This window comes from Aquarana catesbeiana, linkage group LG04 (assembly GCF_042186555.1).
Source record: "Aquarana catesbeiana isolate 2022-GZ linkage group LG04, ASM4218655v1, whole genome shotgun sequence".
NCBI lineage: Eukaryota > Metazoa > Chordata > Amphibia > Anura > Ranidae > Aquarana > Aquarana catesbeiana.
Window position 1 is genome coordinate 561,441,067 of NC_133327.1, and position 72,089 is coordinate 561,513,155.

Here is a 72,089-nt window from a genome sequence, read left to right on the forward strand (position 1 = left end):
CTCGGCAGTGCGAGGCACAATCTGACACAAAAATTTCTTCCGTCGGCTATTGTGAGCAGGCGTCGTCTCGCCATCACAACAGCTGATCGTAAAATCAGCTGTTGTGCTGTTCCGTACGACACATGCGCCGTTCGCCCCAGGCACTTCTTGGCAGCAGGTACTTTCTGATAGAACACTGGCAGCACTCATGCAGCCCCAGACCATGACACTCCCACCACCATGCTTGACTGTAGGCAAGACACACTTGTCTTTGTACTCCTCACCTGGTTGCCACCACACACGCTTGACACCATCTGAACCAAATAAGTTTATCTTGGTCTCATCAGACCACAGGACATTGTTCCAGTAATATATGTCCTTAGTCTGCTTGTCTTCAGCAAACTGTTTGTGGGCTTTCTTGTGCATCAGCTTTAGAAGAGGCTTCCTTCTGGGACAACAGCTATGCAGACCAATTTGATGCAGTGTGCGGCGTATGGTCTGTGCACTGACAGGCTGACCCCCACCCCTTCAACCTCTGCAGAAATGCTGGCAGCACTCATATGTCTATTTCCCAAAGACAACCTCTGGATATGATGCTCAGCATGTGCACTCAACTTCTTTGGTCGACCAAGGCAAGGCCTGTTCTGAGTGGAACCTGTCCTGTTAAACCACTGTATGGTCTTGGCCATCGTGCTGCAGCTAAGTTTCAGGGTCTTGGCAATCATCTTATAGCCTAGGCCATCTTTATGCAGAGCAATATTTTTTTTTTCAGATCCTCAGAGATTTTTTCGCCATGAGGTGCCATGTTGAACTTCCAGTGACCAGTATGAGAGATTGAGAGCGATAACACCAAATTTAACACACCTGCTCCTGAGACCTTGTAACACTAATGAGTGACATGACATTGGGGTGGAAAATGGGTAATTGGGCCCAATTTGGGCATTTTCACTTAGGGGTGTACTCACTTTTGTTGCCAGCGGTTTAGACATTAATATCTGTTGAATTAGTTATTTTGAGGGGACAGCAAATTTACACTGTTATACGAGCTGTACACTCACTACTTTACATTGCAGCAAAGTGTTATTTCTTCAGTGTTGTCACATGAAAAGATATAATAAAATATTTACAAAAATGTGAGATACTGTATATATATGCATATATATATATATACAGTGGATATAAAAAGTCTACACACCCCTGTTAAAATGACAGGTTTCTGTGATGTAAACAAATGAGACAAAGATAAATCATTTCAGTTTTTTTTTCCACTTTTAATGTGACCTATAAACTGTACAACTCAGTTGAACAACAAACTGAAATCTTTTAGGTGTAGAGAAGTAAAAATGAAAAACGGAAATAATATGGTTGCATAAGTGTGCACACCCTTACATTAGTGCTTTGCTAATACTTTGTTGAAGCACCTTTTGAATTTATTATTACAGCACTCAGTCTTTTTGGGTATGAGTCTTTCAGCATGGCACATCTTGACTTGGCAATATTTGCCCACTCTTTGCAAAAGCAGTCCAAATCTGTCAGATTGCGAGGGCATCTATTGTGCACAGCCCTCTTCAGATCATCCCACAGATTTTTAATCAGATTCAGGTCTAGGCTCTGGCTGGGCCATTCCAAAACTTGAATCTTCTTCTGGTGAAGCCATTCCTTTGTTGATTTGGATGTATGCTTTGGGTTGTTCTAATGCTGAAAGATGAAGTTCCCCTTCATGTTCAGCTTTCTAGCAGAAGCCTGAAGGTTTTGTGCTAATATTGACTGGTATTTGGAACTGTTCATAATTCCCTCTACCTTGACTAAGGCCCCTGTTCCAGCTGAAGAAAAACAGCCCCAAAGCATGATGCTGCCACCACCATGCTTTACTGTGGGTATGGTGTTCTTTTGGTGTTTCTTTTCAGCGTTGTTTTTGCTCCAAATCTATCTTTTGGAATTATAGCCAAAAAAGTTCACCCTTGGTTTCATCAAAACATAGCATATTTTTCCACGTGTTTTTGGGAAACTTCAGATATGTTTTTGCAAGATTTAACTGGGCTTGGATATTTTTCTTTGTAAGAAAAGGCTTCCGTCTTGCCACTCTACCTCATAGCCCAGCCATATGGAGAATACGGGAGATTGTTGTCACATGTACCACACAGCCAGTACTTGCCAGATATTCCTTGCCAGCTCCTTTAATGTTGCTGTAGGCCTCTTGGCAGCCTCCTGGACTAGTTTTCTTCTCGTCTTTTCAACAATTTTGGAGGGATGTCCAGTTCTTGGTAATGTCACTGTTGTGCCATATTTTCTCCACTTGATGATGACTGTCTTCACTGTGTTCCATGGTATATCTAATGCCTTGGAAATTCTTTTGTACCCTTCTCCTGGCTGATACCTTTTAACAATGAAATCCCTCTGATGCTTTGGAAGCGGACCATGGCTTTTGCTGTAGGATGCGACTAAGAAAAAGTCAGGAAAGACCTATTAGAACAGCTGAACTTTATTTGGGGTTAATCAGAGGCACTCTAAATGATGGCAAGTGTGTACTAACTCCTATTTAACATGAGTTTGAATGTAGTTGCTTAATTCTGAACACAGCTACATCCCCAGTTATAAGAGGGTGTGCACACTTATGCAACCACATTATTTTAGTTTTTTATTTTTACTTCCCCTCCCTAAAAGATTTTAGTTTGTTTTTCAATTGAGTTGTAAAAAGTTCTGAAATGATCTTGTCTCTACGTCACCCCCCCCCCCCCTCCCCACTGTCCACCTCCCCTCCCCCCTTTCCTTCTTTTTTTTTCTCTCTCTCTCCTCTCTTTCTCTACCTCCTGTGCTTTTGTTCATCTTCCTCCTTCTATCTTTCTGTCTTTCCCCTCTACCCCCCCCCCCCCCCGGAGCTTTAAAATAAGATAACAATTGAGCATAAAGAGGAATGGAACTACTAACATTGATCATCGATATCACAAAGACTCACAAAAAGATTGGATCTAGATCAGCTATTGTTATCTGGTATCTTCGTTAGTCTCGTTAGTCTCAGTAGACTTTCAAATAGATGCTTCACCATAATGGAGAATACAGCGCCTTGCAAAAGTATACACAATAGTCTAAGTTGGTGAAGTAAAATTAGAAAAATATATACATATGCTTATATATTCACCCCTTTGTTATGAAGCCCATAAAAAACTCTGGTGCAACCAATTACCTTCAGAAGTCACATAATTAGTGAAATGATGTCCACCTGTGTGCAATCTAAGTGTCACATGATCTTTCATTACATATACACACCTTTGAAAGGCCCCAGAGGCTGCAACAACTAAGCAAGAGGCACCACTAACCAAACACTGCCATTGAGTTTTGCGAAAAGGCATGTGGGAGACTCCAAAAATGTATGGAGGAAGGTGCTCTGGTCTGATGAGACTAAAATTGAACTTTTTGGCCATCGAAGAAAACACTATGTCTGTCGCAAACCCAACACATCACATCACCCAAAGAACACCATCCCCACAGTGAAACATGGTGGTGACAGCATCATACTGTGGGGATGTTTTTCAGCAGTCAGGACTGGGAAACTGGATAGAGTTGAGGGAAAGATGGATGGTGCTAAATACAGGGATATTCTTGAGCAAAACCTGTACCACTCTGTGGGTGATTTGAGACTAGGACGGAGGTTCACCTTCCAGCAGAACAATGACCCCAAACACACTGCTAAAGCAACACTTGAGTGGTTTAAGGGGAAACATGTAAATGTGTTGGAATGGCCTAGTCAAAGCCCAGACCTCAATCCAATAGAAAATCTGTGGTCAGATGTAAAGATTACTTTTCTCAGGTGCAAATCATCCAACTTGAAGGAGCTGGAGCAGTTTTGCAAGGAGAAATGGGCAAAATCGTGGTAAGATGTGGCAAGCTCATAGAGACTTATTCAAAGCGACTTGGAGCTGTGATAGCCGCAAAAGGTGGCTCTACAAAGTATTGACTTTCGGGGGGTTAATAGTTATGCACATTGACTTTTTCTGTTATTTTGTCCTATTTGTTGTTTGCGTCACAATAAAAAAAAAAAAAAACATCTTCAAAGTTGTGGGCATGTTCTCTAAATTAAATGATGCAAATCCTCAAGCAATCCATGTTAATTCCAGGTTGTGAGGCAACAAAACACGAAAAATGCCAAGGGGGTGAATACTTTTGCAAGGCACTGTAGAATCAGTCTCATTCCCTACCAATAAGGCTGCTATAACCACCCAACCTAACCCAGAGGGAGTGACTTATTCTTTATATACCGTTTAGTATGTGTACTTCTGTAGGTTTCTTCATTTTACATGATCTGTTCGAATGGTACATTTGTACATAACTGTACAGCCACATAACATGTTGATTATTGAATGATATTCTTGCACTTTGTATGTAAGAGCTGCTCTTTGTACTGCGTTACTATGTGGTAAGTATTGTGCATCAAAAGCATTCAATAGAGGTGAGCAAGACCTAGCAGTGGACACACAAACTGAAAGTAGGGCACATAGAGTTTTTTTCCCCTAAACTGGCAGAACAATACAGTCACACCACTTCTTCCGTATATCTGAATTGGAGGATAGGCAAATATTGTCTAAATATAAGAGCCATATGTATTGTTACATGAATCTTGGTGTGCTTTGTGCACTTCTTCCAGATGTGTGCAGTAATCCAGTGTGAAAATTTGCATCTGAGCAGGAGCTTCCTGTAATAAAGACTGGTCACTGCTGCTCTCTCATGTTGTGCAGGGTGACTGGTCTCTGTCCCTTCTATAGTTTTGCAGGCAGTCAGTCTAAAGTGGGTGGACCTGCTCACTCCCTTTCACAGCTCTGCTCTCTGTACCTCTGTACAGGATATGTGCAGTCACATCCATTGTAGATTGAAGAACTATTTATTTTATTAAATACTGTATGTCTATAAGCAAAAACTACAATAAATGTACTAAGCTTAGATAAGGTTTGAATGATGTAATGTACGCAATGTGTTTTATTATTCTATGACAGCATGCATACAGTGTTATCATATGCAAATAATAATAATGAAAAAAAGACAAAATGCATTCAGTGATTAAAAACTATATGTTATCCTTGGTAGAGGGACCATACAAAGTGACATTTTTGTTACATAGCTCACTATTTTCTACATTATTTAAGTGATTACCTAGCATGAATGCACCTATGTATTAGGTAATTATTTTGTAAAAGTAGTAATAATTCATGATAAATACCACACTGATGGCTCAATTTTTGCATTGTCATATATAGGCTATTACACTTTCAATAAATGGGTGGTGTTGCCTTTGATGTCGAAATAATTTTCTTGAACTCGTGTTTAGTCAAGATTTAGTCTTGGAATGTTTTGAAGCATTTGTTATGATTTCGCGTTGCTTTGCTATTAACAAAATATGCTTGGTATAATTCACAAATCGCACATACACCGATTATTAATTTGAACAAGTGATAAGAAAAAGATAATTTTGTTGAATATAAATGGACTGATCCATTTAAACTAGAGAAAATAAATTAGGGTCATTGTTGCACGAAGTGGCCATTCAGAATCAATGTTTAATTTTCCCATAACATTTTAAAATGCCTGTATGTTTCAAATTGTTCAATTCCACATTTTTGGAACAATGGACATTACCCTGATAATGGTTATGTATTGAAGAATTTTAAAAAAGAACTTGAACTCTGAAAGCAATGCCCAAAATAAGTCAGGCAGAAAGAAGAGGACTAGTCACCAGTATTGACTGTGGTTTTTCTGCAGCAATTGATCCATTGACTTACCATGCCTAGTTCAGCACTGTGGCGTTCATTTACTAAAATGGGAGAGTATAAAATCTGGTGCAGTTCTGCATAGAAACCAATTACAATTGGTTTTAAAACTACTTTACCATGTTAAATTATATGAGATGTTAGTGATTGAGTTTATATATACACCACTGTACATTAAGGGTTCTACAGAGGTCAAAAGCGGAACAGAATGTGGATGCAGTGAGGTCTGTTCTCAACCTTGGTAGATGGCTCGCTATCAGAATGATTGCAGAGGAAACGGGAATTACCAAGTCAATTGTTCATGAAATTGTGACTCATTTTTTGAACATGAGAAAGGACACAATTTTGGTAGTGTAGATAAAGTCCAAAGAGCCACTATGCAGGCTCTGAATGCCATCCCACTTGAAGACTTCCAGGGATACTATGAAAAATGGAAAAATCACTGGGAGCATTGTGTACGCTCACAAGGTGCATACTTTGAAGGAGACAATGTTCAATTGTAAAATTTATCAATAAAATCATTTTTAAAATATCTTTCTCATTACTTTCTGGACACGCCTTGTATTAGGGTTAGATTCTTTGTTAGGTTTCTATTGCTAAAGAAAGATAAGGTTGAGGCGCTGGATACAGAACCCCAATATATAATGAGAGTGTTTGCCCTTCCATGTGCTCCTTGCTGTGAAGGCCAGTTATAGGTGGGGCAGGGGCCATTTGTTTGTTACTGGTGTAAATATGGTCCGGGGACACACTGAGCACCTTTACTGCCACTGTGCTAGGTGCTGGGTGCCCAGTGTGCTCCTGTACCTTTAAGGAGGATTGAGTTGCCTCCAGGCCCACCTGCCCCTCATCTATCCATTGAATGCATGTGCTCCCACTGTGGAGACACTTATAAATTCAGTAGTGTTTAGGACTGCAAGCATACACAGGTTGCTGTGAAGAGGCCTTGCAGCTTATGCATGCGTTTGTAAATGCGTGCTAACTAAATCCCTGTTTTTAATGCAGACTGTTGGACAGGTTGATTAGGTTGGTCAGCAGACTGGTTGGTGAGTTAAGCTATGAAATGTTCTGTCTTTACTTTTATATAATGAGAGAAGTCCTTATAAAGGTAGAGGGTTTGTGTTCAGTAGCTCTCCAAAAAACAAGGCCTCCTCAGGAGATGGAAGTCACCTGATTTGAGAAGTCCATATGAATTTCAATCAAAGAAGGTACCAAACAAAAAGTTTCTAGAATTCAGAGTGGTATTTGATTGATTCTGCAAATGACAACGGGGAAAAAAAGGACCAAGCAGCCAACACGTTTCAGTAGCTCAGCACTCCTCTTCATCAGGGCTCTAAAAAAACTAGGTGTCAATTGGGCCCAGAACAAAGCTCTTGAATAAATTAAATCCAAACCAGGAGACTAACCTTTAAAAAAGGTTCCTGTCTCAGTAGCTGAGCAGCATGCGAAATAAAAAAAAAAAAACTTTGAACTTGAGAAACTTTTGTTGGGTGCCTTCCTGGGGAAAATACATACATTTCTCTATTTCTGTTTGTCCTTACTATTTGTCCAGGAGACCATTATCCATCCTGATAGAAAATTATGCGAAATCTGAAATGTTATGGTTTTTACCAGAACAAGAGTAGAAAGGATATCTTCCACTACAGACACTTGTTACAGTTTACTGGTTTAACTCCAGTTTTATTAAAAAACGATGTTTTCAAGTTACCTATAAATGGTTGCAAATGCTTTAGCATAAATTATTAAAGGGCCTTCTCTGCATTTGTTCTATATACAATATATTTGAGTGTGTTTTCTGAAAGGTTGTGCTAAATGGGAGTCTATACCTCATGTAATCACAACACCAGTTGGGGTCTTGTAATAAGAAATATTGGGGTTAATTTACAAGGCATATATACTGCTGCATCACACAAAGCCTGAATACTTATGCCCTGTACACACGGTCGGATTTTCCGACGGAAAATGTGTGATAGGACCTTGTTTTCGGAAATTCCGATCGTGTGTGGGTTCCATCACACATTTTCCATCGGAATTTCCGACACACATAAGAGAGCAGGATATAAAATTTTCCGACAACAAAATCCGTTTGTGTGTACACAAATCCGAAGCACAAAGTGCCACACATGCTCAGAATAAATTAAGAGACGAAAGCTATTGGCTACTGCCCCGTTTATAGTCCCGACGTACGTGTTTTACGTCACCGCATTTAGAACGATTGGATTTTCCGACAACTTTGTGTGACCGTGTGTATGCAAGACAAGTTTGAGTCAACATCCGTCGGAAAAAATCCATGGATTTTGTTGTCGGAATGTCCGATCAATGTCTGACCGTGTGTACAGGGCATCAGACTTAAAAATAGTTAAACAGAAATAAATGTGTGCATGTCCTTATAACTGTATATTAAAAATTACTTCAAATAAAAATTATATACCAACAAAAATAAAAATATGATTATTACAATCCCTACATAAGTGTGCTCATGTCCCTTTAAATGGTACACATATGATTAATGATTATGCTTTTGCAAATATTTAAACCGTTATGTGATAACCTACACATAAACAAATAAATAACCAGTAATTTCCGAAAAGTTCATAAATGTATTGTGAATAGCTCAAATCCACAAAAATATTTTCCAAGTGACCAAACCTGCTCAGTGCCATTAACAAATTGGTGTGCTGTGCTCAAAGTGCTATCCTCACAGGCAATCAAGCTTCTTACTACCAAATGGGATTGATCTCAAATTACAGGGATCAGACACTCTTTTGTAAAAAGAAGAGCCGATGCTCTCACCATCAGGCCTCCAGAATGATAATTGACCCCACCAGGAAGTTGCAGCAATGGTGTACCCACAGAAAGCTCATAAAGGCAGCTCACTTGGTTTGTGCCACGTACCTGGTTTGTGAGCCTGACGTGTAGATGAGAGCCTCTCATACCACAATGGCTTGTGGGCAACTGAGGTTCAGACAGCAGCCATAGAAGCACGGTGACACAGGAGTGCCTAGGATCAGTCCAGTATTCAGTATGGCTGGTTGTCCGTGGCTGGATATGCAGCAGGCGGACCAGTAAAGGCTAGGTAGACCAGAAGTGTGGCAGGGTGAGATCGCAACAGGAGCAGGAACCGGATGCGATTCACAGAGCAGAGCCGTAGCAGGCTGGAACAGCAGATACAGGGTCAGGCAGGCCGGGTAAGTAACGTTCGGGCAGATCAGCAGAGCAGCGGGCAGAAGAGAAGTCCAAAACAAGCCGGGTCGAGGTATCAAGCAGACAGCGTTAGTGGGAACCAGCCGGATCAAGATCAGAGGTCAGCACAGATAACAGATCAGAACACACAGAGGCTGCAGACCAAACAGCAAAAAGTCTTTGGTGCACTCACTTTAAATAGCCCCTTTGGTGCCAATGTTGGTGACAGGCGCACGTGTGTGTGCGCATGCATGCGCCGACGCACCGTGAATGTGCGTGCCTGCCATGCAATTGCTGCTGCATGGCTATGCCTTTCCTAAATTGCCCCCCCCATGGGCAACCTCCGGATGCCCATCTGGCTCCTCTTCGGTGGGTGGCTATGAAAAAATGCACAAATCCAGTCCGCTGCGTGCACATTACTACTGGGTTTCCAAGAGTTCTCCTCCAGACCATAACCTCTCCGTTTAATCAAGTACTGTATTTGCCCCCTTATTTTCCTGCAGTCTATGATGGCCTCAACTTCAAATTCCTCATCCTCATTAAAAGTAATAGGTGCAGGGGGTTCTGAACTGCGATTGGGAAATGGATCTGGTACAGCCGGATTTAACAGGGATACATGAAATACTGGATGTACTTTGAGGGACTCAGGTAATGTTAACTCATAAGACACATCATTAACTTTCCTCCTTACCAGAAATGGTCCTATGAATTTCAGTGCCAACTTCTTAGATGGGCAAGTCATCCTTAAGTTCGTTGTGGCTAGCCATACCTAGTCCAATGGTTGCAGCAACAGTTCCCCTCTTCTTCTTCTGTCAAATATTCTGTAGTTGTCCTCTTGAGCTTTTTGACCGCCTCCTGTAACAACAAGTTATTCGAAGAAAAAAAATCCAGAGTTGGACAGCAGGAACAATAGTTTAGGGAATCAGGTCAGGTAGAAAGGTTGGGTGGAACCCATAATTTGCAAAAACTGAGAATTGTTTGGTGGTAGAATGACGTTATTAAAGATGTAGAATGACGTTATTATATGCAAATTCTGCTAGTGGTAAAAGAGATACCCAGTCATCTTGGGTGAAGGACGTCTTTGGATGGTAAGCTGAAGAAAAGGACAGTTCAATTTTTAGGGATCCCCATAATGCTTTCCAGAACCTTGATGTGAATTGAACTCCACGGTCTGATACAATGTTCATCGGAATGCCATGAAGTCTGACAACCTTCTTAACAAAGAGAGCGGTCTAGGCAGCAGACGGGGTCCCCTTCAGGGTTAGGAAGTGTGCCATTTTTGATAAACGATCCAACACCACAAAAATAGCAGAACAGTCTTCAGAAGGTGGAAGCTCAACTACAAAGTCCATGGCGATCATCTTCCAAGGCCTATCAGGTACAGGTAAGGGTCTGAGTAAACCCCAAGCTTTATTTTGGGTACTCTTGCTCAGGGTACTCTTGCTTATGTTGACATAAGCCCTGCAGTCCTTCTCCAACCCAGGCCACCAGAAAGTATGTTGGTCTTGTGGGTTCCGAAATGGCCTGCTAACACGTGGTCATGACAGAATCCTAGGACAGCCACTATAGCAGTTTCTGGTACAAAAATTTGCTTCTCTTTCCATAATAGGCTGTTCCTTGCCTGCAATGTGACCCCTGGAGGACTGGATGTACCTGCTGAGGTTTGCTGCAATTGAGGTAGTAGGCCTGACTGTAACAGAAGAAAGTTTCCGGCTGGTAAGATTGTTTTTGGTGAAGGTATGTCCTTTGGATCATCAAACATGTGTGATAACACGTCAGGTTTGGTGTTCTTTGACCCGGGTCTGTAGGTAAAATGAAAAGTGAACCTTGAGAAAAAGAGCGCCCAACAGGCCTGATGTGGCCTGAGACGTTTTGCAGTCCTTAAGTACTCAAGGTTTCCTATGGTCTGTGAAGAATAATGTCGGATGAGTGGCTCCTTTCAGCAGGTACCTCCACTCCTCCAATGCTGCCTTGATTGCCAGAAGCTCCCTAACTCCCACTTCATAATTCTATTCTGGTTGGGTAAGTTTCCGAGAAAAGAATGCGACCAGATGGATCACAACCTTGGGGTCCTGTCGCTGCAACAAGACTGCTCCAACTAAACTTTCTGATGCATCTACTTCTAAGATGTAGGACAGGGCAGAATCCGGATGACTTAGAACAGGAGCAGTAGTAGATTATTCCTTCAAGGTTTCAAATTCAGTTTGTGCTTCAGCAGACCAGTAAAAATGGATGCCTTGTTTGGTAAGTTGGATGATAGGGGAAATAATAGCTGAGAAGTTCCTGATGAATTACGGTAAAAATTGGTGAAGCCTACAAAGCGTTGGATTCCTTTTTTATGGGTGGGAGCTGGCCAATTCAAGATTGCGGATACTTTTTGGGGATCCATCCTGATTCCCTCAGTGGAGATAATTAACCCAAGGAATTGGATGCTCTGCTGTTCAAAGTCACACTTCTCAGCTTTGGTGTAGAGTGGTGGAGTCGGAGAAGTACACTCTTGACATGCCCTCGTGTATCTCTAATAAGATGGAAAATATCAAAATGTCGTCCAAGTATACAATGACAAAGATATTAAGGAAGTCTCTGAAGATATCTTTGACGAAATGTCTAAAAGTGTTTGGTGCGTTGTATAAGCTGAACAGCATGACCAGATACTCATAGTGACCAAAGTGGGTACGAAAGGTAGTCTTCCACTCATCACATTCCCTGATCTGGACTAGGTTAGAGGCTCCTTGTAAGTCAAGTTTGCTAAATACCCTGGCAGACTTGAGTCTCTGAAAGAGTTCAGGAACTAAGGGCAAGGGGTAGCGGTTCTTTACTGTGATCTTATTTATGTCACTGTAATCCACACATGGCCTTAGGGACTGGTCCTTTTTCTCCACATAAAAAATATACCTGCTCGTGTCAGTGAAGTTGAGGGGCGAATGACCCTTTCCGTAGGTTCTCTTCAATATAGTCCTTCAGAACCTCTAACTCTCCCGGAAGAAGTTCAATGGGATAGTCATATAGTCTGTGCGGAGGAAGGGTATCTGTGCCTTTACTGAACACATCCAGGAATTCACGGTAGCATTTGGGGACTACCTGACACAGTTCGGCATGCGATTCCAAACTTAGTAAAGAAGCAGGAGGTTGAGGCACAACACTGTTTCTGACAGTAAGGTGAAAGGAACTCTATTCTTCCAGATTCCCAGTCAATATGTGGGTTGTGAGCCTGCAACCAAGGGAGGCCCAAGATGGCAGGGAAAAGAGGTGAAGAAATCGCATCCAAGCATAGTAATTCCTGGTGGTTGGTAGTGGTAATAGTTAGAAGTGGGGAAGTCTCTATGGTCACAAGTTATGGTTTAATGCAAGATCCGTCTGCCAGGAACACGGTAAGCTCATGTTTCTTAGGTTGTAGTGGGATGTGCTGCTGGGCCGCAAAGGACAGATCAATGAAGCAACTCCAAGCTCCAGAATCAATGATTGCAGTCACTGGTACGGTGCTTCCCAGAAGCTGGAATGAGATAGACAAGACTATGTGAGCTGAATTGGCAGATATGTTGGGTTGTTTAGCTGAAGAAAGTGAAAGGCATCTACGTAGCTGTCAGAAACCATGAATCAGACCGAGACAGAAGTACAGTTAATCACACTTGTTTAATAATAATAAAAAGGTAAACAGAGTAAGCGTAGTCAATACATAGCCAGAGTTCAGTAACCGGATCGGGTAGTCAGCCAATGCCAATGTCAGAGAGCCAGAGATCAACGTAGTAGTATAGCAAGCAGGATCAGGAGCCAGAAGGGACATCAGTCGAGCAAGTCTTCAACAGGAACACAGGATAAAGTCTCTGAGATGTGACCAAAAGCGAAGGCAGAGATGATGTGAGCTGGATGGCTTTAAGTAGCCAGGACTGACAAGCAGATCATCAACAGCTGAGTCACTGTGGAGAGAAAGGAGCTGGCAATTAGCCGACAGCTGAGCGGCCAGCTAAGAGAAGGAAGGGCTGAGCGCAGCCCTGAAAGTACACCCTCCTCAACGTCCCCTCCCCCTCGGAGGACCACCAGGCTTGAGGGGAAAACGTCTATGGAAATCACTGAGGAGGACAGGGGCATGTACATCCGAGTATGAGACCCAAGAGCGTTCCTCCGGACTGTACCCCTTCCAATGCACCAGGTACAGTATGCGCCCATGGAACCTATGGGAGTAAACAATGGATTGTACTTCATACTCCTCATGGTTCTCAACCTGTATAGGGTGAGGACGTGGTACCGAGGTGGTAAAGCGGTTGGAGACCAAAGGTTTCAATAAGGAGACATAAAACACATTAGAGATGCACATACTAGGAGGAAGGTCCAACGCATAAGCCACTGGGTTAATCCTGCAAAGGATACGGAAAGGCCCAATAAACCGAGGTCGAACTTCAAAGAAGGAACACAAAGTCGGAGGTTGCGAGCCGACAGCCAGACTATGTGCCCAACCTGGTAGGAAGGCGCAGGCAGGCGTCTGCGGTCAGCATGTAGTCTGTACATATCGTTAGCATGTCGCAAAGCCTCCTGGACTTGTGCCCAAGTGGAACGAAGGCCACGGAGATGCTCCTCAAATGCAGGAATACTCTGCGGAACAAACGAGGCAGGCAACACGGAAGGTTGGAAACCATAGTTCGCCATAAACGGGGACAAACGGGAATCTGAATTCAAGGCACTATTGTGAGCAAACCCTGCCCACGGTAAGAGGTCTGACCAGTTGTTATGATGGTCAGAAATATAGCAATGTAGGAATTGCTCCAACCATTGATTGGCTCATTCTGCAGCCCCATTAGACTGCGGGTGATACGCAGAGGAGGAAGCAAGCTGAATACCCAACTGTGCACAAAAGGCTCGCCAGAACCGGGACACAAACTGACTACCTCTCTCTGAGACAATCACCTTGGGTAGCCCATGTAAGGGGAAGATCTCCCGAGCAAAAATAGAAGCCAGTAGGCAACTTCTTGAGTGGAATACAATGCAACATTTTCGAGAACCGGTCAACCACCATAAGGATAACTGTGTTGGGAGTTGGGTAACTCCACAATGAAATCCAAAGACAGGTGGGTCCAGGGCCTCTCTCCATTGGATATGGGTTGTAGGAGGCCCACTGGAAGGTGTCGTGGAGTCTTCCTCTGAGCACACATGGAACAGGCAGCTACGTTACATCAGCACGTAGACCAGGCCACCAGATTTGTTGGGAAATGGCCCAAAAGATTCCTCCCAGGGTGGTCAGCAGCCTTGGGAGAATGGGAAGTCTGGAGCACAGCAGTACGGAGACTCTCGGGAACAAAGCAGCGGTCACAAGGTTTCTCAGGAGGAGCATCAACCTGAGCAGCAAGAATTTTGTCACCCAAAGGAGAAGTAAGACTGGTGCAAACCGTAGCCAGAATACGATCAGGAGGAATCACAGGAACCGGAACCAACTCCATCTTGGAAGTGGGGGAAAATTGTCGTGGCAAGGTGTCAGCCCTTACATTCTTAGTACTGGGTAAGAATGAGACAATGTAATTAAAACTCGACAAGGGAAGAGCCCATCGCTCCCTTCTGGGAGAGAGGTACTTAGCCTCAGACAAGAATTTGAGATTCTAATGGTCAGTAAGAATGAGAACCGGCACAGTGGTACCTTCAAGGAGATGTCTCCATTCTTTCAGGGCTAAAATGATCACCAACAGCTCTCTGTCACCAATCTCATAATTGCACTCTGCCGGAGACAATTTCTTGGAAAAGTAGCCACATGGATGCATAGCGCACTCAGAGTTAGGACGTTGAGACAGAAGGGCGCCAACTCCAGTCTCAGAAGCATCGACTTCTAGAATAAAAGGCAACGTAGAATCAGGGTGTGCCAACACAGGAGCAGAAACAAAGGCAGCCTTAAGACTCTCAAAGGCCTTAATGGACTCCGGAGAACAACTCTGTGGGTTGCCGTCTTTCCTGGTCATATCAGTCAGGGGCTTGACCAGAGACGAGAAGTTACAAATAAATAAAGCCAAGAAAATGCTGCAGAGGACGTAAACCCACAGGTTGGGGCCACTGTAGGACTGCTGACATTTTCTCTGGGTCCATTGAAAAACCAGCAGTGGAAATGACATAAAACCAGGAATTTAACCTGTTCACAATGGAATTCGCACTTTCCCAATTTACAATAGAGATTGTTCCCTTGAGGCGGTCAAATAACTCCGTAATCAATGGAATGGGATAGGCATTCTTAATCGTCAAACGATTGAGACCCCTACAATCGATACAAGGTCTCAGCTCACCACTTTTCTTCTTTACAAAAAAGAAACCAGGACCAGCAGGAGACGAGGATTTGCGGATGAAACTTCGAGAAAGTGCGTCTGCAACATACTCCTCCATGGCCTTATCCTCCAAGACCGACAAAGGGTAAACCCAGCCACGAGGGGGTATGGCACCAGGTTGAAGGTCAATTGTGCAATCATACGACCGGGGTGGAGGCAAAGTACTGGCTTGACCTTTGTCAAAGACATCGCTAAAATCGCGGTACTCCTCCGGCAGGAAGGAGAATGAAGAGGTGCACAGGACCTTGGCTACCTTCTGGAAGCATCTCTCACTGCACTGTGGCGACCAGGACAGAACCTCAGCACGGAGACAATCAAAAGAAGGGTTGTGCCTCTGTAACCAAGGATAACCAATAACCAGCGGAAACTTAGCAAGGTATTGGATAGAAAGATCTGGATGCCGCACACTGGATAAAGTAGAAAACTTGTCTTTATTGTAGAGATAGGACCATCAAAAGTACAAGACAATCATGCAGGATGTACAGGATCAGCTGACGCGTTTCACACTCAAAGCTGAGTGCTTACTCATAGCTCACTAGCTATGAGTAAGCACTCAGCTTCGAGTGTGAAACGCGTCAGCTGATCCTGTACATCCTGCATGATTGTCTTGTACTTTTGATGGTCCTATCTCTACAATAAAGACAAGTTTTCTACTTTATCCAGTGTGCGGCGTCCAGATCTTTCTATCCAATACCTTGCTCTATTCAGAATTTAGCCAGCACCTGGGACTCTTCAACTCTGAAGGCTTCACATTAACTTTACACCTGGGTCTGGATCCACCTGAGCGGTGAAACACTCTTCCTGCTATTACAGCGGAAACTTAGGTGAGGAAATAACTTTGAATTGGATTATCTCATGGTGAAGGGCCACTATGGCCATGGACAATGGAACAGTCTCATGAGTCACATGGGCAGGCTGTAGAGGTCTCCCGCCAAGAGCCTCAATGTCAAGTGGAATGTCACGCAGCTGCAGCGGAATCGAGTGCTGCTATAGAAAGGCAGCATCAATGAAAAGGCCTGTAGCCCCAGAGTCGATTAGAGCCTGTATCTCGATGGATGACTCAGCCCAAGACAGGGTAACCAAAACCAGGGGCTTATCTTACTGGGAAACTGGAGACGAAACAACGCCACGTAAGGTCTGTCCGTGACAGGACCTCAAGGTTTGGGTGTTCCCTGGACGGCTAGGACAAGACTTCAAAAAGTGACCAGCCTTGCCACAATAAAGGCACAATCTCTCCCTCCTCCTAAGGGCTCACTCATTCACAGAGAGACGCATGAAGCCCAAGTGCATGGGTTCATCTTCACAGACCGACTCGGTACCAGGAGGCATGGGAGGTGAGGGAGGCAAGGGTGGGACTGTAAAGCTCAGAGACAAATGTACAGGAGGCTTGTGCCAGCGCTCCTTAAAAGAGAGTCTTTATCTGAGTCTGGAGTCACTGAGGATGGCAAATGTGATCAACCTCTCCAGCTCAGTGGGTATATCTCTGGCTGCTATCTCATCCTTGATGTTATCCGAGAGACCATGAGAGAAGACAGCCACGAGGGCCTCATTGTTCCAAGCAACCTCTGCTGCCAGAGTACGGAATTCAATGGCGTAATCGGCAACAGTTCTCGTACTCAGTGATGAAGTGGGGGGGGGGAAGCTACAAAGATGGCTAAAGTGGCAAAGTGAACTAAAAAAGCAGAAACGGGCCAATGTATGAATGGATCCTACATGCTAAAAGAACATGGTGGAGATGCAGTGCAGTGCAACGTAGCTGATCAACATGACTATAATGTTACGGGCAGACAAAGCCTAATATATAAAGGTAATTGTGAAACAGTGACTGCTTGAATATAGCAAAGCAAAAATGCATATACTAACACAAATAGGATGAATAGTGACACAATACAAAAAAAATCCTCCTCTGAAGAAGTCACATGACGTGACGATATGCATTAGGATTGGAGCACGGGACGCTGCCACAGACAAACAACAGGAGACGAGCTCGGCGCTCGTAGTTACTACACACTGCAGCATTGTTTTAAATGTAAGTTGATTGGACTTGTTTTATTAAATAAATATACCTTTTATATGGGATCACGCTATGTGCGTCTCTTTCCCCCTTCACACTGTACATCACTACTCTACATGACGAACACTGAGGAGAGAGGCACGGGGACATATTCCAGTTTCCAGGCACGGGGACAGATTCCAGATTGGTGATACTCCTGGAGGCATACGAGCTCGGCGCTCGTGGATTGATGCCCACACTCACTTCATGAAAGTGAGTGCAACCTCCCCCCGTGTGTGTCTTGCCCCCCCTCCACTGTGGTCGTCGCAGAGTTATTTTACATGCTGTATATTTTTTATTTTTTATATTTCGCTTGGCATGTTCATCATTGTCACTACCTGTATACACGGAATGTCTACACCTGCGGGTCATTTGCAACACAGGCTGTACACCTTACAGCTGTAAGGTAAGCGGCTTGCAAACATGGAGGTGTCCTCACTGAAGATCCCCCTTCCCTTCACGATTGGAACTGTTTTGTGTGTCTCATCATGAGTTTTTGTTTTTTGGACTGGATGATAGAACTAATATTCATGTTTGCCCTAGGGATTTGTCACTTGTAGTTCACCAGGATTTGGCACGTTTTTGCTAATGGGGCATTAGCCCACATATATTTTTCTTGCATTATATATTTTTTTTTTGTATTGTGTCACTATTCATCCTATTTGTGTTAGTATATGCATTTTTGCTTTGCTATATTCAAGCAGTCACTGTTTCACAATTACCTTTATATATTAGGCTTTGTCTGCCCGTAACATTATAGTCATGTTGATCAGCTACGTTGCACTGCACTGCATCTCCACCATGTTCTTTTAGCATGTAGGATCCATTCATGCATTGGCCCGTTTTTGCTTTTTTAGTTCACTTTGCCATTTTAGTCATCTTTGTACCTCCCCCCCCCCCCCTACTTCATCACAGCGCAACTACCATCTTCCCCCACTTTTGTCTCATTTTTCCTGCCTTGGATCAGTCCTTAGGTGTTGCAGCAGTGTCCTTTTAGCGTAGGCCCCCCCCAACAGCGCAGGAGTTTCCACTTTTACATAGTTCTCGTACTCTGTTTGATGGACATGAGGCTCTTGGCAGCAGAAGTGGAGCGTGCGGGAACGTCAAATACCCTTTTGAAGGAAACCACAAATTCTGGGTAACTCAGGACCACGGGTTTTTGCATCTCCCATAGAAGGTTTGCCCAGACCAAGGCTCTCTCAGAAAGCAAAGATATCACGAAACCTACTTTGCTTCTGTCCGTGGGAAACGCCTGGGGCAGCATCTCAAAGTATATCTCAACCTGGTTGAGAAACCTTCTGCATTGAACTGGATCGCCCCCAAATCGCTGGGGAAGCGGAGCGGAACCAGACATGCCTTTTATAGAGGTAATACTCGAGGTTGGTGCCTGCACAGAGAATGAAGCAGCAGCAGGGAGGGCCTGCAACACAGGTTGTACCGGAGAAGCCATAGTGGAAGATTCCAGATGAGCCGTGTGACTCAGGAGAATTTGTAACGCCAAGACAAACTGATCCATGCGGTGATCCTGGTCATCCAATCTGGAAAAAATATTACCAACAAGTGGACTGACTGCATCTTCTGAATTCATGGCCTTCGCCTACTGTCAGAAACCATGAATCAGACCAAGACAGAAGTACAGTTAATCACACTTGTTTAATAATAATAAAAAGGTAAACAGAGTAAGTGTAGTCAATACATAGCCAGAGTTTAATCAGATCGGGTAGTCAGCCAATGCCAATGTCAGAGAGCCAGAGATCAACGTAGTAGTACAACAAGCAGGATCAGGAGCCAGAAGGGACTTCAGCCGAGCAAGTCTTCAACAGGAACGCAGGATAAAGTTTCTGAGATGTGACCAAAAGCGAAGGCAGAGATGAAGTGAGCTGGACGGCTTTAAGTAGCCAGGACTGACGAGCAGATCATCAACAGCTGAGTCACTGTGGAAAGAAAGGAGCTGGAAATTAGCCGACAGCTGAGCGGTCAGCTCAGAGAAGGAAGGGCTGAGCCCAGCTCTGACAGTAGCTTAGCCGGGCAGGTGGGTACGTAGTGACCGGATTCCCCACAGTAGAGACAGAGGTTGTTCATCCGTCGACATTGGCGTTCTTCTGGGGTTAGTGATGGGCGGATCAAGTCCAACTGCCTTGGTTCAGGTGCCTCTGGAACTGGTGGGGCAGGATTTCCAAACAGGGGGTCAGTAGGCCTGGGTGCTTTGGGTAACATCCATATTGGTCTGAACTGCTGTGAGGATCTCTCAGATTTATGCTTGCATAATCGTACACCTATCTGGGCAAGCTTATCTTTAAGCTCTTCTGAGAGGCCCAAACGGAACTGGTGACACAGGGCTGCATCGTTCCAGTTAGTGTCTGCACTCCAACATCTGAAATCCGTGATGTAATCTTCGACTGGTCTGCGACCTTGCTGAAGGGTATGCAAGGCAGATTCAGCAGTGGTGTTTTGTCATCATACAGCTGTGACATGGGCGTTAAGAATAGTTGCAGGGTATTTAACTGTGTGTTGTTTTCTTCCAGTAGATGATGAGCCCAGCACTGTGGTTCTCCTTGGAGCAGGGAAATGGTAAATCCCACCTTTGTAGCTTCTAGAGAAAATGTCCTTGGTTGAAAAGGCAAAGTAGAGCTGACAGGCATTGTGAAAGGCTCTAAACTTGCCTCGATCACTGGAGAACCTCTCAGGGCTGGAACTCGAGGTTCGGGGGTAGCATCATTTCTGGAGAGCTGCCAGAGACCCCAGCGGATGTAGCAGGCACAGATGTAGTGGATGCAGTAGAAGTCGCAGCAGGTGTAGTCAGTGCCTGAACACGGCCCTCAGTGCCTGATGTGTAGAGGAGAGCCTCTCATACCACACCGGCTTGTGGGCCACTGAGGTTGAGACAGCAGCCACAGAAGCACGGTGATGTAGGAGTGCCTAGGATCAGTCCAGTATTCAGTATGGCTGGTTGTCTGTGGCTGGATATGCAGCAAGCAGACCGGTAAAGGCTAGGCAGACCAGAACAGTGGCAGGCTGAGATCGCAGCAGGAGCAGGAACCGGATGCAATTCGCAGAGCAGAGCCACAGCAGGCTGGAAGAGCAGATGCAGGATCAGGCAGGCCGGGTCAGTAACATTCGGGCAGATCAGCAGAGCAACAGGCAGAAGAGAAGACCAAAACAAGCCGGGGGTCCAAGTGACCAAACGTGCTCAGTGCTGAACATAAACAAATGATTGTGCCGTGCTCAAAGTGCTATCCCCACAGCCAATCAAGCTTCTTACCAGGAGGGATTGATCTCAAATAGAGATCAGACATGCTTTTGTAAAAAGAAGAGCCAATGCTATCACCATCAAGCCTTCAGAAGGATGTGACCCCACCAGCAAGTTACAGCAATAGGGTCCCCACAGAAAGCTCATGAAGGCAGCTTACTTGGATCGCCCAACTCCACCCAGCTTATATCTGCGTTTCCACAGCAAATGCAAATGTCGTCTGGGACATGCAATGTAATTGTTGGGTTCAAGCTTAGCTAAGCACTGGGGAAAGTAGGCACTACAGTAGCTAAGCTTGAACCCAACAATTACATTGCATACTCCGGATTACATTTGCTGTGGAAACTCAGGTATAAGCTGGAAGGAGTTTGGCAAACCAAGTGAGCTGCCTTTATGAGCTTTCTGTGGGTACACCATTGCTGCAACTTGCTGACGGGGTCACATATCCTTCTGGAGGCCTGATGGTGAGAGCATTGGCTCTTCTTTTTACAAAAGAGTGCCTGATCCCTGTAATTTGAGATCAATCCCGTCTGGTAGTAAGACACTTGATTGGCTGTGGGGATAGCACTTTGATCACGGCACACCAATTTGTTATTTGTTTACGTGGATTTGAACTATTCACAATACATTTATGAACTTTTCGGAAATGACTGGTTATTTATATGTTTATGTGTAGGTTGTCACATGGTGGTTTAAATATTTGCAAAAGCATAATCATTAATCATATGTGTACAATTTAAAGGGACATTAGCACACTTATGTAGGGATTGTAATAATCATGATTTTATTTTTGTTGGTATATCATTTTTATTTGAAGTAATTTCAATATAAAGTAATGAGAGTTTAAAGGGACATGCACACCTTTATTTTTGTTTAAGACTGTGCACTTTGCAAGTGCAGCTGCATTCTGCATGTGCAGTTGCTCTAGAGCTTAGTAAATGAAGTAAAGCTTCACTTTGCAAAGAATACCCAATCCCATGCAAGAAAAATGAAAAGAAAACCAGCATTTGTGCTTGCATATGATTGGATGATGGAAGTCAGCAGAGCTTCCCCTCATTTAGTAAGGCTTGAAGCAACTGCATTCGCAGAGTGCACCGTTTATTTGCCATTAGTAAATCAACTCCATTGCATCCCCCATGTACCCCTTATATGTGCAAAACCTTTCCAAATATTGTAATTATCTTACCATAGGATAAACTCTTAATGCGTTGCTATGGATGACTGTTACTTGACCTCAAGCCCTAAATTAATGAATTAATTAATAATTAAGAAATACCTTAAGGCAGTTATACGAATACATAAATAAATATTCTGAGACAAATAGTCTTGTCCATTAATGTATATTATGTATGGCTATATACAGAAATGAGAAAATCATTTTAATAAAAGGTCTGGTGTAGAAAATATGACATATATCATCTGTGCGGTGCTATGTGTTTGTAAGAAAGGTTTTTAAATGTGTAACATAAGACTGGAATTTGTGCAGATGACTCCACAAAGGTGAGTACTAACAAGTGAAGCCATATACAGTACTAGGTCTGCAGGATGACAGGTTGCAAATAAACTACAAAACACTCATAGATACTGCAAATCACTGTACACTAAAAAGAATTCTGCAAGTATTTTTCCTTGGGCTAAACAGGAGGCATTTACAGAAATTTTTGTGTTCAAGCAATGTTGCCTAGGAACTAATTATCTGATTGAGATAAACTGATTGACAATTGCATTCTGCCTTTCAGAGCATATTCTGTCCCACGAGCAGAGAATGCATCTATTCAAAATGTTTTCATGCTAAATATTCAAACAAAACCTTCATTAGAAATATTTCAATTTGACAGGTCGAAAAAAGGGAAAATAATTACATTGTGCTATGCAGCTAGCAAATATAGTAAATAGGACAGAGCAGAATATTTCTAGTTTGGTGTGGGGCCTGTACATTTTGCGGAGTCTTCATTAATTCAGTCTGACTGTATGTGGTTTGTCTCAGCTATCCCCAAATTCAAGGGTGCATCTCATGAGTGACATGGTGGAAGCCTTTAAGAAAATATACCCACTTAAGGTCTGGTTCACACCAATGCATTTTTTATGCAAAAACACAAAAAGTACCTGGAATATGCAAACTGCAACCTGCATAGGTGTGAACCAGGCCTAAATGTCTTCTGGTTACCTCCCTGCAGGAAAGATTGCCTCTGATCTACTTGGGCTTCACAATGGTGAACTACTTTTTTGGCTAAGTAATCTGCCTGCCCAAGACATATCCACTGATTGCTACTATGCAAGAGACATTTCCACAGACCGCCAATGTAGAGGAAACATTTCCACTGACTGACAATGTACAGGAGACATTTCCACTGACCACCAATGTAGAGGAGACATTTCAACTGACCAACAATGTAGAGGAGGCATTTCAATTGACCAATAATGTACAGGAGACATTTCCACGGACCACCAAGGTAGAGGAGACATTTGCACTGGACACCAATGTAGAGGAGACATCTCCACTGACTGCCAATGTAGAAGAGACATTTCCATTGACCACCAATTTTGACGAGACATCTCCACTGATCGCCAATGTAGAGGAGACATTTCCAGTGACCACCAATTTACAGGAGACATTTCCACTGACCAGTGTGACCACCAATCTAGAGAAGACATTTCCACTAGACACCAATGTAGAGGTGACATTTCCACTTGTTGCTAAAATGCAGGACAAATTTCCACTGACCACCAATATACGGGGGACATTTTCACCGATCAACAATGTACAGGAGACATTTCCACTGATCGCAAATATGCAGGACACATTTCCACTGACCACCGATGTACAGGATACATTTCCTGAAATCCACCATGGTATAAGACAGATGTTTGCATTTTCTGTTAGCTCTCCCATTTGCAGGAACTAACTTTAAAACTAGGTGCATTGGCCAATACTCATATGCCCCCAGAAACAATCACTTGTGGGTTTCCAAATTATAGGGGTGTATACAAGGTTGGTAGACAATAGGCTGAAGAACAGATGCGTCGGGGTCAATTTACTAAGGGCAAATACCCTGTTCACTTTGCAACTGAAGGTTACCCAGAGCTTAGTAATTGTAGGGTGATTTAATTTTGCAAAGAATACCCAAACACATGCAAGAAAAATAAAAAAACAGCATTTTCTTTGCACATGATGGTGGATGATGCAAGTCAGCAGATCCTCACCTCACTCACTAAGCTAAGGGAAGATTTCCTTGCAAAGTGCAACTTCCCATGCACAGGGGACCGTCTTTGTGCCTTTAGTAAATCAATCCCATAGTGTTCCAGACCAAACCAACAAAATAACACATAGAAAACCACAATTTAAGAAATTGTAGCATAAAACAAACATAAATCTAAAGACAAGCACATGAAACTGTAACTGCTTAACAGGGAGGATGAAAAAAGACTAGGAGATAGTTTCAAGGGACAAAGTTCAACCAACAGAAAATTAGGAGCTCACTGAAACAGGAAATACAGACAAATCTAACAACACACCTGTCCTTACAGTGTCCTTAGTAAACCCTAACATTGAACATCTCTTGTTTGCTCCTTTCTGATCAGTTAAAGTAGAAGTTCACCCCAGAGCCGTGTACACACAATCTGAATTTCTGACGTGAAATGTCCGATGTAAGCTTGTTGTCGGAAAGTCTGACTGTGTGTATGCTCCATCGAACATTTGCTGTCAGAATTTACGCACACAAGTATTTGAGAACAAGTTCTCAAATTTTCCGACTACTTCACTTCACTCGAAAATTCCAAGCGTGTGTACACAAGTCTGTCGCACAAAAGTCCATGCATGCTCTGAATAAAGCGGAAGGAGCCGCACTGGTTATTGGACTTCTTTTTTATAGCTCCGTCGTACGTGTTGTACGTCACCGCGTTCTTGACGTTCGGAATTTCTGACAACGTTTGTGTGATCGTGTGTATGCAAGACAAATTTGAGCCAACATCCTTCGGAAAAAAATCCACGGTTTTGTTGTCGGAAAATCCTATCGTGTGTACAGGGCATAAAACTAAAATCTGTAAGTCTAACAATCTAAGACTAACCTATCTAGCCCTGTAAAGAACAAATCACTCTACATTCCTTTTCTGAAGCGGCTCCGGACCGGTCTCCAGTGGCAGAAGCTCTGTGCCTGGGAAGTGATGTCACCCATAGACTTTCTATGGGGCTTCTGTTGTCGGCTGCCTCCTCTCTGCACCCGCCTCCACACAAAAGCCATCGCTGACAGCTCAGCGTGGGCCCAGAACGGCTTCAGAAAAGGTATGTGTAGCCATTTCTTCTTTACAGGACTAGATAGATTAGTTTTAGACTGTGGACGCTAGTAGATTTACATATTTTAGTTTTAGAGTGAACTTCTACTTAAAGTGGATGTAAACCCAATGTCATCCTTTCTAAACTACTGCCATAGTGGTTATCTATAAGGATATACATTCCTCCTGCATGTACCTTTACCTGTCAAATGTCTCCCCTCTGTCTGTTATGAGATCCGAAAAACTGCATATTCTGTGGGTGGGTCTGTTGTCTGGAGCTCGGTGGGTGGAGTCGTGATGTCAGTAGACTCCCCGCCCACATCTACACTCCCTTTGTCAATATGCATTTTCTCCTGTTTATTTCTAACACTGAACTTCTCCTGAACTTCTGCTATGATCTCTAACATCCAGTGAAAAGCCAGGAAAGTAACCACATGGCTTCAGCATGCCAAATCATGCTGAGGTGTGGAACAGCCAATCCTTGCAGAGCTGCTGAAGAAAGGAGTGGGGGAGGGAATTAAAAAATCATGCCTGTGTCTTAGGCTGTCACTCACAGCAAGGCGGAGTATTTGACAAAGTTTTTCTCAGTTTGTCAAGATATTTCTCACTGAACAATAAAAGAGGATTGCTCAGAGCTGGATTAACTCTGTGTGGCAAGACTGGGCTCAAATGATAGGAAATTTTATACTCTACAGTATGATATAAAAAAAAACCTTTTTTGGGCGACGAGCTTCATGTGATGAGGTTTGTTGCGATTGCAGCATGATTTATCAAGTGACAATTGTGGCATAACATCACCACGTTTCTAGGTGCTTTTTTAGGTGTTTTTAGGTGCCCCCCTGGCGGTGATGGGGAAGCTTGCTGGGAGATGGGGTCCTTGGGAAACCTAGGCACCCCTATGGACATGACCACTATGGACATCCTATACCTGATGGGTGAGCAGATGGCTTTTTTTTACATAAATCCGTGATCTTTGAATCTCTCCCCTTTTATAACTTTGCTGACCATTTATACATCTTCTAGTAAGTGTTGATCTTATATAAGCTGTGCCTGGACTATTAGGTGTTGACAGATGTTGGTTATTTCACCTTATTTTTAGTTTGAATTTGAGATATCATTATCCCCTACCGCTAAGGGATATTTTGGAGTAACTATCTCTGTACTCTTCACAAGTAAAGGTCAGCAGAGCCATTTTGTGTTGTGTATTTATATTTTGGTCATTTTACTACTATTTACCTGTTTACATTTTTGATATGTATGGTCATATGTATACGTCCACCTCTAGTTGATCAGTCTGTGATTATGCGTTTTTCCTAGTACAACTTGTGTGTTTCCTGGAGATGCTGCCCGGTCTGTTCCTTTTCTATGGGTTGGTTTTCCTGTTTTGATTTTCTGTTCACTTGTCTCCCCATAGCCTGAATGGATATGATGGTCCCATAAGGTATCGCATTTTTTCTCTTTTCCCCCTCAATTCCCCCTTTTCCATGGGATAGGGGGTTTATTAGAATACATTGGGGATATGTATTTATGTATATGTTTGTATTTATTCCATCTATTTGATTATTAACATTGGGTACTTAGTCAGATGATGAGAGGCTGAAGCCCTTAACCTCCCTGGCGGTATGATTATTTCGGATTTTAGGTGCTGAAAGCGGTACAATTATTTTGCATGGAAATTTGGCATTTTATATTGTAGGCCTGTAATTCTTAGCAATAACACACTTAAATCTGTCCACCAAGAGTCTAGTAGATATCCCGGGTATGATGAAGTTTGAAACACAAAAACATAAATTATAATATAATAAATAAATATAAATAATTAAAAAAAATAATAATATAATAATAATAAAATAAATTTCCCAACGATTCACTATCGCTCAATTCTGCAAGTGTTCTAATTTACTATCGCTGTTTTCTAGCTGGTCTAAAGCCACTTTTGACGTAAAGGAACATTTTTTGGTTGCTATGGACAATCTCAAGTTTCCAGGCAGAAAGAACAGTATATATAATATAAAACTGCATGCAGGGCATCGGACAAAGCACTGGGGACAAAAGGGATGTGAAATGACTGCATACAGTACTGTAATCTGTAAGATTACAATACTGTATGTGTTATGATTTTTACATTTTTTTGAATTTGCCGCCAGGCTCCGCTCCCGTGCGTCGCAACGCTCGCAGGGAACAGAGCCTGGCAGAGAGAGGCTTCGGAGGAGGACAGAGCCCGCAGACACAGCAGGGGGACATTGCAGGATCCTGGGGACAAGGTAAGTATACCGCACCAGGATCCTGAGATGTAATCCCGAGTGTGGCTCGGGGTTACCGCTAATGGTGCTGAAATTTAACCCTGAGCCACACTCGGGAATACCGTCAGGGAGGTTAAGAAGCGTCAGTGACTGCGAAACGCGTAGGGAAGCTCTACAAACAGTCTGATTGCTACCCTTTTCTTGATTTTTATGTTTAAGTTTTCACATTGCCCACCCAATTTAAAATGTCTTTTTAATGTTTTGTAATAAGGCTATGACTTTTTAAACGTTCTGTATACTTGATGACATTATATATACCATAAGGTCTTCGCTAAACGCCCATTTCCCTTTGCCTTTCCAAATTTGACTTATTATAGGCTTACCTGTAGTTAACAATCACCAAGCGGGCTTTACTACTGCTTTTAGCTGGCCATACAATTTTGTTCAAAATTTTTTACCATCCCTCCTCCCCTCCTCATCCAATCAGAGAATACTTTTCATTCATTCAGAAAATACAAAGCATTCTGTAAATAACAGGTGTGCCTAGCACCAACCTCTTGTGTTCAGAATGCAGCAGGGCAGTTGCTCATGATGGGATCAGGATGCAAGTGGAGATCACTGGAGTTGCAAGGTCCACTCCAGTGATTACCAGCTTTCGGGGGGATCCCACAAGTATGCATATAATTACATTGGTCCAAGTTGGACCAATGTAACTATGTAAAAATATACCATAACTGGAATTCTTCTTTAAAGAAAATATTAAACCATGTGACCATTGTAAACACCCTTAGCAAAGTTATAGTTTTTCCCAGCTCCTGGCACTGTCACTCTTCCTGGACTGCTTGTTTGGCATGCAAGTGTAGAGGAAAATTCCAATAAAGGCATGTGAAATAAAAAATAATAATGGACAATGCTCAATATATATGAATTATGCAGTCCTACCGTGTTTCCCCTGAAAATAAGACCCAGTCTTATATTAATTTTGGCTACAAAAAAAACACACTAGGACTTATTTTCAGGGGAAGTCTTATTTAATTATGGGACGTACAATAATCTATTCAAATAGAGTCATGTCCTCTTCTTCTGGAAAAAAAATATCCTGATCCTTTAATGCATGATAGACAGCACAGTGCTTGTGCTGTTTCATTTATCATTCTCTTTATTCTAAAAAACCTGGAAGAAAACAATAAAATGTTTTTTTTAAAAGTTCCTTTTCTAAGGTAGCCTCCCTGGCGGTTTTCCCGAGTGTGGCTCGGGGTTAAATTTCAGTCCCATTAGCGGTAACCCCGAGCCACACTCGGGATCGCATTGCAGGATCCTGGGGCAGCGTTACTTACCTTGTCCCCGGGATCCTGCGATGTCCCCCGCAGTGTCCGAGGGCTCCGTCCTCCTCCGAAGCCTCTCCGTGCCAGGCTCCGTTCCCTGCGAGCAGCGCGACGCACGGGGGCGGAGCCTGGCGGCAAATTCAAAAAAATGTCAAAATCATAACACATACAGTACTGTAATCTTACAGATTACAGTACTGTATGAAATGATTTCACATCCCTTTTGTCCCCAGTGCTCTGGCCCATGCCCTGCATGCAGTTTTACATGATATACACTGTTCTTTCTGCCTGGAAACTGGAGATTGTCCATAGCAACCAAAAAGTGTCCCTTTACGTCAAAAGTGGCTTTAGACGAGCTAGAAAACAGTGATAGTAAATTAGAACACTTGCAGAATTGAGCGATAGTGAATTGTGGGGAAATTTATTTTATTACTATTTTTTTAAATTTTTTTTAATTATTTATTTTTATTTATTATATTATAATTTATGTTTTTGTGTTTCAAACTTTATCATACCCGGGATATCTACTAGACTCTGGTTTGGACAGATTTAAGTGTGTTATTGTTAAGATTTACAGACCTACAATATAAAACGCCAAATTTCCATGCAAAATAATTGTACCGCTTTCAGCACCTAAAATCCGAAATAATCATACCGCCAGGGAGGTTAAGTTAAAAAAGTTCCTGTGTCCCTTGCCAGCTCAGGAGTCAGCATTATGACATTCTGTAATCCAAAAACCTTGATTAAAGTCCTTGTACAATTATGTAATCCATTCTGTTAAAAGATTATATATTGTGCAATGTGCCTCCTTCTCCTTGTATAAATTTATTGTGAAAAAATACCTTATTTACAGCGCCGCTGGGCGCTAACGTAACCCACCAGAGCTGTTCTCACCCTCTCTGAATACTGCAGAGGGAGGGACCAAGATCTCCGCTGATGTCATCCCTGCTCCTAGCACTGAAGAGGGAGGGGCCGCTGTCAGCCGGGAGGAGAGGAGAAGATCTCTGGTGGGTCACGTGAGTGCCCAGCGGAGCTGTAAATAAGGTATTTTACACACTAAATTTACACAAGGAGAAACACTACACATTATATAATCTTTTTACAAAAAACGGATTACATGTTTTTACAAGGACTTTAACTAGGGCTTATTTTCGGGGTAGGGTTCATATTGCAGCCATCCTAGAAAATAACGCTAGGTCTTATTTTCAGGGTAGGGCTTATTTTCGGGGAAACAGGATATGTACTACAAAACATAACTCCCCTTCCCTTGCCTGTTAGTCTTTTGTTACACAATCAGGTTTGCTTTATGTAGCAGCTGAATTGAGGTATTTAAGTATGAAGAGCACAGAGTTGATACATTAAAATATTCTGAATACTCTCATTACATTCATTATCAATCCACAGTTTAAAAAATGCCACATGTTTCATGAGAGTGTATTTTTACAAACTGGACTGCTTTTATATATTGGGTGATTTGCATTGTTTCTTTCAGTGTTTAGTTTCCTCAATAAAGGATATATAAACCCATTCACTAAAATCTCATATAAACTCAAACACGATAATGTCATTTCAAAAGTCATTTTTAATATTTTTTAAATCTGCAGCTTTCATTAAAGTAATCCCTGATGATCCTGATAATAAGGCCCTTGCTTAGGCACTTTCTATTATAGGGTGACAACGCTCTGTCACTGTCTTCTAGTTGTAATCGTATCACATTAGCGAACTACAGAGACCTACATGTAGGCTTGGTGTACTGTTGTCATGGTCAAGAAATCCACCAAAAAAAACGCCATGCAGCCATCACCGGAATATGCACACCTGAAATGACTGCAAAAGGCTGCAAGCGGTCAGCGGCACTGAGAAGAAATACAAGATGAATAAAATGTTAAAAATAGAATGTTATTTTGAAAATTGGCAACTGTATATGATATGTAGAGAACCTGCCATTATCAGGAGTGTCCCTTTTTCTACATTAAGTGTTGCTGGGGTGTAGTCAGCCTAGAAATGATTGATGACTCTGTTTTCTGTAGGTTTTCTGCTAAGTTTAGGTCTAAAAATATCCAATAGCCGGAGTTATAAATATAATTGTATCTCCCTGGCCAAAAACTGAGGATCAATACTGGAGAGGGAGGGCATAAATACTCTTGTCTTCTATTATTGCCTGGGGAAGAAGTGTTCAGTTGGTCTTTAACCACTTCAGCTCCTGAAGGTTTACCCCCCCCCATGACCATTTGTACTAAAAGTGAACACTGACAACCTCTTTCTGAAAGTTTTACTTGACTGTCTACCTCCGGCTTAACCATATCAGCCCCAGAAGGTTTTCCCCCCTTCATGACCAGGCCATTTTTGTGCAATTGTGCGACACTGTACACAAATAAAATATATGTCTTTTTTTCCCACAAATAGAGCTTTCGTTTGGTGATATTTGATCACCTCTGCGTTTTTTTTTTTTTTGCGCTATAAACAAAAAAGTCTGGCAATTACAAAAAAAATAATAAAATCATTAAAAAAAAATTAAAAATCTAATTTCTTCATCAATTTAGGCTAAAATGTATTTTGCTACATGTTTTTGGTTAACAAAATCTCAATAAGCGTATATTGATTGGATTGCGCACAAGTTAAAGCGTCTACAAACTATGAGATATATTTATGGATTTTTTTATTTATTTAATTTTTTAGTAGTAATGGAGACGATAAGCGACTTATAGCGGGACTGTGACATTGCGGGGAACAAATCGGACAGGATAGGAGCTTGGACATGGCAGGAAGTCTGGTAGCTCATCCGGGGAGGTTGTGTGCTGCAATTGCTCTACAGTCAGAAAAATACAGTGTGCCGGCCTTGCTTCAAGGCCCTTTCCTGCTATCAGGCCTGGGCTCAGCCCTTCCTTCTCTGAGCTGGCCGCTCAGCTGTCGGCTAATTGCCAGCTCCTATCTCTCCACAGTTACTCAGCTGTTGATGATATCCTGCTCGTTAGTCCTGCCTACTCAAGTCGTCCAGCCCAGAGGATCTCTGCCTTCGTCTTAGTCAACATCACAGAGACGCTCTCCTGCATTCCTGTTAAAATACTTGCTTGGCTGACATCCCTTCTGGCTCCAGATCCTGCTTGCTGTTTTACTACGCTCATCTTCGGTTCCCTGACGTTTGGCTTGTCTGACTATCTGTTCCAGTTCCTGAACTCTGGCTATGTTTTGTTCTATTTAATTTTATTTTTAAACAAGTGTGATTTAACTGTACTTCTGTCTCAGTCTGATTCATGGTTTCTGACCCCTGTATTGACTGAAAATAGGACTCAGAGTATAGGTATAGCTCTTTTATTGGTATCCTGTGCCCTAATCCCTCTCTACCAGGTTTTGAAGATCCAATAAACTCTGTTACCTGTTTCAAAAGTGACTGGTGCCCAATATGCCACACCCCACACCCCACAAAAAGTTAAGAATCCAATCCTCAGGTGAAATGTCTTTCTACAGACCACTGGGGGCCCTAACGGGCTCTGGGGGGGAGGGGTAATGGGGTGCTACAGATACACAGTGCTATAGTAAAATATATGTCTTCCAGTTAGTTTTCCATCTGCTCTAAATTAACAACTGCAATCGAAAATATGAACTATGAAAAAGAAATCCTATGAATGTTTCTTTTGCAAGTGAAATTCCCATCGAACTGTTTGCTTTTTGCATAAGAAAGTGCATTCCTGCTATTATTATATTTTAAAGCTGCTTTGCTTTTTTTTTCCTCTTCCTAAAATCAAAGGTGATTCTTGTTTTCTTTACAGGAATGTTGAAGTAGAGGAAGATGCCCTTGATTCCTTTTCTTCGCCTCATCACACCGCCATCACTGTGTAGTCCCCTTTTGTTTTGTCTACCTTAAGAACAATGCAGTATAATTAGACTTACAACTAAAAAAAGAAAATTGATTTACTGTATCCAGGCAAGTGTCATTGAAGGAATTTATGCTGTGCTCAGTGATCATGATGCATTTTTGAGAAGCTGCCATGAACTCAAATAATGTAAGACACATCTATTCTTACAGCTTCTTTTTAATTTTTATTGTAGACATTCGCGTACATGTTATTTGACATTTTTTACTTCTTATTCAGCTTGGTTTGTAGGTGTACAAAGTCTTACAGCATGTTTTCTGTAGAAAGCAGCCACGTTTTGTGTAGAAATACCTTCCGCCTGCCAGAATGGTGTGGAGGACACTTGCTCTCTGTGTGGCAACAGTGGTCTCTCTGTAGAGGTCCAACACACCCCCTGCTGAGCTCATCTATAGCTATGCAATCAACAAAATTAGGTACAAAACCTCACGCTATTATTGATAAAAAAAACTACCATATAAAAATAAAAAATAAAAAACTTTAAAAAGCAGCTATCACGCCACCGTGCAATCACCAAAAACCTGCTGACCTGTTGCCTATGTAAATAAAGTGCTTTTGAGCACCTTGATTATTTTAACCGCATGCCAACCAGCCGCCGTAGTTGTACTGCGGCAACATGGCTCGGCTGCGTGAATCGCCATCATGTTACGTCGGCAACATAGACGCCCACCAGGGGACACGTGCGCGCCGCCGGAGGCGCGCGCCACCTGCTCGCCAACGGAGCAATGCGGGTGATCGCGACCGCCGGGCTCCCGTGATCGTTTGGGGCACATGGAGAACTGGGATCTGTGTGTGTAAACACACAGTTTCCAGTTCTCTGAGGGGAGAACAGACAGAGTGTCTGTTCATACAGAGTATGAACAAACGATCTGTCATCTCCCCTGCACAGTCCCCTCCCCCCTTCAGTTAGAACACAAACTAGGACACACTTAACCCCTTCACTGACCCCTAGTGGTTAACCCCTTCACTGCCAGTGACATTTTTACAGTAATCAATGCAATTTTATAGCATTGATCGCTGTAAAAATGCCAGTGGTCCCAAAAAATGTGTCAAAATTATCCGACGTGTCCACCATAATGTCGCAGTCCCAATAAAAATCGCAGATCACCTCCATTACTAGTAAAAAAAAAATTAATAATAAAAAAGCCATAAAACTATCTCCTATTTTGTAGACGCTATAACTTTTGCGCAGACCAATGAATATACGCTTTTTTACCAAAAATATGTAGAAGAATACATATCGGCCTAAACTGAGGGAAAAAAAAAATGTATATATTTTTGGGGATATTTATTATAGAAAAAAGTAAAAAATATTGCGTTTTTTTCAAAATTGTTGCTCTTTTTTTGTTTATAGCGCAAAAAATAAAAACCGCAGAGGCGATCAAATACCACAAAAAGAAATCTCTATTTATGGGGAAAAAAGCACATCAATTTTGTTTGGGAGCCACGTCACACGCCCGCGCAATTGTCAGTTAAAGCGACTCAGTGCCGAATCACAAAAAAACACTCTGATTGGATTATCTAACATAATTGGATGATATATGCGACTGTTCTCACATTTCTTTACTTACAACCTAATTAGATGATGTATGGGATTGTTTTTGTGATTTTGATTTTTCTTCTGCACATGATTTATGATAATTGTGCAAGTTTATGTGCTTTGTTGTTTATATGCTGCCCATTTGAGTCCACATTTGATAATTTTATTAAGAAGCGCTTCACTGTTAGCACTGGATGACCTTGTCCTTCCACTGGGTATACTCGTACATTTATACAATCAGCAAAGCTCATGCTCCCTGCTGAATAGAGAGCTCTAGCTATGACCCAGCAGGGGGCATGTCAGATCTCTGAGAGGCCACTGCTTCCACACACAGAGCAAGGGTCTCACTCTGTAGCATGCTGGCAAAAAACAGACTTTTCTACTCAGGCTGTGGCTGTTTTCTAAAGAAAACTAACAAAACTAAGGATGGCCATACAATATACAATTTTCTTCTATGAATTTTCCTTTAGATTTACCAAAATCATATAATTTTAGGTCAAACGTAAACACTTTCAATTTGTATGCAATCAGGCAGGCCTTTGCAATACATAGTTGAAGGTAAATCTAAAGGAAATTGAATGAGAAAATTGTATAATGTATGGCCAGCTTAAGCTCCACTACACCTTTTGTTTTGATGCACCTGGAATGTATTCAGCTGATTAAAACTGAAAGTTTAGATGGACTTTAACACATTAAGGCTGGACATACATTATTTATTTATTACAGGTACTTATATAGTGCTGAAAATTTACGCAGAACTTATATATACATATACAGTATATTGTACATTCACATCAGTCCCTGCCTTCAAGGAGCTTACAATCTAAGGTCCCGAACTCATATTATACAATTTTCCTTTTAGATTTAGCAAAACTGTGTTTTATGAGGTCAAACCTAAACACTTTCAATTTGTATGCAATCAGACAGGCCCTTGCACTACATAGTTGAAGGTAAATCTAAAGAAAACTGAAAACGAATATTGTATAATATATGGCCAGCTTTAAGCGTATATGAGATTTTAGTGATTGGATTTACATATTCTTTTTATACATTTCCAGTAATACTAAGAATGCAATGAATTTGCACTGAGTTGAACTTTTTTGCTACCCATTCCAGCTGTCATTTCCTGGAGGGTGTGATGCAAGGAAAATAAACAGTAGGCTATAAAAACAGCAATATTGCATCAACAAAATTGTTAACTGAACTAAGCCTGGAGCTTGTTTCTAAATGCTAACTGTGTATCAGGAGTTTCTAGAAAAGTCTGACTTATCAAATAAGACAAATTAAGAATTGTATCTCTATGATTGACAAAATCTTGCTCAGTGTGCAATGAAATGGAGTAGATTTTTGTCTTAAAGAGGAACTTCACCTGACTATCCAAAAAGTAAGCAAGTAGCTACAGTAGCTACAAGTAGGTGCTCACTTTTAAAAAACACATATAACCTTCTCGACCCCCTACAGTCCGGCTTCCGTCCACAACATTCTACTGAAACTGCCCTACTAAAACTAACCAATGACCTACTAACTGCTAAAACCAATGGCCATTACTCCATACTAATACACTTAGACCTCTCTGCTGCCTTCGACACAGTTGACCACCTGCTCCTCCTCAGCAAACTACACTCCTTTGGCCTCTGTGATTCTGCTTTATCCTGGTTCTCCTCCTACCTATCTCAGTGCACTTTCAGCTTACACCTCCATCTCCTCTACTCCTCTTTCTCTCTCTGTTGGGGTACCCCAAGGCTCTGTCCTTGGGCCTCTCCTATTCTCGCTCTATACCTCTTCCCTGGGCCAGTTGATAACCTTCCATGATGAAGACACGTGATCCCTGTGTCGAACACGCGTAGGGGAGGGGCCAGGACGGAGCTGACAGCACGGAGTTGATACGAGGAGAGGCGCATACCATACCACACGCCAGACCGGTATTTTTATCACTTGGAAGCCTGATTTAGAATGGTGCACTTACGCACCTGTATAATGTGAGTACCCCAGTGTGGGGAGTGCGTTTTTTAATAAATAACTTTACGTTATCACACTATTGAGTTTCTCTTATTTATGGCTTGGAGCTGTATGGACTGAACAAACGGGAGATCTGCACTTCATTACTGAGCCCAGGGGTGGCTCCAAGGCGTGTTTGGACGCAGTTAGCTACCTTGTCACATGCTCTGAGGTGAGCGCAGCAGCTTTTGGGGGGTCACTGGAGTGCACCAAAGCATGGTTTTTCAGCACCACACATTGGATGAGCATGTTGGATGTCACTATTGATGGACTTTGTTCTATATGTGCATTTGGCATTGTATATTTATCACTTAGGAATTTAATTAAGATTTTTTTGTAGAGGCACTGTGCACATCTGCATTCTATGTATGTATGTTGGACTTATTAACACTATATATGCACATTGCACTTTAGATCTTTATCACGGAGTGTCACTTTATATATTCATATTTATTTGATTGATATATGAATTTGTCACTTATTTTTGTACTTGATTCTTACACATTTGATACATATTTGCTTTAGTTATTTTTAATATAATTTTTTTAGATTTTTATAGCGCAACGCACATATTTCACTATACCTGATAACCTCCCATGGCTTCCAATACCACCTCTACGCCGATGACACACAGATCTAGCTCTCCACTCCTCAACTCACCTCACCCCCTCGATCTCCTCACGGATCTCAAACTTACTGAATGACATCTCGGTATGTATGTCACAGCACTTTCTCAAACTCAATCTTTCTAAAACTGAGTTTGTAATATTTCCTCCTTCCCGGTCCCCCCCCCCCCATGACTTTACCATTAAGATTAACAGCACAACCATTGGTCCCGCCACACATGCCAGGGTGCTGGGTGTCATCCTTGACTTCAACCTCTCCTTCAGCCCCCACATCCAATCACTGGCTAAATCCTGCCACCTTAACCTCCGCAACATCTCCAGAAATCAACCCTTCCTGACTAATGACACCACAAAGCAACTTATTCAATCGTTGATTATTTCCCGCCTTGACTACTGCAACTCTCTCCTTAATGGCCTACCCTTATGCAGGCTATCCCCCCTCCAGTCTATTATGAATACTGCTGCTAGACTAATACACCTCACTAATCGATCTGTGACTGCTGCCCTTCTCTGCCAATCCCTTCACTGGCTTCCCCTACCCCACCGTATAAAATTCAAAATTCTAACCACAACATACAAGGCCATTCATAACATCTCCCCCAGCTACATCACCAACCTCATCTGCAGATATCACCCAAATTGTCCCCTCCGCTCCTCCCAGGACCTCCTGCTCTCTAGCTCCCTTGTTACCTCCTCTCATGCTCGTCTTCAGGACTTCTCTAGAGCCTCTCCCATCCTCTGGAATTCCCTGCCCCCGTATATCCGATCAGCCCCTAACCTGTCCACCTTTAGGAGATCCCTTAAAACGCACTTATTCAGGGTAGCTTATCCCACACCCACCTAACAACCCCATCAAATCATTCCCTGCATCTATTAACTTTTGTACCACCTGATGTCATTACAGTTAATTTTGTTCCTGTGCTTCCATCTTGGACTATGGAGCCAGTTGCGACTCCCTGATCACAAGCAGCCCCCACTGCACATGCACAAGATCTGCCAACTGGGAGAAACTGTCCTGAAGTCCCCTGGGATGTGTTCCAGGAGGCTGTGGGTAGGAGATGGAATAACATGGCTTATCTTACTGGGGACTACGTTATCCTTGCCTAAGCAAGAAATGAGAAAGTGGGAATGGGAGTAAGTACCTGCTTAAAAAGGTAGTTTTGACTGCAAGATGACATTTTAAATTAAAATATATTTTAGCACTGCCAAAGCAATTGGGGGTTTTAATGGGTTGGATATGCGGTGACATATTTATTGTTCACTGTTGGCTCTTTTTCTCCCAGTAGAATGTTGGGTTTCCACTACTCTTCTATAGCAGGGAATCCTGGGATGAAAGCAGGGAGCTTCTGGAAGTGAATATCTTTCACTGCTGTGTACTGGGGGTATCATGGCAGGAAGTGGGCCTTATCCTCCAGGACCCCCACTCACACTGCTGGCACAATCTATTCTGCTTGAGCTTGTAGGCCTGTCTGTGTCTTCCTGATTAAAGCTGGAAAGCTGAAGAACATCCTGCGATTAGCACACACCAGGATCTCCTTTAGATAGGCAGCTTGGGGCAGTGCGCTTGGACGTGCGCGCCAATGTGCGCTGGTGCACACAAACGCACCTGAGTGCCAGTGAACTCTGGATATCAGCCCGAGCATTAGCTGTGCAAAAACAATCATTAGCTGCACGAGAATAAGAATTAGCAGTATTCATTTCCTGACAATAATGGATGGTAATACTTTATTTTCATTCAGAAACATGTGACACTATACCATGTTTAGAGGCTTTCTGGACACTCTTCGGTTGCATGTGGCTAAAAAAAAAAAAAAAAAAAAAAAAGCAAAAATTGTATGTATATATATATATATATATATATATATATATATATATATATATATATGTATATATATTAGCCACATGCACATTTCTTAAGACCCTAACAAGCCAGGACAGTACAAATACCCCCCACAATGACCCCTTTTTGGAAAGTAGACATTCCAAGGTATTTAGTAAGAGGCATGGTGAGTTTTTTGAAGCTGCAGTTTTTTCCCACAATTCTTTGTAAAATGAAGATTTTCTTTTTTCTTTTTTTTTTTTCACAGAATTGTCATATTAATAGGTTATTTCTCTCACAAAGCATATCCATACCACAAATGACACCCCAAAACACATTCTGCTACTCCTCCTGGGTATGGCGATACCACATGTGTGAGACTTTTACACAGCCTGGCCAGTGGCCACATACAGTACAGATGCCCAACATTCAGGGAGCACCATCAGGCGTTCTAGGGACATAAATTACACATTTCATTTTTTTGACTACCTCTTACACTTTTACACTACCTCTTACGCTTTTGAAGGGCCTGGAGCACCAGGACAATGGAAAGGTCCACAAAATGACCTCATTTTGGAAAGTACACACCCGAACGTATATTCTTTGAGGCTTAATGAGTCTTTTGAACATGTCATTTTTTTTCACAAGTTTTTGGAAAACATGGGAAAAAATGAAAACGCATTTTTTTTTTACACAAAGTTGTCCATTTATAAGATATTTCTAACACGTATGTATATAGCAAAAATGACACCCCAAAATACATTCTGCTACTCCTCCTGAGTATGGCGATACGACACGTGTGAGACTTTTACACAGCCTGGCCACATATAGAGGCCCAACATGCAGGGAGCACCGTCAGGGACATATATTTCAAATCGAACTTGACTACCTATTACACGTGAGACACTGATGGGCACTGTAGTGGCAAGGATGCGGAATGGATGAGAACTGATGTGGCATGGATGCGGCGCAGATGAGAACTGATGTGACATGGATGAGCACTGATGTGGCACAGATGAGAACTGATGTGGCATGGATGTGCCGCAGATGAGAACTGATGTAGAATGGATGAGAACTGATGTGGCATTGATGGGCACTGATGTGGCATGGATGAGCACTGCTGTGGCATGGATGAGCACAGATGAGGCATAAATGAGCAAGAATGAGCCATGGATGGGCATGGATGAGCATGGATAAGCATGGAGGAGCATGGATGAGCCAGGGATGGATGGAGCACGGATGAACCAGGGATGAATGGTGCACAGATGAGCCAGGGATGGATGGAGCATGGATGATCCAGGGATGGATGGAGCATGGATGAGCCAGGGATGGATGGAGCATGGATGAGCCAGGGATGGATGGAGCATGGATGAGCCAGGGATGGATGGAGCACGGATGGAGCATGGATAAGCCAGGGATGGATGGAGCACGGATGAGCCAGGGATAGATGGATCACGGATGAGCCAGGAATGGATGGATCATGGATGAGCCAGGAATGGATGGATCACGGATGAGCCAGGGATGGATGGAGCATGGATAGAGCACAGATGAGCAAGGGATGGATGGAGCATGGATGAGCACATACGGAACATGGAAGGGTATATATAGGGCATGGATGGGCACATATAGAGGATGGATGGGTACATATAGGGCATGGATGGGCACATGGAGCCTGGATGGGTACATATAGGGCATGGATGGGCACATATGGAGCCTGGATGGGTACATATAGGACATGGATGGGTACATATGGAGCCTGGATGGGTACATATAGGGCATGGATGGGCACATATGGAGCCTGGATGGAGACAGATCAGCACTGTGGGCACTCCAGAGACAGCCCACAGCGCTGCTGCACCCAGCTCCCTCCTCTCCTCGCATACTGTACTGATCGGTGTGAAGAGCTGCACAGGACAAGCTCCGGTTTGTTGACAAGTGATCACTCCGACATTGGACAGAGAGATCACATAGTAAAGGCCGCTGTCATTGGCCCTTTACCCCTTTCCGTGACGCGCCGGGTGCGGAGGACCCGACGGTCATGGACATTCCCGAGTGCACTCCCCAGGGGGCACGCGGGAGTGTGATTCTGTGAGGACGTCCATGGACGCCCTCCCAGAATAATTTGACTGCGTTGTAGCCGTCTTTCGCCTATGGCCCGGTCGGCATGTGGTTAAGCATTCTTAACTACTGTACTGTACTGTATTGTGAGAAAAAGGTCTAAACACAAAACTCCAGCTCAATAGCGTTGTTTTAATTTGCATACAGAACACTAACGAAAATTCTGTACTGCACTGTACAATACAATGATGTATAACGCATCGTTCGGGTGGGGAGAGATGGTCATAAGTCTGACTGGTCGTTAAACAGGTATATTCAGATGCCCATAGTTAAATTATAACTAAAAGAAACAATTTTTTTTGTTTCGGATAGAGTGGAAAGGGATTAGAACTTTATGCAAGCTTTCATTAATGTCTGTGTCCCCAATAGGGAGATTCGCCCTCTCTATTTGTCCTATCTACTATTATCACTGAAAGTGAAAGCAAAAGAAAAACCCACATTTTGGGTTGTCCCCAGAACAATAATAGAGGGGAAATCTTCCATTAGGAACATCAGTTCTGGTGACTCTGGGGACAACCAGGGATTCCCCTACTTTGTAAAGATTTCCTTTCACTTCCAGTTTTGGCTATGGAACAAGAAGCAATAGGAAATCTTCCCATTGGGATACAGATGGCAAAAATAAAACTGACAGGGGTTAACACCCTCCCTTACTCTATCCAAAATAAAAGAAAAAAGTTTTGCCTTTAGTTTTACTTTAAGTGCTTAAAAACTCAAAATACCCATGCAATGTACAGTTCTATAGTGTGGATTATTTAAATAGTTAAAAGGTATAAAATGTGTATTAATTAGTTAAAAAAAAATCAATTGTTGAATGATAATTTGTATGGCAAAACTGGGAGGTATTCCTAAAAAATCTAATTCATAATGGTAAAAAAAAGGGGGGGGATTAATTTCTTTCAGAACTGAAGAAAACAGTAATAAATGATATTACAATTAATTATAAAAAGCAGTATTAAGTATAAAAGAGATCAAACATTTCTGGGCCATAATTAGTCCTAATTATCACAATTATATAGACAGGTAGACAGTAGGTGCCTTTTCTGTAGCTGCAGAAGAGTTGAGACCTGTCACTCTAGCAAAAAAAAACTGCCAAACACCTCAGAGATTTGCTTACTCTAGATGCTGTGGGTAGGGTTGCCACCTGTCCGGGATTCACCTGGACAGTTTGGGTTTTGAATCATGTGTCCGGGTTTCAGTCCACAATATTCGGACAGGAATGTAGCTCAGAACAGTGCCTGATTGGAGGGTATGTGGGCACTATGCATGCCACATTACTATTCTCTTTGGAATGCCCAAAGATGTCCCAGGTCTTTTACAATCCTATAGAGTATGCTAAAAAAAAAAAAATTGTTGTGCGCTGCACACGGCCGGACTTTCCGACTGGACTGGTCTGACGAACATTCCGACGGACTTTTGACAGACTTCCGACGGACTTTTAACAGACTTCCAACTTTTAACTGACTTTTTTTTTACGAACGGACTTGCCTACACATGACCGGACTACGGATGGACTTGCCTACACACGACCGGACTTTGCGGCAGACTATGTCCGCCAGTCTTCCCGATGGAGTTACGACAGACTTTCCGAATGAACGGACTTGCCCACGTGCGAACAAGTCCATTCATTTTTAACGTGACTCGGGTACGACGGGACTAAAAAAGGAAGTCAATCTCGCAACTTTTATCGGCGAGATTGACACCTTGCGAGCCCTGTCGCGGGGCATACCAGGCCCTTGGTATGGATTTTAAGGGGAACCCCTACGCCGGAAAAAACGGCGCGGGGGTCCCCCTAAAATCCATACCAGACCCTTATGCGAGCACGCAGCCCGGCCAGTCAAGAAAGGGGGTGGGGATGAGAGAGCGCCTCCCCTCCTGAACCGTACCAGGCCGCATGCCCTCAACATGGGGGGGTGCTTTGGGGGAGGGGGGCGCCCGGTGACCCTGCCCCCTTATGAGGTCACAGTCCCAGCATGCCCCGGGGCTGTGACATCATAAGGGGCGGGGTCATCGCCTATATAAGTCATTGCTGAGCGCTCACACAGCATTACAGCGAGAGAGAGCATCGTGTCAACATCGGAAGAAGAGAAGAGGGAAGAAGACGATGCAGAAGATAGCAGAGGAGCCGGCAGAAGATAGCAGAGAAGCCGGCAGAAGAACCGGACACTGGGAGAAGAGGTCAAACACCGGGAGAAGAGGCCGGAGAGCAGGAGAAGAATCGGACACCGGGAGAAGAGGCCGGAGAGAGCGGTGAAGTCGGAAGAAGACCACCGAAGTCGGAAGAAGACTCCCAGAACTGTCTAATAAATTACTTTAAAAACCTGTGTAGTGTGTTTTTTTATTGACACTTTTTCCCTAGGTGAATGGGTAGGGGTACGATGTACCCCATACTCATTCACATAGGGTGGGGGACCTGGATCTGGGGGCCCCCTTATTAAAGGGGGCTCCCGGATTCCAATAATCCCCCACCCTCAGACCCCAACAACCAACGGCCAGGGTTGTCGGGAAGAGGCCCTTGTCCTCATCAACATGGGGACAAGGTGCTTTGGGGGAGGGGGGGCGCAGGGCGCCCCCCTCCCCCAAAGCACCCACCCCCCCATGTTGAGGGCATGCGGCCTGGTATGGTTCAGGAGGGGGGGGGCGCTCGCTCGTCCCCACCCACTTTCCTGACCGGCCAGGCTGTGTGCTCGGATAAGGGTCTGGTATGGATTTTGGAGGGACCCCACACCGTTTTTTTGGCATAGGGGGTTCCCCTTAAAATCCATACCAGATCTAAGGGACATCGTCGCCTCCCCCTCGCGCTCGCCGCAATAGGAAAATTTGTTTTTCCTATTGCAGCGAGCGCGACATGTAGTACCCGGCCCTTGCGTCGTATCTGGTCCGTCGGACCAGCATACAGACGAACGGGCTTTCCGTTAGGAACTGAGTCCGGCGGAGTTACGACGTAAAGATTTGAAGCAGGTTTCAAATCTGAAGTCCGTCGGATTTCCAACCGAAACGGTCTGTCGGAAGTCCGATGCAGCCCACACACAGTCGGATTGTCCTCCGGATTCGGTCCGTCGGACCAGTCCGGTCGGAAAGTCCGCCCGTGCGTACGCGGCATTAGAGTTTGGCTTGAAGAAAGAGTGGAAACCCTAGCTGTGGGGTAACATTTACTACAATTGATGGACACAGAATCTGGTGCAGTTGTGCATAGTAACCAATCAGCCTCTAGCTTCAACTTGTTCAGTGATTCTATGGACAGCTGCACTTGTTTCTGTGCGCACCAGTTTTAGTAAACCCCCCACCCCTGTATTCCTTCAGTGAAGCTACTTTCTACTACGAAGAGCTTATTGTAGCCTCAGCCTGTGCAGAGATTTTGTACTGCTCCTTGTGTTTGTGGTCTGAAGCCCGCTTTCTACCCCCAACCAATTACATTTAATCTTGCAGTCTTCTGGTCAGGCCGATAACTTCATGGATGCTTTCCTCTCTCCTCTAGGTTAAAATGACAATTTGTCTGTGGTGTTCAGCAGACAGGACCAGATATCTTAGGGAACCATTGATGGGAAAAAAAGGGGATTGGCAAGGGTTAAAAATGCTCTTTTATGAGCTACCCACATTTAGATATTTAACCACTTCAGCCCCGGAAAAGATTTGCCACTTAATGTCCAGACCATTTTTTGCGATTCGGCACTGTGTCGCTTTAACTGACAATTGCACGATCGTGCAAAGTTGTACCCAAAAAAAATTATGTCCTTTTTTTCCCCACAAATAGAGCTTTCTTTTGGTGGTATTTGATCACCTCTGTGGTTTTTATTTTTTGCGCTATAAGCAAAAAAAGAGTGACAATTTTGAAAAACAAAAAACAATATCTTTTACTTTTTGATATAATGAATATCCCCCCCCCCCCCCGAAAAATATAAAAAAACAAAATTTTTTAAATAATAGTAATAGTAAATAGTAATGGCGGCAATAGTAATAGTAAATAGTAATGGCGGCAATCTGCAATTTTTATTGGGACTGCGGCGTTGCGGCGGACAGAACGGACACTTTTGACACTTTTTTGGGACCATTGACATTTATACAGCAATCAGAGCTAAAAATAGACACTGATTACTGTATAAATGTCACTGGCAGGGAAGGGGTTAACACTAGTGGGTGGTCAAGGGGTTAAATGTGTGTCCTAGGGAGTGATTCTAACTGTGGGGGGATGGGACTGCCTGAAGGAGGAGACAGATCATTGTTCATACTTAGTATGAACAACAGATCTGTCTCCTCACCCCTGACAGAACGGAGATCTGTCTGTTTACACTGACAGACCTCCGTTCTGTGTCTCTCAGGAGCGATCGCGGGTGACCAGCGAACATCGCGGCTGCCGGGCACACGCATCGGCTGCGTCGTCGCGCCCTAGTGGTCTTAAAGCGGCCAATGTATACCTATGGCAATTTGCCCAGGCGAGCCAACCGGTCGTCTAGTGGTTAAAGCGGAACTAATCTTTCTCAATCAGCATTAACTATTTTTTAATCCTTATGCTGCTAGTATTAGTAAATAGCTAGGGTGACATATCATATTTACTTGTTTTAAACTTGTTTTTTTAGTTACTTTGGTTGCTTCCTGGTTTCTGGCTTAGGCCAAAGTGATGTCATACATCCCAGAATCTTCATGGGCATTTTTTTCATTCATCTAGAGGAGGGGAGGAGGGGTTCTCTCAGCTAAGCGCACTCTCCTAAACAAAACAAAATTAAAAGTTTACCAAATAGAGGTACAGTCAAAAGTGCCACAAAATAGTGAGCCACAGAGATATAGTACCCAAACAAATGAGAGAAAAGGCAAATAAGTCCAAAATATGAACAAAATGTATTAATGAAAAAATACAATACAATAGTAAAATAGACCTCTACCTTCCACCATCTAAAAAGACAACGTTGTCTATATTAAAAAAACTCATGATTGGATGGCGTCTAGACATTTTTTGATATAGACAACGTTGTCTTTTTAGATGGTGTAAGGTGGAGGTCTATTTTACTATTGTATTGTATTTTTACATTAATAAATGTTGTTCATATTTTGGACTTATTTGCCCTTTCTCTCATTTGTTTGCATACTATATCCCTGTGGCTCACTATTTTGTGGCACTTTTGACTGTACCTCTATTTGGTAAACTTTTAATTTTTTTTTGTGCAGGTTCTTTTGCCACAGAGCCTTTCCCTTAGCAGGACAGTGAGTGGATGAGTATCCAGCAGTACTTCAATGTACTTTGTATTGTGGTACCCAGTACTTTACATATATTTTTTTGTTAAGCACACTCTCCTGCCTGCATACCTGAGCTAAGGACAGATAGATTCCAGGAAGTAAATCCTAGATGAATCATCTGCCCTCACTCAAGATGGCCATGGCTATAAATACTGGGGAGGGGGGAGTTCAAAGTGATTTATCAACAAAATAAAGCATGGAGACATGGATGGATGGGTAAGTTTGCTTTGAATAGTAAAAATGAAGTTCCACTTTAAGGCAGCCACACATATCTGTTGGTCTCTTTTAGGTTTACTAGCAACTATGTTTAATATAAAGGTCTAACCGGATATAGCATGAATGAATTGTCCAAGAATTCCCTGACACTACATAGATTTTGGTAAACCTAAAAGAGATTGTGTAATCGGGTTGTGACGCATGTTTCTAGTTTAAAGCTTGTGTAACAAATAGATCTTTTTGTGATTTGACATCTTTTTAAAGTTTATTTAATTGACTCCAGAGACAGACTGGCCATGTCAGTTCTAAAACCAAAAAACTTTAATCTAAAAATATATATACTCAAATGAATAGTAAAGCGATTCTGCGTGTTTTTGACATATACTGTGGAAACATATTACACCAGACTTAATACTAAAGCTTCCTTTTTTTTTTTTTTTTTTTTTTTTTTTTTTATAACCACCTCAATACTGGGCACTTTCACCCCCTTCATGCCCAAGCCATTTTTCAGCTTTCAGCGCTGTTGCACTTTGAATGACAATTGCGTAGTCATGCAACATTGTAGCCAAACAAATTTTTTATCATTTTTTCCCCACAAATAGAGCTTTCTTTTGGTGGTATTTGATCACCTCTGCGGTTTTTATTTCTTGTGCTATAAACAAAAGAAGAGGGACAAGTTTGAAAGAACACAATATTTTTAACTTTTTGCGTATAATAAATATCCTATTTTTTTTTAAACAATTTTTTTCCTCAGTTTAAGCCGATATGTATTCTTCTGCATATTTTTGGTAAAAAAAATCGCAACAAGCATATATTGATTGGTTTGCGCAAAAGTTATAGCGTCTACAAAATAGGGGAAAGCTTTATAGCATTTTTATTATTTTTTTTAACTAGTAATGGCGGCGATCTGCGATTTTTATTGTGACTGCGATATTGCGGCGGACATATTGGACACTTTTGACACATTTTTGGGACCATTCACATTTATACAGTGATCCGTGCTATAAAAAAGTATTGATTACTGTATAAATGTGACTGGCAGGCAAGGGGTTAACACTAGGGGGTGATTGAGAGGTTAAATGTGTGTCCTGGGAGTGATTCTAACTGTGGGGGAGGGGACTAACTGGGGGAGGTGACCAATCGGTGTCCCTATGTACAAGGGACACACCATCGGTCTCCTCTCCTCTGACAAGACGTGGATCTGTGTGTTTACACACACAGATCCACGTCCTGCTCAGTTACTGGACAATCACGGGTGCCCGGCGGACATCGCAGCCGCCGGGCACGCACATCGGGTCCCCAGTGACGCGGCGGGCATGTACGCGCCCCCTAGTGGCCCAGGAAGGCGATATGATGGCAGCCCAGAACAATAGCTGCCCCGTCCCGCCGTCATATGACAGTGGGCAGGCGGCTAGTGGTTAAATAACCACCATGTAATACTTACCTGCTCTGTGCAATGGTTTTGCACACAGCAACCCCGATCCTCTTTTTTTCTGGTCCTCTGCTGTTGCTCCTGGCTCTTCACCCTTGAGCAGTGCCCCCAGAGAAAGCCGCTTACCCTGGGGGCACCACTATGTGCTCACCCCTGAGCCACTGCTCTATGCATCCCCGCTCTCTCCCCATTGGCTCACTGGCTGTGATTGACAGCAGTGGGAGCCAATGGGATCCCATTGCTGTCTCAGCCAATGAGAAGGGAGAGTCTCCATCCAGCTAAAGCTATCATGAACATTGCTGGATCAGAGGGAGCTCAGGTAAGTATTAGGGGGGCCAAGGGGGGCCGCTGCATACAGAAATTTTTTTACCTTCAGCCTTTAGAACCACTTTAACCACTTCAGCCCCGGAAAGGTTTTATCCCCTTAATGACCAGAGCACTTTTTGCAATTTGGCACTGCGCTGCTTTAACTGGTAATTACGCGGTCATGCAATGATGTACCCCAACTAAATTTGTGTCCTTTTTCCCACAAATAGAGCTTTCTTTTGGAGGTATTTTTTGCAATATAATTTTAAAAAAAGCCTGAAAATTAAAAAAAATGATATTTTGATTTTTGTTATAAAAAAATCCAATACACTCAATTTTAGTCATACATTTAGGCCAAAATGTATTCAGCCACATGTCTTGGGTAAAAAAAAATTCAATAAGCGTATATTTATTGGTCTGCGCAAAGTTTTAGCGTCTACAAACTATGGTACATTTATTGGAATTTACGCAGCTTTTCGTTTATGACTGCCTATCTCATTTCTTGAGCTGATAAAATGGCAGGGCAGTACAAAACCCCCACAAATGACCCCTTTTCGGAAAGTAGACACCCTGAGCTATTTTCTGAGAGGCATGTTGAGTACCGGTATTTTGCACATCTCACTTTTTGTCACAAAGTTTTGAAAATTGAAAATAAAATAAAAAAAATGTTTTCCTATTCTTTCTTCATTTTCCAAAACAAATGACAGCTGCAAAATACTCACCATGCCTGTTAGCAAATACCTTGGAGTATCTACTTTCCGAAAAGGGGTCATTTAGGGGTGGTTTTGTGCTATCTTGACGGTTCAGGGACTCCGAAACTGTGATAGGTAGTGAGGAAGTGAAATCACCATTTAACGCACTTAGAAAGCCTGAAGGTGATGACTGTTTTTTGGGATCCTGTACGCAGCTAGATTGCCAAAAAGTCTCACACATGTGGTATCCCCATACTCGGGAGAGGCAGCAGAATGTATTTTGCTGAATGTATCACTGTTGACATGGGACTGAATAAAGTGGGTGAAAATGGAACAGGATGTGGTGACAGGATGGCACTATCAGTATCAACTCCCAATCTGTGGCAACCAATGGCAATAGGAGGCTGGGATAACTAAAGAGCTACAAACTGTGGGGAGATCAATAGATCATCATGCTGACAGTCAATATGTATTCTTCATTATTAAATTCTATTTTTGATACTTTGGTGTCTTGCTAATTTGAATACTATTTCCCAGTGGCTCCTATACCTGGCTCTTTTGACTGTCCTGCTTTCTTTGGCACAGTCTACAATTCTATATGCATTTTTGGTTTCCCTGGTGGGACAGGAGAGCCAGATGATGGGCATATTCAGAAAGGGGTACCAATATGTGCCTATGTGTACTGGGGTCAGTGTAGTGCTTGTGTACTCACAGATGATGGGCATCTGGTCGTTAAAGTCCACCCCTCCCATTTTACAGTTATAGTCGTGGACACAGATGGGCTTCTCAACAACACCAGTCATCGTAGTAATTTGGACTTCTGTATCTGGGTGAATGGAAGACAGAATGAAAATGTTCCGTTTGTCCTTCCATCTCACCGCAAGTAATTCATTGGACCTCAAGCAGGTTTTCTCCCCCTAAGTGGGGCATTTACAAGTCATTGGGGGAAGCCCTGATGATTACAGTGCCACATGTACCAATTCCTAATTGAAAGAGGTGTCTAAAAAGTGGCACGCTTGACTAAAAATTGTCCACGTATAAATGGTACCCCTTTCTGAATAAGGGTGACACCAAGTCCCAAATAATCTTTCCGCTGCTCCCTATGTAGTCTGGGCAGTTGGGGCTATCTATTCCCTCATAAACCAGAAAACTCCATGTATAGTATGTTGCTCTGTCACAGAGCTTATACATTTTGACCCCATATCTGGCCGGCTTGCTGGGGAGAAACTGTTTAAAAACAAGGCGGCCAGAAAATGTAATCAGGGACTCATCAACACAGACATCTTGTTCGGGGATATACAAGGCTGCAAATTTTTCGCTGAAGTGGTTTACAAGGGGCCAAATGTTGTGGAGATGATCATATTTAGAGTTCATTGTCATTGAAATGCATGAACCGCAATATCTGCTCATATCTAGCCCTGGCCATGGCAGCAGAGAACATGAGCATATTGGGTCAGTGGACCAATATGACTGCAACTCACTCTTTTTAGTAATGCCCATGTTGAGGGATAGGCCCAAAAAGGTCTTAAATTCAGGAACTGTTTAAGATTTTCAGCCAAATTGTCTGGCAAGGGTCAAATTCGGATTTTGGGCAATAAATTGACCAATGTATAAATTGATTTAGTCCACAATACAGATCTTCCATTAAAAACAGCTCAAAAAATTCAAGGGGTGGTAAATGTGCTGTTTCCACCTGAATTCTAGGTTGGCCAGTGAATGGAGGAAGTACGGGCGCTGCAGAATCTGTGGGCTGCCAATCAGGACTTACAAGCACTATGGGCTCTATGGGCCTGTGCTCTTATTCTTGGTGGCTGTGGGGCACTACTTGTGCTAGCCACCACACAAGCTTGAACTGCACTTATGGGACTCACCGCATCACCAAGTGATACTGCAGTGCTGGTTTGTCTACGACCAGGGTGTACTAGGCCGCTGGTGCTCGCCAGTTCACCAGAAGGTTGTGCGACACTAGTACCGAGACTCTGCTGCATACGAATATCATGTGGCTGTAGCACCTCAGCAACAGAACCAAATCAAAATATGGAAGAAAAATCTGTGTCTTAAACCTGAATTGAAAAAGTATATATATATATATATATATATATATATATATATATATATATGAAATACAATATATTCATATCCTAATGTGAAAATTATATTGTGCACTCCATAAAGTGCATATGTAATGTGCAGAACTAGTGAGACAATATTAAAAGAAAACACCAAAATACCCAACTAAAAATATATACACACATCAGTTCAAACACAATCAGTAAGAACCAATAAATATTAAAGTCTAAACACACACAAATAAAAATAACGCCACCGGAATCTGTAGGGATATCAGAGTCCACCAACGTAACAGAGAAGGTAAGGAATAGTGAAGAAGCCACCACCAAGGGTCTTAGGGGGCTTACCAGATGTAAATGACTCGGGAAGACTTATGCCATCCAAGTCATAAAGGCTTTGAGACCAACTGGTCAGAAGGGTACATCTCCTTAAACAGCCTCAATAGATCCCGGATCAAGGCGGCAGCTCAGCATTCACGGTCACCTGCTCCTCATGTGTTCAGACTAAGTCCGTGACCGTGAATGCTGAGCTGCCGCCTTGACCCGGGATCTCTTGAGGCTGTTTAAGGAGATGTACCCTTCTGTGAACTGCTGTGTGTATATATTTTTAGTTGGATATGTTTTCTTTTAATATTGTCTCACTAGCTCTGCAGATTACATATGTACTTTATGGAGTGCACATTATAATTTTGTATTTCATATATATATATATATATATATATATATATATATATATATATATATATATATATATATAATTTTTTATTTTATTTTTTTCATTTCAGGTTTAAGACACTGATTTTTCTTCCATTTTTTGATTTGGTTTTATAGCGCTACACTTTCACATTTATACTTACTACTTGGGTCTATAGTTGTGTTGGCTGCTGTTTTACCTACACCATACGCAGCGCTGTATTGATTTTTCCATATACCTCAGCAACAGAAGAATGGGGTTGGGTACGCCTGACCTTGGCAGGGGTGACTACTCTGTCGTCAGAGCTATCTGTCGGGGTGGCGCTCTTTACAGGTTCAAATGCTGAATCTGAATCTGACAGTGAGGACTCCCGCTCTCATCTGTCATGCTCCTGTAGGCCTCTTCACTAGTGTACCATTCCTTTGACATTTTGACCACTAAATTTACAGGTAACTAGTGTGATTCACAGGTGAGAAAGCACCTGGTTGTCAGAGGACTGTTTAAATCGCTACAAAAAATCAACTGCTAGTGCTAGCAGAGATCAGGCCTGACTCTGCTAAATGCTGCAGTTTCATGTGCTGTGTGTTAGAAGTGACAGTGATCTTCTCATACTGTACTTGGGTGGGCTGGGCGGAGGTGCAAAATGCAAGTGCTGGCAGGTGTCGTGGCTGATCCTGTTAATGCCACGTTTTTGGGAACACTATACTATTGGGGACGCTAGTATAGGTTTTATCAGATCAAAGATATTGATCTGTTCAGACACTATTCTAGTAATGGAGGTATATAGTGTGTGTGTGTTAGTGTTACTGGGAATCAAAGGGTTCAGATCTGATGCTGTCTGGGATTGTCGATTACTGACGCTGACACTAACTAGCTTACTAGTTTATTAGTGTCACCCGTGACACTAATACAGTGAGCAGAAAAAAAATCTGTACACTATACTAATGATACTGTGACAGGGAGTAAAGGGGTTAACTGGGGGGTGATGAAGGGGTAAAACCTTTATTAGGGAATATATGGGTGGTACCCAAAACCTACCTGGGACTGACACTAATTACCACTAACTGCCCTAACGCTGTTTAGTGTCACCAAGTGACACCAATACAGTGATCAGTAAAAAAATATGAACACTGCACTTGGTGACAGGGAGTGAAAGGGTTAACTAAGGGGGGGGGTGATCAGGGGGTGATCACCCCCCCTTAGTTAATGAGTGATGAGTGATCAGTTCTGAACCGAATCCAATCGCCGCAGTGACGGCAGGTGCATGCGTGCATGCCCCCGATCCACGGGCACGAGTCACATACCTGTTCGTGACTTTGCGTAGCCAGGCTGCCTTGCTGCAGTATATGTATGTGGGGTGGTCCGAAACTGGTTAAAGAGGTTCTTCAGTCTGTATGAAAAAAATTAGAGGTCATCAGCTAAAAAATACTGTATCTCCTGACTTTTAATTAAAAGACACTTAACTGTTTAGGGATCCAGCCCTGCCCTTACCCAGGCTTGTTCTTTACTGGCCTTCAGGTTCACTCCCACTGGTCTTGCAGATACTCATTCCCACTTTTGGAAGTGTGTCCCCATCCTCTCTCTGCCCATAGACCACCATAACCACCAAGACCACCATGTTTACTGTGGGAAGCTGGCTGTGACTGCCTGTGGCTTCACACTGCACATGCGCGAGATGCCTTGTGCTTTGTGAATGGTCCCCCAGCCTCCTTGGATCTGTGATGTGCCCCAGGAGGTTATGGGCAGAGAGAGGATGGGGACAAACTTCCAAAAGTGGGAGTGAGTATCCGAACCATACAAAACAATACAAACCTCCAAAAGTGATAGAGGAGGAGAAAGGAGGAAATAAAGCGTAATTTGCTTCTCTTTACAGATGAAGTTCTACTTTAAGTTGAAGATACATTTATACCAGGGGCGGACTGACAACTCATGGGGCCCCCGGGCAATAGAAGATCATGGGGCCCCCTGTGTCCCCACACTCAAGCCACACCTGCACAGGGAGACACGGGGGGGGGGGGAGAGCACACAGGGGGACACTGGAGAGAGAGCGCACACAGGGGGACACTGGAGGGAGAGCGCACACAGGGGGACACTGGAGGGAGAGCGCACACAGGGGGACACTGGAGGGAGAGCGCACACAGGGGGACACTGGAGGGAGAGCGCACACAGGGGGACACTGGAGGGAGAGCACACACAGGGGGACACTGGAGGGAGAGCGCACACACAGGGGGACACTGGAGGGAGAGCGCACACACAGGGGGACACTGGAGGGAGAGCGCACACAGGGGGACACTGGAGGGAGAGCGCACACAGGGGGACACTGGAGGGAGAGCACACACACACACACACACATAGGGGGACACTGGAGGGAGAGCGCACACAGGGGGACACTGGAGGGGGAGAGCACACACACACACACACAGGGGGACACTGGAGGGGGAGAGCACACACAGGGGGACACTGGAGGGAGAGCACACACACACACACACACACACAGGGGGACACTGGAGGGGGAGAGCGCACACAGGGGGACATCTGGAGGGGGAGAGCGCACACACACACACACACACACAGGGGGACACTGGAGGGAGGGCACACACACACAGGGGGACACTGGAGGGAGAGCACACACACACACACACACACACACACAGGGGGACACTGGAGGGAGAGCACACACACACACAGGGGGACACTGGAGGGAGAGCGCACACAGGGGGACACTGGAGGGGGAGAGCACACACACACACAGGGGGACACTGGAGGGGGAGAGCACACACAGGGGGACACTGGAGGGAGAGCACACACACACACACACACACAGGGGGACACTGGAGGGGAAGAGCATACACAGGGGGACACTGGAGGGGGAGAGCGCACACACACACACACACACACAGGGGGACACTGGAGGGAGAGCACACACACACACAGGGGGACACTGGAGGGAGAGCACACACACACACACACAGGGGGACACTGGAGGGAGAGCACACACACACACAGGGGGACACTGGAGGGAGAGCACACACACACAGGGGGACACTGGAGGGAGAGCACACACACACACACAGGGGGACACTGGAGGGAGAGCACACACACACACACAGGGGGACACTGGAGGGAGAGCACACACACACACAGGGGGACACTGGAGGGAGAGCACACACACACACAGGGGGACACTGGAGGGAGAGCACACACACACACAGGGGGACACTGGAGGGAGAGCACACACACACACAGGGGGACACTGGAGGGAGAGCGCGCACACACACACACACACACAGGGGGACACTGGAGGGAGAGCACACACACACACACAGGGGGACACTGGAGGGAGAGCACACACACACACACACAGGGGGACACTGGAGGGAGAGCACACACAGGGGGACACTGGAGGGAGAGCACACACAGGGGGACACTGGAGGGAGAGCACACACAGGGGGAGAGCACACACAGGGGGACACTGGAGGGGGAGAGCGCACACAGGGGGACACTGGAGGGGGAGAGCGCACACAGGGGGACACTGGAGGGGGAGAGCGCACACAGGGGGACACTGGAGGGGGAGAGCGCACACAGGGGGACACTGGAGGGGGAGCACACACACACAGGGGGACACTGGAGGGAGAGCACACACACACACACACAGGGGGACACTGGAGGGGGAGCACACACACACACACACACACACAGGGGGACACTGGAGGGAGAGCACACACACACACACACACACACACAGGGGGACACTGGAGGGAGAGCACACACACACACACAGGGGGACACTGGAGGGGAAGAGCACACACAGGGGGACACTGGAGGGGGAGAGCGCGCACACACACACACACACACACACACAGGGGGACACTGGAGGGAGAGCACACACACACACAGGGGGACACTGAAGGGAGAGCACACACACACACACACACACAGGGGGACACTGGAGGGAGAGCACGCACACACACACACACACAGGGGGACACTGGAGGGAGAGCACACACACACACACAGGGGGACACTGGAGGGAGAGCACACACACACACAGGGGGACACTGGAGGGAGAGCACACACAGGGGGACACTGGAGGGAGAGCACACACACACACACAGGGGGACACTGGAGGGGGAGAGCACACACAGGGGGACACTGGAGGGGGAGAGCACACACAGGGGGACACTGGAGGGGGAGAGCACACACAGGGGGACACTGGAGGGGGAGAGCACACACAGGGGGACACTGGAGGGGGAGAGCACACACAGGGGGACACTGGAGGGGGAGCACACACACACAGGGGGACACTGGAGGGAGAGCACACACACACGGGGACACTGGAGGGGGAGCACACACACACACACACAGGGGGACACTGGAGGGGAAGAGCACACACAGGGGGACACTGGAGGGAGAGCACACACACACACACACACACAGGGGGACACTGGAGGGGAAGAGCACACACAGGGGGACACTGGAGGGGGAGAGCGCGCACACACACACACACACACACACAGGGGGACACTGGAGGGAGAGCACACACACACACAGGGGGACACTGGAGGGAGAGCACACACACACACACACACAGGGGGACACTGGAGGGAGAGCACACACACACACACACACACACACACACAGGGGGACACTGGAGGGGGAGAGCACACACAGGGGGACACTGGAGGGGGAGAGCGCACACAGGGGGACACTGGAGGGGGAGAGCGCACACAGGGGGACACTGGAGGGGGAGAGCGCACACAGGGGGACACTGGAGGGGGAGAGCGCACACAGGGGGACACTGGAGGGGGTGAGCGCACACAGGGGGACACTGGAGGGGGAGAGCACACACAGGGGGACACTGGAGGGGGAGCACACACACACAGGGGGACACTGGAGGGAGAGCGCACACACACACACACACAGGGAGAGCACACACACACACACACACACAGGGGGACACTGGAGGGAGAGCACACACACACACACACAGGGGGACACTGGAGGGAGAGCACACACACACACACACACACACAGGGGGACACTGGAGGGAGAGCACACACACACACACACACACACACAGGGGGACACTGGAGGGGGAGCACACACACACAGGGGGACACTGGAGGGAGAGCACACACACACACACACACACGGGGACACTGGAGGGGGAGCACACACACACACACACACACAGGGGGACACTGGAGGGGAAGAGCACACACAGGGGGACACTGGAGGGAGAGCACACACACACACACACACAGGGGGACACTGGAGGGGAAGAGCACACACAGGGGGACACTGGAGGGGGAGAGCGCACACAGGGGGACACTGGAGGGGGAGAGCACACACAGGGGGACACTGGAGGGGGAGAGCACACACAGGGGGACACTGGAGGGGGAGCACACACACACAGGGGGACACTGGAGGGGAAGAGCACACACAGGGGGACACTGGAGGGAGAGCACACACACACACACAGGGGGACACTGGAGGGGAAGAGCACACACAGGGGGACACTGGAGGGGGAGAGCGCGCACACACACACACACACACACACACACAGGGGGACACTGGAGGGAGAGCACGCACACACACACACACACACAGGGGGACACTGGAGGGAGAGCACACACACACACACAGGGGGACACTGGAGGGAGAGCACACACACACACACACACACAGGGGGACACTGGAGGGAGAGCACACACACACACACACACACACACACAGGGGGACACTGGAGGGGGAGAGCGCACACAGGGGGACACTGAAGGGGGAGAGCGCACACAGGGGGACACTGGAGGGGGAGAGCACACACAGGGGGACACTGGAGGGGGAGAGCACACACAGGGGGACACTGGAGGGGGAGCACACACACACAGGGGGACACTGGAGGGAGAGCACACACACACACGGGGACACTGGAGGGGGAGCACACACACACACACACAGGGGGACACTGGAGGGGAAGAGCACACACAGGGGGACACTGGAGGGAGAGCACACACACACACACACACAGGGGGACACTGGAGGGGAAGAGCACACACAGGGGGACACTGGAGGGGGAGAGCGCGCACACACACACACACACACACACACACACAGGGGGACACTGGAGGGAGAGCACACACACACACACACACACACAGGGGGACACTGGAGGGAGAGCACACACACACACACACAGGGGGACACTGGAGAGGCAGCACACACACACACACAGGGGGACACTGTGGGGGTGGGGGGACCAGGAGAGTATCATGGGCCAGGGCAAGTTCTTAGAAAAACAATGCATACAACTGCTGTGCTGTCTGTTTTTATAACACTGACCTGCTGCTGCACACAAGGCAGGTCAGTGTGGGTGGCCAATGCGAACATGAGACTCCGCTCCGCTGTCTGTCCGATCTGTGTGCACTCTGCACTGCAGCCTCCAGCTCCCTTCCTGACCCCGCGGCATTGAGATATGGCTCCGCCCCTCAGCTGAGTTCCCCAGGGGGAGAGGTGGCCGGAGGCGCGCCTGTCTGGGGGGGGGTTTATCATGCAATCTGCTTGATAAACTGCGGGCACCTCCTGGGGCAGACTGAGCCTCTCATGGGGCCCCCCTGACCCCGCGGGCCCTCGGTCCGTGCCCGATTGCCAGAATGGTCAGTCCGCCCCTGATTTATACTACACAAGCACCTTGACATAACTTGATATCAGGGCTTGTATAAAACATCATTGTAGGTGGTGAATTAAATATAGGTATGGATTTCAAAATGTTTTCAGTTTTTTATTTAGTATAAGAGATTGCAAAGATAAAATCTGGTCTCAGAGAGCAAAAGAGGCCATCATGAGTCTTGAGCAGGAATATGTCCAAATATGTCCAGGCATTTTAATCTACCCAGCATTTTAATGAATCATATTCATGTTTGTCTACTGCTTTTTTTCTTTATCTATTGATGTTACATGTTTCATGTATATGACAAGAAAAGATTGTGGCATATAGGGTAGGTCAAATTAAAGAGGGTGGAATGAAAAAAAGAAAGAGAAGATAGGGGAAAAGGGGGAGTAAGGCAAGCCATAGAAGATGCAGTTTTTTTTGTTGTTCAACCAGTGGGTTGAGTGAAAACAATTATTTGATTTCCCATCAACACTTTTGGTGTTCATGGGGGAATCAATCCCCCAGAGCTATTGTATTCTAACAGCGGGGAGAGTTTCCCACTGTCAGAATACAATGCTCAGTGTTGCTGGTCAAAGCAGCATTGATCAAGAAAATAAAAGAAAAAAAATGACAGGCTGGTTGTACAGAAGAAGATTGAGAAATAGACCTCCGTACAACCAGCCTGCCCATAGATGGACTGAAACCTGATCCCTGCTTTTTTTTTTTTTTAAAAGCCAGTGGCGTGCAAAACACACCCAAAAATTTCCACCCGGTGCCAAAAAAAGTGCACACGCATAAAGAGTGAGATACAAAAACGTGCAATGGTGTTACACTGTCCTCCACTAGAGAAGGACCTTACCCTGATCCCCCGGGGTGTTAGGCTCCAGACGGGGACTGAGGTACTTCACATGGGTCCATCTGGCCGAAACCAGACGGACCCCCGTTCTCTGGAAGGTCTGCCGAAACAGACCCACCCAAGTACTAGGTGGGACTCCCCCGAAGAGAGACCCCATGAGAGAGAGCGAACCAAGCCAGAAGGCCTATGTCCTCCCCCTCCCAAGACTTTCAGATTAGGCCCAAGGACCTACACCCTACTCATCACAGTGTGAGAAACATGACAACATCAACCAAAAAAATACAAAAAAAGTGACAAACACGGGGATAAATAAAAAGAAAGTGGGGAGAAGGAAGTGGGAAAGTGAAAAGTAATCATTGTGTAATACAATGGCCGACCCTCTGGCCAGGAATAAAAATTTCCCCTGGTTCTAGCCAAAAGGCTTGGCACTAGAGGCAGGTGCGAAAACCGTGTGTTGTGGTGAAGTGACCATCAAGTGCCTGAACACTGTGACTGTACAGCACCCCTGAACTGCCACTTCAGGGGCACATTCACCACTGGCTTTTCGTGCAACCATGACCACCAACCCAGACCACAGCAGCCCCCACCCCAGCCAGGAAGGCCTGAAGTTCTGGAAGCTTGGTGAGAGCCCTTTACCATCAGGTCTCACCGTCGCTCCCATCCCTCCTGCCTAATTACATTCGGGAAATACTAACTGCTCCCCTGGTGGGAAAGGGGAGCCAGTGTTCTCTCCTGAAAAACTGACCGGAGCTAGAGCTACCCCAATCCAGGCCAGAAGGCCAGGGACCAGACACTCTAGCCAGACCCAATGGTTCCCCCATCACCATCAGAAGGCTTCCCTTTTGGCTACAAACCGCTCCAGGTTACCTTTACACCAGCAGGTTTCGCATAGCCTCCACCACCCCTGATACCACTGATACCACCACGCCGTAGATCAGGGATGGAAGCAAGCGCCACCTCCTGGCAACTGATAAGAACAGATACTACACTTGATCTTAGCCAAAAGGCCGAGAAGCGATCCCTGCTGAACCAGCCAAATTTTGATCCATCTACAGTATGGCAGGCTTAAGACACATAGTCAACAGAAGAGGTAGGACATTAGCTACTGTGTGTATTATAGTTGCAATGTTTCGGATAACATTTGAGAGGTGGGGGGAGGCAGAAAATCACATGGCCCATCACTGTTCCCCCATCCAGAGCCTGCTTAATCCTCTATGGCAGGGGTCTCAAACTGGTGGCCCTCCGGCTGTTGCAAAACTACAAGTCCCATTATGCCTCTGCCTGTGGGAGTCATGCTTGTAACTGTCAGAATTGCAATGCCTTATGGGACTTGTAGTTTCAAAGCTCTTGGGTAAAAGCTCTAAAAAAAGAAAAACAAGGATTGTTTGTCTCTGATGCTAAAGCTACAAAAAGCTATTGAATTTAACCACTTGACAACTGGGCACTTAAACCCCCTTTGTGACCAGACCAATTTTCAGCTTTCAGCGCTCTCACACTTTGAATGACAATTACTCAGTCATGTAATACTGTACCCAAATGAATTTTGTGTCCTTTTTTTCATACAAATAGAGATTTCTTTTGGTGGTATTTGATCACCTCTGGGCTTTTTATTTTTTGCGCTATAAATGAAAAAAGACCGAAAATTTAGAAAAAAAACGCATCTTTCTTCGTTTCTGTGATAAAATTTTGCAAATTATTAATTTTTCTTCATAAATTTTGGCCACAATTTATACTGCTACATATCTTTGGTAAAAATAACCAAAATTAGTGGATATTATTTGGTCTGTGTGAAAGTTATAGAGTCTACAAGGTGTGGTGCAAATCATAAAAAATTGATCACACCTGATGTACTGGTGGCCTATCTCATTTCTTGTGACCCGAACAAATCAGGACAGTACAAATACCCCCCAAATGACCCCTTTTTTGAAAGTAGACATTCCAAGGTATTTAGTAAGAGGCATGGTGAGGTTTTTGATGTTGTCATTTTTTCCCACAATTCTTTGCAAAATGAAGATTTTTTTTTTTTTCCTCCCATAAAATTGTCATTGTAATTGGTTATTTCTCTCACATGGCATGTGTATACCACAAATGACGCCCCAAAATACATTCTGCTACTCCTTCTAAGTATGGCGATACCACATGTGTGGGACTTTTTCACAGCCTAGCCACATAGAGAGGCCCAACATGCAGGGAGCACCATCAAGTGTTCTATGAGCATAAATGACACATCTAACTTGTTAACTACCTATTACACTTTTGAAGGCCCTGGAGCACCAGAACAATGGAAACGCCCACAAAATGACCCCATTTTGGAAAGCTAACACCCCAACGTATAATCTATGAGGCATAATGAGTCTTTTGAACGGTTCATATTTTTCCAGAAGTTTTTGGAAAATGTGGAAAAAAATGAAAACGCATTTTTTTTTACACAAAGTTGTCCATTTATAAGCTATTTCCAACACATAGCATGTACATAGCAAAAATGACACCTCAAAATACATTCTGCTACTCCTCCTGAGTATAGTGATACCACATGTGTAAGACTTTTACACAGCCTGGCCACATACAGGGGCACAATACTGAAATAGCACCTTCAAGGGTTTTAGGAGCATAAATTACACATCTCATTTCTCACCCACCTATTACACTTTTGAAAGCCCTGGAGCACCAGGACAATGGAAACGCCCACAAAATGACCCCATTTTGGAAAGCTAACACCCCAACGTATAATCTATGAGGCATAATGAGTCTTTTGAACGGTTCATTTTTTTTCCAGAAGTTTTTGGAAAATGTGGAAAAAAATGAAAACGCATTTTTTTTTACACAAAGTTGTCCATTTATAAGCTATTTCCAACACATAGCATGTACATAGCAAAAATGACACCTTAAAATACATTCTGCTACTCCTCCTGAGTATAGCGATACCACATGTGTAAGACTTTTACACAGCCTGGCCACATACAGGGGCACAATACTGAAATAGCACCTTCAAGGGTTTTAGGAGCATAAATTACACATCTCATTTCTCACCCACCTATTACACTTTTTAAGGCCCTGGAGCACCAGGACAATGGAAACGCCCACAAAATGACCCCATTTTGGAAAGCTAACACCCCAACGTATAATCTATGAGGCATAATGAGTCTTTTGAACGGTTCATTTTTTTCCAGAAGTTTTTGGAAAATGTGGAAAAAAATGAAAACGCATTTTTTTCTACACAAAGTTGTCCATTTATAAGCTATTTCCAACACATAGCATGTACATAGCAAAAATGACACCTCAAAATACATTCTGCTACTCCTCCTGAGTATAGCGATACCACATGTGTAAGACTTTTACACAGCCTGGCCACATACAAGGAACACCGTCTGGTGTTCTAGGGACACATAGCATGCACATACCAAGAATTACACCCCAAAATACATTCTGCTGAGCAAAGGGTAAAAAAAAAGATTACCTGTGGTTTTAGTAGCACAGTTGTCCACAGGAGGATAGCACTGGTCCAGGCAGCAGGCAGAGACTTGGTCAGCAAAAGCGAACGCAATTGTCCAGGCAACAGACAGGAACACTGTCCATAGTCAGTACAGGCAGCAGGCAGGGATACTGTCCATATACAGTCCAGGGTAAGTGCAGGCAGAGATTGTCAGCAGTGCCAAAATATTGATCCTGGTAGTAGGCAGGAACATGGTCCATCCATGTGGTGTGGTCAGTTCATGCGACAGGCAGAGGCATGATGGCATAGGTCCTACAGGCAGCAGGCAGAAGTAGGGCCTCGTTCAGGACAGAATGGGGACAGGGGTAGAGGCTTCTCCCACCCAAATCTCTTTGAAGCCTCCGAGTCTCCAGACCCTAATCTAGGAATGAGAAAACAAAAAAAATGTTTTCTTCATCCAGAAAAACAATTCTGGAGCCCCTCACATATGTGAGACCCCTGTGTTATGAATCCCACTAGTCCAGTAGCAGGGTACAAGATCAGTCCAAGAGGCAGGCAAAAAGGATGGTCAAACAGTCCAGGGTCAGTTCCAGATCAGGCAGAGGTATGAACAGAATCGGTAGGCAGAAGCGTGGTCGAAAAACAAGCCAGGGTCAGTTCCAGATCAGGCAGAGATATAAACAGAATCGGTAGGCAGAAGCGTGGTCGAAAAACAAGCCAGGGTCAGTTCCAGATCAGGCAGAGATATAAACAGAATCGGTAGGCAGAAGCGTGGTCGAAAAACAAGCCAGGGTCAGTTACAGAGCAAGCAGAGGCATAAGGGGTGTAAAGGTAAATGGCAGGAAGTGAGGGTTATGTTTACCATACTTCACTAATAATTTAGTGAAGTATGGTAACGGCGGAAACAGTTAACTATACAGAGGCCTGGTTGGGAAGGACATTGGGGACAATAAAAAGTAGTGTCTCTTCTCACTCCTCCTTTGGTGCACACCCGGCATTTTTTCTGCCGTTTTTGGCCTGTTGGTCTGGGGGGGATTTTTTCGGGAAAGTGGCGTTCAGACAGTCTACTAATCACATCGGATCGAATGGTTTCTGGTGGGCCGTTCGGGTATATAAGGGCAGTGATGATTTCCTCCTGGTATCCAAGGAAGGATTTGGGGCTTGCAGTGGATTTATGATAAATAACATAGCTGTTATATATGGCCAAATTGAACAAATATATCGAAACTTTTTTATACCACTGGTATGTTCTTCTCGTGGCAAGATAGGGTTCGAGCATCTGGTCGTTGAAGTCGACACCCCCCATATGCTTGTTGTATTCAAAAATGCATGTGGGCTTTTGGATTACCCCATTCCTCCTGGTTACCTCCACGACGGTGTTATTGTGGATTGATGAAAGCACGTAGACGTCCCTTCTGTCCCTCCACTTCACAGCCAGAATTTCCTCATTCCTCAAGCTCGCCATTTCCCCTCTTCTTAGCTTTTTGTTCACGAGGCTTTGAGGAAAGCCCTTCCGGTTCTTCCTTATGGTGCCACATGCTGGAGTCTTCTGTCTGTGAAGATTTCGGAACAGGGGCAGACTAGAATAAAAATTGTCCACATATAGATGGTAGCCTTTTTCCAGGAGTGGGTTTATGAGTTCCCAAACGACTTTCCCACTCGATCCGATATATTCTGGGCAATTAGGGGGATGTAGCTGGGTGTCCTTCCCTTCGTATACCATGAAGGCATAGGTATATCCTGTAGCTCAGTCGCATAATTTATACATTTTCACCCCATAGCGGGCCCTTTTGGTGGGAATAAATTGTTTTATGCCCAATCTGCCACTAAATTTGACCAGGGACTCATCCACACATATGTGCTGGTCTGGGGTAAATAACTGGGGGAAGATATCAGAAAAATATTTTAGTAGTGGGCGAATTTTATATAGCTTGTCAAAATGTGGGTCATTTCGGGGAGGGCACTGGGTATTGTCATTGTAGTGTAGGAATCTCATAATCATGAGATACCTGGTTCTGGGCATTACAGAGGAAAAGATGGGCATGTGGTGGATGGGGAGTGTAGACCAATAGGAACGTAATACATTTTTTTTGGTTAGTCCCATACAGAATGTGAGGCCCAAAAAAATTCTAAACTCCTCCACTGTTAGGGCTCTCCATTCGAAGGGACGGGCATAATAGGACGTTGGGTTACTTGCGATGTATTGTTGGGCATATAGATTGCACTGGGCCACAATCGATGCAAGCATGTCCTCAGTAAAAATAAGGTTGAAAAAATCTAATGGTGAAAAATTTTCTGTATCCACCTGGACTCCTGGCTGGGCAGTAAAAGGGGGAATGATAGCTTCTCCTGAATTGGGTGGCAGCCATAAGGGGTTCTCAAGGGAGTAGGGAAGGCTGGCATGGGACCTAACCCTTTGGGCCTGAGGTGACACCCCACTGGTACGTGGACTTTGTCGAAGGTACTGCGGTGCTGGTGGATGGCACTGCGGTGCTGGTGGATGGCATTGCGGTGATAGTGGATGGCATTGTGGTGATAGTGGATGGCATTGCGGTGCTGGTGGATGGCACTGCATCCTCACCAGTACGTCTTCGTCTGGCGGGCGGACTCTCATCCTCCTCTGAGGCTGTCAGTGTACCACTGCTGAGGACAGGCTCGTAGTCCACGTCAGACTCAGAATCTGAATAGGAATCTGAAGCAGAGAGCTCCCCGTTGCTCTCGTCGGCCGCAAGAATATTATATGCCTCCTCGGCTGAATATACTCTTTGTGACATAGTGATGAAAAATGGCAGATATGTGGCACTGATGACACGTGACACTGGCAGATTGCACTGGTGATAGATGGCACTGATACGTGACACTGATGTGGTAGGTGACACTGGTGACACTGATGACACTGATGTGGCAGGTGACAGACAGGTGGCACTGACGACAGATGGCACTGACAGATTGCACTGATACGTGGCACTGATACGTGGCAGGTGACACTGACAGGTGGCACTGATGTGGCAGGTGGCACTGATGTGACAGGTGGCACTGATGTGACAGGTGACACTGATGTGGCAGGTGACACTGACAGGTGACACTGATGTGGCAGGTGACACTGACAGGTGGCACTGATGTGGCAGGTGACACTGATGTGGCAGGTGACACTGGTGACACTGATGTGGCAGGTGACAGACAGGTGGCACTGATGACAGATGGCACTGACAGATTGCACTGATACGTGGCACTGATACGTGGCACTGATACGTGGCAGGTGACACTGACAGGTGGCACTGATGTGGCAGGTGGCACTGATGTGACAGGTGGCACTGATGTGGCAGGTGACACTGACAGGTGACACTGATGTGGCAGGTGACACTGACAGGTGGCAATGATGTGGCAGGTGACACTGACAGGTGGCACTGATGTAGCAGGTGACACTGACAGGTGGCACTAAGGGCAGGTGACACTGACAGGTGGCACTAACGACAGATGGAAGCACTGTGGCACTGATGTGGCACTGTATGGGCACTGTATGGGCACTGTAGGGTGTTTCACTGAAGGCTCGGCACTCACAGTTTTGACAGATCGCTCTCTCTCCTCACACACGGTCTTTGTGTGAGGAGAGAAAGCCGGCAATGAGAGATGATCTCATATGTTTACATTTGAGATCATCTCTCATTGGAAGCTCGGATCGCGCTGTAAACGGCCGCTGTGATTGGCCGTTTACGGCGATCTGTGACTGGCTGTGTCCAAGGGACACGGCCAGAGCAGAATTTCCCTGATGCGCGCACCCGGGAGCACGCATTGCGGAAGTGAACAGGAGGACGTCCAGGGACGCCCTCCCGGCAATTGGAGTCCGCGCTCTACCCGTCTTTCGGCTATAGCGCGGACGCCTAGTGGTTATTAATATTGTTAGTATTATTATTATTATTATTACTACATGCATTTATTTAGAGCTGATTATGCAGCACTTTTAAAATTGTATATTCACATTCCTGCCCTCAAACAGCTTACAATCCAAGGTCCCTATGTCACTTGCATACATACAAGCACACACAAATAGGAGCCAAGAACTGGACAAGAACCAATTAACCTACTAATGTATCCTTGGATTGTGGAATGAGAGTACCCAAAGAAAACTTACACAAGCACAGGGAGAAAATGCAACCTAGTTATAAAGGGACAATTGTAGCTTAAAGGATAACTGTCCTTTATTACAGCTATCCTTTAACTGACCCATCTTCCCTCCCCCAGCATCCCCTCAAAGTCATACTCATCTGTCTTCACTCCGCCAGATTCCCACTGTTCCAAGTGGCAGTAAAGGATTTAGTGGTACACCTAGCTGTAAACTTGCCATTGTGTTTGGATCCTAAGTATATTTTTAATACAACGCTATTAAATGTTTGGGACCCCATTAGGCCTACAAGATGCACACTTAGCATTAAGTAAACTAAACAAGATCATAGAGATACATACTGTAGATATTGACATCTGCTGGACATTGGAGACAAAAGTAGACAATATGTGCATTCCTTCATGCACATAAATAATGCATGTTCATATCCTAATACTGTTTATATGTATGTATCCTTCTGACATCTCTGACACTGTACTTATCTTGGATCTGAGGATCAAAGCGCTAGTGTAAGAAAACATGCAATCCAATAGTATATCCACCCAATGACTATAAAAACTTTCTCAGTTATCCAGATATAACTCAAATCTAGTTGAGGTCAGAAATATTTTTGACTTAACTAAACATGCATGCTGTAAATTTGCAAACAGGAAATACTATAAAAAAGTAGTTTTACAAAATCTTTCTAACATAGCTGGTAATAACTTGTTTCCTTTTAACTTACTAAATGATGCAGCAGTCTCATGAGAGATGACGAGTACGCCACATAAAAAAATTCCCAGTGGTAAGAAGACGTCTGGACAATGAAATCGCTGGGAAAATACTTTATGTTCAGAAATGAGAATTGTTTGTGCAGACATGCTGCCTCCACATGCAATATAATGTTTTCTAGGCGCTAGGAAATCAGGATTGTCTATTGCAAAACATTTGGGGCACTGACACTTCATTGATTACCACTCGCAAAATAAAAGAACAATTCATAAATAAATTCATATGTTTACAAACAGAATATATGTTACATTAAGTCTTTACACTGAAATTGAAAAAAACAATTCTGGTGGTTGCCCTCGAAGGATCCCCCATAAAGGTCAATTGTAAGAGCATTGATCTAGGGCTGTCAAGATAAAGTGTACTGGACCGGCCAAGGTGAGCATGACTGCTTCCTGCTAAATGTCCTTTATTTTCTCTCCCAACATTGGAGCAATAAGTCTGTCTCCAGCTATGTGTATTGGTGTTACAGTATATTAGATAGAATTTTCCTCTGCCACTTGTATAAAGAGTACGATGCAACCTCCTGATATAGTTTATAAACAGCCATAGAAGTTTTACCCGTTTATCAATTGTATGTATACTCCTCTCTTCAGCTCAGTTTGACTGCTGGCAGTAATTAAAGTGGAATTATACTGTATCTGAGCACCACAAACCAAAAACGCTATTTAATTCATCCATCCATGTATTCATGCTTTATTTTGTTCAGAAATCACTTAGAAAAAAAACCCCTAGCATTTTTGGCCCTGACCATCTTGAGTAAGGGCAGATGATTCGTATAGCATTTACTTCCTGGAATCCACCTGCCCTTAGCTTAGGCATGCAAGCAGGAGGATTATGCTTAGCTGAAAAAACCCTCCCCCCTCCTCCCATCCTGAAGACTCCTGGGATGTATTACATAATTTTGCCCCAGGCTTGGAAACCAGGAAGTAACTGAACAAATGTAAAAAAAATAAACGTTTAGAACAAATAAATATGATATATTTTTCCTATCTATTTACTAATGTTAGCAGCATAAGGATTAAAAATATTCAATGTTGATTGAGAGAGTGAAGTTCCCTTAAAAGTGGAACTTCATCCAAAAGAAGAAGTTCTGTTTGTTTGCATTCTCCCCTCTGCTCCACTGCCACATTTGGCACTTTTTTGGGGGGAGTGGGGACAGGTACACACTCCCACTTCTGGTCAGATGCATCGTGGCAATCTGAGCCAGAAGTTCCTGCCCCTTCTCTTGCAGTCTTCTGGGACACTTCACCGGTTCCAGAAGACTTCAGGACCATTCACAAGGTGCAGCACAGTTCATGCATGTGCAGTAGGCTTCACTTCCTGTTTTCCTTACTTGGGATGCCAACGCCTGCACCCAAACCTGATTATAGAATTAGCTCGGGTAAGGACATCGCTGGATCCCTGGATCCCTGGACAGGTAAGTATCCTTATATTAAAAGTCAGCAGCTACAGTATTTGTAGCTGCTGACTTTAATTTTTTTTGGGGAGGTTACTTATTCAGTATTTAGTAGCTTGGTTTTTTAAACTTGGTTGTAATTTGGGGAGTTTCAAATAAAGTTCTGTTGCAAATCATTTCATCAAAACCATTGAAGATGAGATTTGCATATTGTTGAAATGGATGAACACCCATCTGTATTAACACAATTGTTTCACTTCATTCACTATGCTCTAGAAAAAAATCCCATGTAAATTGTAACTTCCCTTGCAAAATGAACTGTCTATTTGCTTTTAATAAATAAACCCCAAAGTGTCCATATGAAGCGCTGCACCGTGAACTGATTTTATAAGTATTCACATTATTATACGTATTCACATTATAAGTATTCACATTATTAGTCTCATTATGTTCCTGTGATTTCTGTTACTTAAGTACCCAATTGCCTCCCAACGTGACTAGACATTTGACCTTCCTGTTCCTATTAAAATAAAAAGCTAGGATTGGGAATTAATATCGCTGCCATCAAGTGACAGCAATGATCCTTCCATAACAAATGTATTTATTCCTGTTTCTAACTTTTTTTTTGCAATTCAATTTTTATTCTTGATGCCTATTAATTTGGTGTCCACACTTTTGGATATCGGTATAGTTTGAATGCTTTACCCAATTGAGGTCAGGATTCCTCTCTCTCTGCTGTGTCTCCATACATTACATTAAAAAGTCCCAATATCTGCTATCAATCACTATCCCCTGAGGACATCTATTGTGATGAAATGCGTTGGGAAGAGACTTGGTAGTGATGTCATTGTGCACACGCACTCGATCAAATGGCATGGTTTTATGTTAAATGCTGTCTTATTCAAGTCTCTTGTGAATATATTTTTTATCTAATAAAGGAGTGTTTTTGAAGATAATGCAAAATAGTTCTTTTGTTTTCTTTCATGCCATTTGTGGTGATTACTACTGACATGACTTAGTGATATTAGCCAAGAGTATCAAACATCTATGGGCGTTGCCGCTAAGATTGAAGCTGGATATCTTAAATACTACCTAGTGGTTCAGAAGCACTATCCTGCAAAAGAGCGCTACTGACCTCGCCACCTTAGGGGTCCGATTATTCGGTAAGCGGTTGGTGTGTCTCTGTTGGATTGGATCACCCACTGTACATTTTAAAGTTTGCGTGGTGGATTGCTGCCACTTGTAGTTCACACATCACATGGGCCGTTTATGTTTATTTTTTATTAGATTGTTGAGTGTCATTGCCCTATATTTTATCACTGAAGTCACTATTCATAGTTTGATTATTATAATTTAAAGAGACAGTGCAACTATTTATTGTATCACATTTGTTCTGTGTTTAGTATTCCGAGAGTGTGACTTCCCATATATTATTTGTATTTGCTTCATTTATTCACCCTTCACCAAATGCAGAGTATTATGCACAAAGTGCATTTATCAATATATACTACAAATAAGATTAACACAGTAGCTTTGGTTTTTTTTGTTTTTTTAGACTCTGTAATGTAGTTTTATAACCTGTTGATATTACCAGTAGATCCATTATTTTCCCACCTCCTTTAACAATCTGATAACACTGTTGGTGCTTCAGTAAAGGAACAATGCAGTCCCCTTTGGACAGGGTAGTCTTGAATGGACATGCAGTTTTAAATTTACTTTAAGAAAAATCAAAAACGAATAAAAAGCCCATCTTTTTAAGCAGTTACAGCAACAGAAAAAAAAAGCTTTATACCATCCAAAGCTCACTGTTGTAACTACACTTGGCATTGTTATATTTTATTCCAGCCTCTGTAACTTTCATTTTTCTGGATATCTTGGCCTGTATGTAAAGATGGAGAAAATGTAATAAAGGTATGGGGAAAAAAGGAATCCATATACCAAATACTATCATACAGGTATTAACACATGCAGAATACAATATTCTTCACTATAATGGTCCTTTAAAAGCAGTTTAATGATTTTTGTAGGATCTGATCAATCAGAAACAATTCCCATGGGCAATAGAGGCTATAGTGTATTCAAATTACTGGAACAGACATCATTATGGACAACTCAAGTCCACTGATATAAGTACTTTGAGTTAAAAACACAATAGAGTCTATTAAAAGATCTATAATCCCTAATCTGCCTGCTTACATTCTCTACATCACACAGTAGACAATAAATAGTGCACAAGTATCCTATAAATATGTACACTGTACGAATATCTATCACATTTAATACTTAGTTCAAAAGTAACTGATCTCCCTCTCAAAGTATGATGAAGATCTTGTATATAATGTATGTGATGTTGCAGCAAATATACTGACCTGCTCTGTTTGATGCCATTGCACAAAGTGGCCTTGAATCTCCTCTTCTGGTGTCCCCTGACGGTGCTCTCCGCTTCTTCTCTTCTCCGAGTGCCCTCATACCAAGCCTCTTATGCGGGGGAACTCACAGTGGGGAAAATGATTTGATGCCCTGCAGATTTTGTAAGTTTGCCCAATTACAAAGAAATGAAGGGTCTATAATTTTTATAATAGGTGTATTTAAAATGATAGAGACAGAATATCAACCAAAAATCCAGAAAAAAACACGATACAGATGTTAGAAACTGAGTTGCAGTTCAGTGAATAAAATAAGTATTTGATCCCTAAGCAAAACATGACTTAGTACTTGGTGGAGAAACCCTTGTTGGCAAGCACAGAGGTAAGATGTTTCTTGTGGTTAGTGACCAGGATTGCACACATCTCAGGGGGGATTTTGGTCCACTCTTCTTTACAGATCTTCTCTAAATCATTAAGGTTTCTTGGCTGTTGCTTGGCAACTCGAAGTTTCAGCCCCCTCTATAAATTTTCTATAGGATTAAGGTCTGGAGACTGTCTGGGCCACTCCATGACCTTAATGTGCTTCTTCTTAAGCCACTCCTTTGTTGCCTTGGAGGTATGTTTTTGGTCATCGTCATACTGGAAGGCCCATCCACTACCCATCTTCAGTGTTCTGGCTGAGGGAAGGAGGTTCTCATCCAAGATTTTACAATACCTGGCCCTGGCCACTGGCCCCTCAATGCATCAAAGTCAGCCTTTAGCAGAGAAATAGCCCCAAAGCATAATGTTTACACCTCCGTGCTTGACTGTAGGGAAGGTGTTCTTAGGGTCATAGTCAGCATTTTTCTTCCTCCAAACACAGCAATTCGAGTTAATGCTAAAGAGCTTAATTTTGGTCTCATCTGTCCACAGCCCTTTCTCACAATCCTTCTCCGAATCATTTAGATGTTCATTGGCAAACTTCAGACTGGCCTGTACATGTGCCTTCTTGGGGAGGGGGACCTTGCGTGCCCTACAGGATTTCAATCCATGGAGGCATATTGTGTTATCAATGGTTTGTTTGGTGACTGTGGTCCCAACTGTCTTGAGATCACTCACAAGCTCCTCCCATGTAGTTCTGGCTGATCCCTCGCTTTTCTCATGATCATCCTTACCCCATGAGGCAAAATCTTGCATGGAGCTCCAGACTGAGGGCGATTGGTGGTTATTGCATATTTCTTCCATTTGCAAATAATCGCTCTAACAGTTGTCTCCTTCTCATCAAGCTTCTTGCTGATGGTCTTGTAGCCCAATCCAGCTTTGTGTAGGTCTACAATCTTGTCCCTGATGTCCTTTGTCAGCTCTTTGGTCTTGCCCATGTTGTTGAGATTTGAATGGAAGAAAGAGATTCTGTGGACAGGTGTCTTTTATACACATAACAAGTTGTTGTTAGGAGCAACTTCCTAAATTGACAGGAGTATTCTGTGTACCACATGAGCGCATACTGTAGCCAGTCTGTGGGAGCCAGATATATTGTTGGTTGGC

At 44.1% G+C, this 72,089-nt stretch overlaps 1 long non-coding RNA gene and 1 pseudogene across 2 annotated transcripts; both read right to left on the reverse strand.

Annotated features, from left to right (window-relative positions):
* Positions 1–1,359: 1,359 nt before the first annotated feature.
* On the reverse strand, positions 1,360–57,458 carry LOC141141575 (uncharacterized). Of its 2 annotated transcripts, none has more exons than XR_012244136.1 (3): positions 57,311–57,458; positions 52,276–52,361; positions 1,360–2,420 (listed from the first exon to the last, which is right to left on the reverse strand). It is a non-coding gene; the product is annotated as an uncharacterized lncRNA (long non-coding RNA). The 2 variants fall into 2 exon arrangements; XR_012244137.1 differs by lacking the exon at positions 1,360–2,420 and adding an exon at positions 29,967–32,220.
* A 1,894-nt stretch (positions 57,459–59,352) lies between these two features.
* On the reverse strand, positions 59,353–59,495 carry LOC141141901 (U2 spliceosomal RNA; annotated as a pseudogene).
* Between the last annotated feature and the right edge of the window lie 12,594 nt (positions 59,496–72,089).